The sequence below is a fragment of the Phoca vitulina genome, unplaced genomic scaffold (genome assembly GCF_004348235.1).
Source record: "Phoca vitulina isolate PV1807 unplaced genomic scaffold, GSC_HSeal_1.0 scaffold110, whole genome shotgun sequence".
NCBI lineage: Eukaryota > Metazoa > Chordata > Mammalia > Carnivora > Phocidae > Phoca > Phoca vitulina.
Genome location: NW_022589813.1, coordinates 364185 through 435810, shown reverse-complemented (window position 1 = coordinate 435810; position 71626 = coordinate 364185). Strand labels below are relative to the sequence as shown.

At 47.8% G+C, this 71626-nt stretch overlaps 2 protein-coding genes across 9 annotated transcripts in view; both read left to right on the top strand.

Annotated features, from left to right (window-relative positions):
- Positions 1-17065, top strand: part of LOC116628049 (synaptotagmin-17) — a 74682-nt gene extending 57617 nt beyond the window's left edge. For all 8 annotated transcript variants that reach the window (XM_032398106.1, XM_032398105.1, XM_032398101.1 and 5 more), the window contains one exon: positions 16808-17065. In XM_032398106.1, the coding sequence (XP_032253997.1) occupies positions 16808-17004 (197 nt within the window). In that variant the 3' untranslated portion in view covers positions 17005-17065. The remainder of the gene's footprint in view (positions 1-16807) is intronic.
- Positions 17066-23303: 6238 nt separating this feature from the next.
- LOC116628058 (C-type lectin domain family 19 member A-like) lies at positions 23304-45192 on the top strand. Its single transcript, XM_032398120.1, is given in 7 exon segments — positions 23304-23313; positions 24843-25013; positions 32389-32466; positions 32469-32553; positions 39027-39120; positions 41853-41976; positions 43547-45192. Coding segments are annotated over 7 exon segments (651 nt in total). The 3' UTR covers positions 43636-45192.
- Positions 45193-71626: the final 26434 nt, after the last annotated feature.

The window sequence follows — 71626 nt, the reverse complement described above, 5'->3', positions numbered from 1 at the left end:
TACATCTCAGGAAACCTTGTGAAAATAACTTGGGCTTAAAAGTCCGAGAACCAGGTCCAAAAGAGCTTGGTTGCTGAATCATCTCGAGCAGGAACCTTTCATCTCATTGAGCCTGCATTTTCTGTCTGTTGGACGCGTTTAAGGTCTACCTTGAGGTGGCTCATTCTGTCTCTAACAATGACAAACAGACGCATCCGCAGCACTTCCTGTGTGCCAGGCGCTGCGCCAAGGGTTTCGGATGAATTAACTCACTGAATCCTCATAGCAGCACTATGATGTAGGAATTACCATCGTTTTATGAATGGGGAAACTGAGGCTGTGCTAGGAGAAGTAGCATGCCCCAGGTCCCGGGGTCAGGATTCAGAGTCAGGTGGTCTGGGTCCAGAGTCTGGGCTCTCGGTCATTGAGTTACACAGCCTCGAATATTTATCAAGCCCCTACTTTGTTGAAGTGCTGTGCCTAGTTGCTGGAGAAATAGCAGAGAGGCAGAAATAATTAATCCTTCCCTGATGCTGGCATGCTAGTTGGGGTGAGACAAATCAACACCTAAAGAATAACAGAGTACAGTGACAGGGGCTGGAGCATCACTTTAAACTGGGTAATACAAGCTGAGAAAGGGCCGGCTGTGCAAAGATCGGGGAGAGGAACGTTCTAGGCAGAGGAATTGGCAAGTGCAAAGGCCCTGGGGCCAGAATGAGCAAGAAGGTGAAAGTGGCAGGAGTGTAGTTAATGAGGGGAGTGAATTACATGTGAGGTCAGAGCAATAAGTAGGGGTCATGGTAAGCTCAGATGACAAGTATCTATTGAACACCTACTGTGTGCCTAAGCCTGTTAGGCACTGGGGAAACTAGGGAGCACGACAGATGTGGCTTCTGCTTTCACAAAGGAGTGAGACGATGTGTGTGCGGGGATACTTAGCACATAGCAGATGCTCAGTGGGTGTAATTTTCTCTTTCCCTGTGTGTAAGTTGATGTGAAAACTGCTCCCCTGGGTTTCTTCCCAGCCCCCAACCCCCACACTAAAGCAGGATGTAGTTGGCTTATAATGGCAATCATTTCTAGAGACGGTCTTAGGCGAGGGCATTATTCGCCCACAAGCAGGTGGGTGAAGAATAAGCAGGGTGGGCAGAGGGGTCAGCCTTCGCTCTCTGTGTGGTGCCCCACACTGGCCAGGGGAGGCAGGGTCTTTGGGGCTTAACTCAAGGCCACTTTCTTTGTGATCCTGAGTTACAGAGCAGGCCCAGGAAGAGTCTGGGCCATAGTTCTCATTATGTGTTTGCTTTTAGGTTTTTTAAGATTTTTTTTTTTAGGGGAACCTGGGTGGCTCAGTCGGTTAAGCGTCTGCCTTCGGCTCAGGTCATGATCCCGGGGTCCTGGGATCGAGCCCCACATCAGGCTCCCTGCTCAGTGGGGAGTCTGCTTCTCCCTCCCCTCTGCCTGCCACTCTGCCTACTTGTGCTCTCTATCTCTCTGTCAAATAAAGAAAGAAAATCTTTAAAAAAAAAAAAAAGGTGGTTTGGTTTTTTTTAGAGATTTTTATTCATTTATTAGAGAGAGAGCACAAGAGAGAGTGAGAGAGAGCACAAGTGGGGTGAGGGGCAGAGGGAGAAGGCTCCCCACTGAGCAAGGAGCCCGATGCAGGACTCGATTCCAGGACCCTGGGATTATGACCTGAGCCGAAGGCAGACGCTTAACTGACTGAGCCACCCAGGCGCCCCTGCTTTTAGGTTTTATTCTGCTTAATTTTATTGAGGCTGGAAAAGCAAAAGAAAGACAGCCTATGGATGATTTGTGGGTGGGATCCTCTTCCTTTCTTGTTCAAGGTCACCTTGGCCTCTCAGTGGTGTCTTTGGTAAGGAAGGTCCAGGACACTTAGGAGATGCATGGACAGCTGTGTGATAAAATAAGGGTCCCCAGCCTTACTACAAGAAGTTTCCCTAAAGCCTCAGTATGTCCCTAAGGCATTTGAGGACTGGGGCAAATCATTCTTTCCCAGGTTATTGAGTGTGACTCAGAAAAGAAGGCACAGAAGGGGTAATGGGAAGGGCAGGAATTCAGTAGCTCTTCTTCCCACTCGTAATAAGAGGCAACCTTCGTCAGGCTTAGTAAGTTCCAGGCACAGTCCCAAGGACTGTCTCAGTGGATCCTCACAACAACTAAACGAGGGAGGTACCAGTGTTATGCCCATTTTACAGAGGATGAAACTGAAGCCCAGGTGCCTTGCTAAAAGTTCCTGTGTTAGCTGAGGTCAAGGAAGGCTGCTGGAGTAAATCAGCCATGCTGGTTTCTGGTTTACTGGAGTCGAAGCCGATCTCTTGCTCGCACGCCGGTGTTTGTGGGGCCTTTCACTAGTGGCCTTCCATGCAGGGATTCAGCGACCCAGGCCCCTTCCGTTTTGTGGCTCTGCCATCTTCTCGGGCCTTGGAGGGTTTCACCTCCAGCTGGTGGTTACGGGAGAGAGAGAGGGGGGGGCACAGAGAGAGAGGATTTTGTGGGAAGTTTTTATAGGCCGGGTCTGGAAGTTATGAATATCACTCCACTCCTACTCCGACCCTCTCGGCTACAACTCCCTGCAGGGGAGACTGGGACTGTAGTCCAGCTGCTTGTCCAGGAAGGAAAGGCTTTGGTGAGCTCACAGCCATCTCGGCCATAGGTACCCAAGGGGGCACGTAAAAGCCAGCCTGAGCCCTGAACAAGCTTGCTTCTCTGCTGCCTCCCCAAGCACCTGCTGCCCCTGAGTTCGCCGTGAGCGTCAGCCTGGGGGGATCCCATCTCACCGAATCCCAGGCTCGGGGACTTCCACCTAATAAGAGCGGTCCTCGCAGTGAATTCACCACATAACCTTTTAGCTGCCAAGTGCTGGGCAGCTACTGACGTAGAGAAGGAGTTAGACCCGTGGTTCTCGGCTGGGCTGATGTTGTCCCCCAGCAGACATTGGGCGGTGTCTGGAAGCGTTTGTGGTTGTCACAACTCCAGGGGTGCTGTTGGCATCTAGTAGGTGGAGGTCAGGGATGCTGCTCACATCCCACAGTGCATGGACCAGCCCCCCTGGTGGCGACCACCCTGAGCTCGAGCAGTGGGCTCTGCTGGTCTGGGAGTTTGCGGGGCGGGGCGGGGCGGGGGGGGGGGAGCCTCTGTGAAGGGCTCAGAGCCAGTTTGCTCCAGTCATGTGCCTGTGGGAGGCATGTTTATTCTCCCGATGGCATTTTAACCTCTCAGCACTTCTTGTGGTTTTTCTTTGGCTGCCTGAGCATGAAGAATTCAGGGGCAGAAACCCGAGTGCATTTGTGCTCATCTGTGTAGATTTTTCAAATGGCTTCCCTGCTTCCATAAAGATTTGGGCAGACAGAAGCATCCTGCTCGGCACACGAGCCCGTCTCCCAGGTGGTGTGACCTGGACAGATGGACTGCCGCCTGGCTCCGCAGGAGAGGGCGTGGGGAGCCCTCTCAGGAAGAGGAGCAGAGTATTTTTAAATCTGGTCTCTGCTCCTCCCCACCTTGTGGCTTATGGGTGCCTGTCAGCTGCATGGGGTGACACCAAGGGTTTACAAGGGAAAAGGGGTTCTGGTGGCTTCTCAGTGTCGTTATGATAAGGAATATATGTTTATACACATATATACATATGCATATACACGTATATATAGTGCAACTGTACAGGAGAGAGTAGAATAAAAAGTAAAAATCCCTAATTCTCCCTACTTAAAGGTAATTAGTCCTCACAAGCCTTCTTTCTAGGACCATATACACTTCTGTGTACGTGAATGTGTGCACGTATGTACGTGTATACGGGAGCAGATGTACACGAGTGTGTGCGGTGTCTCCATCCGCTATTGTTCGTATCCAGAATAGATAGGCTTTTCTGCGACTTGGTCTTTTCACATAATAGCTCTTGGACATTTTTCCATACTAGCATGTTTATATATATATATATATATGTGCATGCAAACCAGGCACTGTGGATACAATAGTGAACAAATTAGACAAAAATCCTGGTTTCATCAGATGACTACTTGAATGTGGGAAGACAGGTAGTAAACAAAGCAAGTAACCATATGAGGGCCATGTAGAGATGAAGTTCAGTGCTAAGGAAGAAACAGAAGGAAGGAAAGAGAATAGTGAGGGATGGGGGGAGGATTGCGATTTTTTCCAAGGTGGCCAGGGAAGGCCTATGGAGAAGGTGACATTTGAGCCAAGACGGGAAAGAGGTCAGAGATGGACCACGTGGATATGGATGGGGGAAGAGCGTTGCAGCCAAAAAGAATACCAAGTGCAAAAGCTCTTACGTGGAAGGGAGTGAGAGCAGGGAGATCAGTGTGGCTGGACATGGAGTGCAGATTTCCCCTAATTATTTTTAATGACCGCATGATATTTCATTAAGTCCAGGAGTTGAAGAATTTATTTAATTAGTCCCCTGTTGGTAACACTGGGATTCATTCCAGGGGTTTTTTTGCAGTTAGGAACATTACTGGGGTGGGCACCCTCAACATGTCTCCGCAGATGTGTCCAAATGTACCGTGAGCTAAAAATCCAGCAGTGGGCTTGCTCCGCCAAAGCATATATGTTTGTCCATTTGGATAGCCGTTGTCAAAATGTGCAGTCCGGGGATGCCTGGGTGGCTCAGTTGGTTAAGCGTCCGACTCCTGATTTCGGCTCAGGTCATGATCTCAGGGTCCTGGGATCAAGCCCCACATCAGGCTTCCTGCGCAGCGGGGAGTCTGCTTGTCTCCTTCTCCTTCCGCCCCTCCCCCACTCTCTCTCTAAAATAAATACATAAATAATTTTTTAAAATTTGCAATCCCAAAAAAAGAAAGTGGCAAAATTTTTACTCTTTTGTGTCTTCTTGCAGTATGCAATTGAAACAGATGACTTTGACAAATGCTTTTATGCCTTTGTGGCCCACGGAGGCCTCAACTCCTGCCCCCCCCCCCAACAAAAGGACTCTGGCAAGGCTGAAATAGGCAAGCTTTGAAAATTATGAAGTGCTGAACAACTATGAGGTGATATTTTTTACCTTTAAAAAGCATTTTGATTTTTAATTCTGTATTATATAATACTCCAAATATATGGGGGAAAAAATCACAGGCAGTCATGGACCCCCCACCCAGATCTGTCTCAGATTAGTTTTTCATCTCAGTTGGCATAGGCAAAGCAGTTCCACATGGGTCACTGGCTTCAAAAACCCAGGGTGTGCAGTTATTTCATTTTGAAAGGAAATGAGTGAAAATGTGATAAATGGACTTGATCAAGATGTAAAACTTTCGCTCTTTGAAAGACATAGTTAAGAAAATAAAAGAGTAAGGCACACCCCAGAGGAATTTTTTGCAAATGGACTTGATCAAGATGTAAAACTTTTGCTCTTTGAAAGACATAGTTAAGGGGCGCCTGGGTGGCTCAGTCGTTAGGTGTCTGCCTTCGGCTCAGGTCATGATCCCAGGGTCCTGGGGTCGAGCCCCGCATCGGGCTCCCTGCTCGGTGGGAGGCCTGCTTCTCCCTCTGCTCTGCCTCCCTCTCTCTCTCTCTGTCTCTCGTGAATAAATAAATAAAATCTTTAAAAAAAAAAAAAGACATAGTTAAGAAAATAAAAGAGTAAGGCACACCCCAGAGGAATTTTTTGCAAAACCTATCCAACAAAGAGCCTGTATCCAGAATATATAAAGAACTCCAGTAACTCAGTAACAAGACCGCTATGAAAGTAGAACAATTGAGTTTGTGTGTTTGTTTTTTTATGATCTCAACATTTTATGGAGGACCTTTAAAAAAAATTGGAAGACTTACTCAGTCAACACCCGTATTCCCACCACCTAGATTTTGCACTGTATATTTTGCTGTTTGCTTTACCACACATCTATCTATCCCTCTATTTATCTCAGTTCATTTTTTTCATGCATTTCGAGATCAGTTGCAAACATTAGTCCCATTCGTTTGTTTTTTAAAGTTGACTTTTTGTTGAAGTTTAGCATACAGAAAATCATTACATAGGCATGATCGATGAAACCATTGGCTCTTGGTGATTAATAAGTCAGTCTCCTGCCCCTCTCCTCTCTCTGGAGGCTGGAGGTTGGGATGGACTGAAAGGTCCACCCTCTAATCATGCCTTGGTCTTCCTGGCAGCCAACCCCCTTCCTGAAACTATCTGGAGACCTCTGTCACCAGCCATCTCATTAGTATACCAGAAGACACTCGTCACTTGAAGATTCCAAGGGTCTTAGAAGCTCTTGGGTCATGAACCCGGGACAAAGACCAAATATTATAACACAAGATGCTCTTATCACCGCTATCACTTAGGAAATTACAAGGGTTTTAGGAGCTCTGTGTCAGGAAGTGGGGGCAGAGACTAAATATATTTTTATTATGTCATTTTCATGGCTATTCATTTGCATATAGTCTGTGGCTTCTTTCTGCTACAATGGCAGAGAAGTTGGGACAGAGACTATAGGGGGCCCTTGAAGCCTAAAGTCTTTACTGTCTGGCTCTTTATGGTGAAAGTCTGCCCATCCTTGCACTAAAGTAACACCTCTGGGCTCTCTTTTATTCATCTTATTTTTATATTTTTTTAAGATTTTATTTATTTGAGAGAGAGAAAGCGCATGAACAGGGGGGAAGGGCAGAGGGAGAGGGAGAAGCAGGCTCCCTGCTGAGCAAGGAGCCCGATGCGGGACTCGATCCCAGGACCCTGAGATCATGACCTGAGCTGAAGGCAGACGCTTAACGGACTGAGCCACCCAGGCGCCCCTATTCATTTTATTATTTGCTTTATTCTCTGTTATCTTGTATTTACTTGCCCAGGGAAGAATTGACTTATCTGACTGGGAACCTGGTGGGTTTTCATCTGAAGGTCCATGGTCTTCTGCTGGATGGGATTAAGGTGTTAAAGATCTCCCAGCCCTCCTCTTCTCTCTGGTGACCTACCTGCCCACAACAGGGAGGGAGCATTCTCTGTAGCTCCTTCAGTGAGCCTGCTGGTCAGGCTTGCCCCTGCCAAGACGAGGCCTGCACTGTGTTTGGTCAGAGAAGTTTAATTCCAGGAGAGCAAATAGGGTCTGGCCCCTTTCTATAATCCAGCTAAGCTACCAATCCAACTGATACTTTGTTCTGCATCTAGCACAGTGTACCTAACCTGACCCCATGAGAATCCCCTGGGGAGCATGTGAAAAACACTGGCACCCAGTCCCCCACCCCCCAAACCCATCGACAGCATCTCTTGGGCTGAGGTCTGGGCACTAGGATTTTTTTAAAAGCCTTCTGAGGGATTCACATGTTTGTGATATTTCTCCTTTGTTTTCCCAATTGTTTCTCAATTATTTCAGAAGACAGAGAGGGGGAAGATTTGGTTAGTTATCCCCCTGAAGCTTCTAACAGGTGTCTTGCAACTAGCTCTGAAGCCGGTTTGTAGTGAACATTTCCCCCAGAGCAATGCCAGCATCTCTAAGACATGTGTACAAGGATGATCCTCTTTCAGATATATACATTTTGGTTGTTCGTGTAAAAACAAGCACATTACGTTATCATCACACTTTTAAATGCTTCCTCCTAGACGGTGTGATTCAGACCTGAAAGTGATGCTTCAACCCATATGTCATCTTTATAAACGCAGGCTCCACATGGCTCCGTTTCCACACAGAGGAGTAAAGAAATGGTCCAGCCGTGGTCCAAAGGAATTTCAAAAGGAATTTTAATCTTTCTTTTTTTTTTTTTAAGATTCATTTTATTTATTTTCTTTAGAGGAGGGGGGTGGGAGGGGCAGAGGGAGAGGGAGAGAGTGTCAGGCAGACTCTGCACTGAATGCGGGGCCCAGATCAGGGCTCGATCTCATGACCCTGAAGTCACGACCGGAGCTGAAGCCAAGAGTCAGATGCTTAGTCGACTATACCACCCAGGCACCCCAAAAGGAATTTCAATCTTGACTCCTGTGTCTTGAGGAAGGAGGAAGAGACCTAATCCGTAAGCCATGAAGATAGTCCTCAAAGACCTCTGCCTCCACTCCCCAGTTTCTGGTGGTGGATTAATGAAGGGAAACCCCAGGTCACATGCTTTTCCCTTAAGGCAGTGTTTCTCAGCCTCAGTGCCTGTGGACATTTTGGGCCAGTAGATCCTTTATTTTGAGGTTGTCCTGAGTACAGTAGGATGTTTAGCAGCGTCTCCTCTCCAGTGGTGACAATCCAAATGTCTCCTAACATTGGCAAATTTGGGGACCAAAATGGGCCCAGCTGAGAACCACTGCATTGAAGGAATTGAACAACTCACTTTAAGCCAGTATTTCCTATAGACCTGGCCAAAAGGGGTCTCTACTCTAGGCCTTGTGCTTTCGGTGGGGTGAGAGGTCAGAAGGCAAGCCCAAGGAGTCAAGGTAACGTGCCCACCCCGTGCTCAGGCCTCTGTCCAGGCCCTCCTCAGGAAAGCAGGCCATGATGGTGGTGTGTGACCTCTAGACCCAAGAGATAATGATAGACTTACCTTGTAAATAGACATGTGGATCAAATCATTTAGTGTAACCGAGAATCCATAGAATGGGGGCTGACACGTAATAAGCACTATATAAGGGTTAGGTGCTAGTATTATATTTTTCATATCAATAGTCTGGAGACATAAGACGGCTTCCTTGTTTGCTGCCCACCTGCAGAAGAGGCCATTCAGATGTTGGAGGCAAATGTGACGCCCCTGGGCCCTACAGAGATGATGGGACAGGCTCCAACATGGCACCTTCGTGAGGGGACTCTCGATGCCCCTTGCCCTATAGGCCAGCTTGAGGGCCTCACTCCCCTTCAAACACACATGCATGCACTGTATTTCTGCTCCGAATCTTGTTTTTGTCCTGTAGCGGGGTCAGTGGAAGGGGGAATGGGTGAGACTTTTCTGAGACAAGAGAAGGAAAAGCGTTGCTGGGCTGAGTGTCCATCCCTGCTGTGCCACATGCCGGCCCTGTGACCTTGGGCGCTCCACCTCCGAGCCCCTGTGAGCCTCTCATTCTCCGTCTGCTGAAGGATATAAGTAGTGCCTTCCCTAACAGGACTGTGGTGTGGATTGAGTCAAAAAATGTATATAAACTACTTCTCTCAGTGCCTAGCATACAGGACTCAGGATTTGGTATTGCAGTGGGGTTTTTTTCCTTTTTTTAGAGAGTGAGAGAGAGCGTGTGCATGTGTGTGTACTTGTGCAAGGAGGAGTGGCGGGGGAGGGGCAGGGAGAGAGGGAAAGAGAGAATCTTAAGCAGACTCTGCGCCCAGCGCAGAGCCCAGTCTCACAACCCTGAGATCATGACCTGCGCCGAAATCAAGAGTCGGACCCTTAACCGACTGAGCCACCCAGGCGCCCTGGTATTGCTGATTTTTAATTACAATAATCCTGTTATCTAAACTGTCATTTTGACCATTGGAAGGAAAAACATCTGAGCAGCTGCTATGAATCACAAAATGAAACCTCACTCTTAAGTCGTGGATGAAACTTCTTAGAACCAAAGAAATGTTAGAGTTGAAGATGGCCTTAAAACCTACATAAACCCACCCACTGTATAAATGGGAAAACTGAGGCCCAGGCAAAGGATATGATTTACCTTGTTTTGAAGAAACACCTGAAACAGCTTCTAGCTTTCAGAGAGAAGAAGAAAAAAGAGGGAATGCTATAGCTTGAGGAAGTTTTGCAAAAGTTGACGAGAGAATGGGTACCACCTTTGTTGGGATGTGTCAGGGCTGGCCTCTGGAGAGCGGGGGACAGGAGGAAAAGGGACAAGGAGATTGCTTTGGGGCTTCTCTGAGGGTTGGGATAACTCCTGAACATCCAGACAAAGTGTGGGGATCCCTCCGCGCTGAGGAATTAGGGAGGACTGGGAAACAGCCCAGGATGGGTTTTGCTGGCTTCATGTTTTTTGTTTTTTTTTTTATAGAAATGTGGGAATACTGCAACTGAGTACCCAAGAGGTAGACTGTGGGGCCTGTGATGAGGTGGGGTTCTGACCATGACCTGGGGCACCCCTGCACTGTGCTATCAGCCTCAAAGGAGCATGTGGGGGTATCACCTTGGAACCAAACATGCAAAATGGGGAGCTGTCGAGATTTTTTTTTTTTTTCCTTTTAATTTGCAGTGTTTATGACACCCACATGCTAAGTCATCCAGCTTCCCTTCCAGACCGGCTGCCTTGGCAAACTAAATTAGCACCCCAAAGAGTTTAGCTCTTGCGGGGAAGAACAGATTCATTTTCACAGCAAATATCAACATGTGAAAGCCTCAGCTTTGTGCCTGACTCACTCAGGGCACCTAGGTTTTGACTGGAGCAGTGAGCAATCTGCCTGTACCTCCCTGGGCCTCTGCCCCCCGAGCCGTAAAATGGGCCAGTGATAGCAACTGTCTTAGAGCAGTGGTTCTCCAGGGAGAAGGGTTAGATGATGCTCCTAGGGGATGTACGGCGATGTCTGGAGATAACTTTGGGTTGTCACAGCTCGGGAGGGGACAGCTAGTGGCATCTTCCAGAGATGCTCCTCAACATCTTACGCTGCTCAGAATAGCCCGGCAACAGAGAATGATCTGGCTCCAAACGTCAGTAGTGCTCAAGGTGAGAAACCTGACTCTAGAGGGTTGATATGGAGATTTAGCAAGTTAATCCACATGATGTGCTTAGCCCTGGGCCGTACGTATAATAGGTGCTTAATAAAGCTGTGTTACTCTCCACGCTTCTTCAAAGCCTGGTCCCTGAGCCTCTCATCGTGCTTTGGTTTTGCAAAGGGGTTTTGCTCACCTAACTTGCCATGGTGATTGGTGCCACAGAAGCAGACAGATATGTTGGTAATCCTTTAGAGATAAGTTGAGCCTCAAATTCCAGAAAGCGCAATATGCCAGGGATACCCATGCCCTGTCTGAGGGTGGAACTGGACTTTGGTGGCTCGCCTGTCTGCACAGGGGGCCATCCTCTGAGACTGTCGCATCAGGGCGCTTGAGATTCGTTAAGGCTACGGAGAGAACACAGTGTGACCAGTAACAGAGCGCCTTGCTGGCCAAGGTGGTTGCCCTACTCTGTAACCATTGGGGGGAGGGGCACTAAAGGGGTTTTGTATGAGTAAATCTTCCACTGACTGCATGCCCTCCCCTTTGATGTTAAAAAAGGCTTTAAGTTTTTTACTGTGTTTGATAGAGAACTTGTTACACTCCCTTTGACCCATTAACCGGAACCCTGAGCTTTCTAACTGATTCAGTCATGACAATGAAAATAAATGATCATACGGTTGAATATACCTTTGGCTCTGTGAAGGAGTACGGGGTTGTTTGCCCCTTTACTAAATGGCCACATTCTACTGTACTTTTTGAAAGTTCTTGGGTGCTTGGGTGGCACACTCGGCTAAGTGTTTGACTTTTGATTTTGGCTCAGGTCGTATTCTCAAGGTCGTATTCTCAGGGTCGTGAGATCGAGCCCCACCCTGGGATGCACACTCAGCACAGACTCTGCTTGAGATCCTCTCTCTCCCTCTTCCTCTGACCCTCCCCCTGCCCTCTCTAAATAAATAAATAAACTCTTAAAAAAAGAGGAAGTTCTTACATCTGCTGGTAGTTGCAATCCACTAAATTAAGTTACTGCAGATGGGGACGCCTGGGTGGCTCAGTCGGTTAAGCGTCTGACTTCAGCTCAGGTCATGATCCCAGGGTCCTGGGGTCGAGCCCCACATCGGACTCCCCATGCCTGGCTCCCCACTCAGCAGGGAGTCTGCTTGTCCTTCTCCCTCTGCCCCTCCCCCCACTTGTGCTCACTCTCTCTCTCTAATAAATCTTGGGAAAAAAATTAAAAAATTACTGCAGGTGGGGAAATCAGATGACCAAGTTTATTCAGAGTATGTCTAAATCCATGAAGAGTAAATAGGTTCTTAGAGAAAATATGAGGAGCCCTCTCCATGGGTTTTGTGCACAAATTCTGAATCTTTTCTCACTGTTGCAACACCTTTGTGCTACTCTCTGAATTGTATCGGTCGTTGGGAAGCCGCTTCCGGACGACTAGGGTACACGGTCCAGTAATACACTAGGGACTCGCAGTAGAATGAGTCCCCCGTAACAACCAGGAGGGATATTTGGGGATGCCTCGCGACAAAATGTCTAATTGTGATTGTTTCTAAGGAGGAGGAAAGTGGGGATCTAGTTACACAGAATTGGCTTCCTTTGCAGGGTTTTTGCTGCAAATACTTCAAGTTGTATCACCAACTAGCTCAGTGACTTGGTTTCCTTATCTGTAAAATGGAGGGCTTTGGGTATCTGGCCCTCTGTCTCTGAGCCCCTTTCTGGATTCTATAGATATCCAGTCTTAATTCCCCATTTCTCCCAACAACATGCTCCCTAGAATTTACAGTGATAGCAAATCTTGATATTCTCTCAGGCAGCTTTTATCATAGAAGTCATTAGTTTTCTTCAGCTCTGGCTTTGTTATAACTTGCATTTTAAATGTTCGATTTTTAAAAGACTGTTAAGATTGCCATAACTTTACCAAGTGATTTGCAAATGTCAAAGCCTGCCAATTAACTCAGATGGCCACAGCAGTGACTGCTTTCCACCAGAAAGGTTGAATCACTTAGGAGCACCTACCTTGCAAGGGCCAAGTGATTCAGCACACCAAGGAACTTTGCAAACTGGGAAAGGGAGCGTAGGATATTAGACTGCCTTTTAGTCTTCTTTGCCTTCTGGCGATTTAGATGTGGATTCTCTAATGGCAACTTTGTTTTGTTTTTTTCTTTTGTTTTCTTTCTTTGTTTTTTTAAGATTTTATTTATTTCACAGAGAGCAGGAGAGCACAAGCAGGGGGAGCAGCAGAGGGAGAGGGAGAAGCAGACTCCCTGCTGAGCAGGGAGCCTGACATGGGGCTTGATCCCAGGACCCTGGGATCATGACCTGAGCCAAAGGCAGTGGCTTAACCGACTGAGCCACCCAGGCGCCCCTGTTTTCTTTCCAAAACAATATGTACTGTAAGAAGTGCAAACCATACTTACATAATACAGAACGCAGAAAGTTCCCTGTCTCCCCCCCCCCCCCCACCCCCGGAGAGAGCCACTCTCAACAGTTTGATGAAATTCCTCCAGATTGTTTTCTATTCTATATATTAACTTTTTTTTTTTAACAAAAAAGAGATTGTGTTTACATATACTATTTTGCAACTTGCTTTTGTCTCCTAGCAATATGTCTTGGAGATGTTTCTATTTTATATATATAGGTCTATCTCATTTTACAGCAATGTTGGTTTCCATGACATTATTACATCAGAAATGATTTAATTAGTCTCCGCCAGTCTTTGTCTGGATGCTCCCCAAAGCTGATCCTAAGACAATGACTTGGGTTCAGATAGGCTACTAAGGAGGTGACCCCAGGAAGTACTGATAAGAGAGTGGAAAAGGGAGACAAGCCAATCAGGGATATTTGATGCGTGGGTAACTGCAGCTTGGAAGATCCCCAAGACCATCAAGTTAAGTGATTCGCTGGAAGGACTCACAGACTTAGCAAAGCTATTATACTCATGGTTACAGTTTATTACAGAAAAAGGAAACAGACCAAAATCAGCAAAGGAAAGAGGCACACAGGGCAGAGTCCAGGCGAGAACAGATATGAGTTTCCAGTTGCCCTCTCCCAGTGGAGTTGTGAGGACAGCACTTCATTGTCCCAGGAGTGATGTGGGGAGACACACACTCGAAAGGGCGCCAACCAGAAAAGTGCACGCAAGCCTTGGTGTCTGGGATATTGATCAGGCAATCAATCCCGTAGGCGTCCAAGTGGCTGACCCTAGTCTCCAGCCCCTGCAGAGGTCAAACTGCTATTCACAGAGTGGCCCAAGGACTCGACCGTAAGTCGTCGTTAGCATAGACTGGCGTGGCCCCGGCAGAGGGCTCCGGGTGCTTGAGAGCTGGGGGTAGCCTCTAGGGTGGGCTGGGGAGGTGGACAGGGCGCCACAGCCTCAGCTACACTTCTTCATGGACATTTTTTTGTTATTTACATTTTTCATTCTCACAATGTTCTATTTCTAGAGCAGGAGTTGGCAAACTTTTCTATAAAGGACCAGATAGGAAATAGTTTCAGCTTTGTGGGCCACACAGTCTCTTCTGCAGCTATTCAGCTCTGCTTCTGTAGTGCGCTAGCAGTCACAGGCATTGTGTAAACAAATGGGTTTGACCGGGTTCCAATAAAACTTTATTTACAAAACACGGTGGCGGGCCCGATTTGGCTTAGAGGCTCTAATAACCCAGGTATTATCCAATATCCAATATCCAGAGAATATCCTTGTATGTATACCTTTGTCCATTTGTGCAGATAATCCTATGGGATAAATTCCTAGAAATAGAATTGCTGGATCACAAGTTACAACATTTTTGGGGCGCCTGGGCGGCTCAGTCATTAAGCGTCTGCCTTCGGCTCAGGTCATGATCCCAGGGTCCTGGGATCGAGCCCCGCATCGGGCTCCCCGCTCAGCGGGAAGCCTGCTTCTCCCTCTCCCACTCCCCCTGCTTGTGTTCTCTCTCTCGCTGTGTCTCTCTCTGTCAAATAAATAAAATAAAATAAAAACAAAAAAAAACAAGTTAACAACATTTTTATTTCGAGTACACACTGTGAACCTCTCCTAAAAGTTGAACCAGCTTCCCCTTTCACAAGCAATACATGAGAGTGTTTGAGATTTCCTTTCTTAAAACCTTTTCCCAAGGGAAACCTACATTCATCTACTAGGATGTTTCTGCATTTTCATTCTTGAGCTTTGGAGAGGTATAGGAGGATAGAACATTTTGCCCCCAAGGAAGAAAACCAAATAGAGCCTGAAATGGCCTCCTGATAGTATCTTGCTTTACCAAGGCCCACAGAGAAGGGGACTCTGGTAACTTGTTTTCATTTGGTGAGATCAAACCTTACACTGCCCACTAGGCGTGGTTCAAAACAAACCTGAGTGTTACCTTTTCAAAAAAAAAAACTTCAAGGGATGCCTGGGTAGCTCAGTCGGTTGAGTGTCTGCCTTCGGCCCAGGTCATGATCCCAGGGTCCTGGGATCAAGTGCCGCATTGGGCTCCCTGCTCCGTGAGGAGCCTGCTTCTCCCTCCGCGTCTTCCTCTGCCTGCCGTTCTCCCTGCTTGTGCTCTCTCTCTCTCTCTGACAAATAAATAAAATCTTTGAAAAAAAAAAAACTTCAAATGCCTCAGAGAGCTCCTTAGGTAATGTCCTTTATTAAGCGAAGATTCCTGCCCTAATTTTTCCCTTCTGTAAGGGATCTTCACGTAAACAAGATCCCCCTGTGTGTCCTGAACACTTTACCAAGTTACAAGAAATATACAGGGTCCAATTTTGGTCCACATTGCTGACAGGTACTGGACACTGGAGTGGTATTGGACTCGACTGGTGCGGGCTACCCTTGTTCACCCTGGGTCTTTTTGGTACTTAGACAATGGATGGGGTTTTGTTTTTGTTTTTCCACTTTTCTTTTTTTCTTCCCGTTCCGCGCCCCCCCCCCCAATTTTTATCATTTAGAATTCTTGATGTGAACCCCACAGGGGAGAACGGAGGCTCATTAGCATTCAAGTTCTGTTTTTGGCTGCATATTTTAGCTGGTTTATTTGATAATCGGCATCCCTCCTGGGATCCAGCCCGCTTTTGCTCGGCTCATGCTGGGTGAATCTGTGATATTTCCCATTCTGCAGTCCTTCATTTATAACCCAGACGCAGCCTGCTTTCCCATTCGTGAGATGACATGCCCGGACTACCCACACACAGATAAAGAATTAGGCAGAACTTGGCTGGGAAGATAAATCAAGCTAACCATCTCATTAGGCTTGAAAGACACAAATTAAGCTTGCATTGGAATTAACAGAGAAGCCTTCCAAAGAGACACGCAGTACAACAAGGGGTAGAAGAAATTGCCATGGCCGTTTCTCTCAGGAAGCTTGCCTCCATTGCCTGGAACAGAGGAAACATAAAGCCTCTTTTATAAAAGCTCCACAGACAGAGATTTGGGATCAAAATAGCAGTATAACCTTCACTGAGTGCTTATCTAGGTACTGTGTGCTGAGACATTACACACGTTATCTCCTCAAAACCTCACAATGACAGATGAGGTAAAGCACTATCAAGATTCCTCTTTAACCTAGGAGGAAACTGAGTCTCAGAGAGATTCCTTCCCTTGTCTCGGGGTCCCAGAGCTAGCCTAATGGTCACCGAGGATATCTGGCCCATGGCCCACGGCTTAACCTAGTGGCTCTTCTCCAGCATGAACTGACCTTTCAGGGGACATTGGGCCCCGTCTGGAGACATTTTGGATTGTGACAGCTGGTGAGGGTGGTGCTCTTGGCGTCGAGTGTATAGAAGCCTGAGGTGCTGCTCAACATCATGCACAGGACAGCCCCCATGACAAAGAACGTCAGCAGTGCCGCCATTGAGAAACCCCGGGTTAACTACTCAACCAGACTTCAGTGATGGCTGACTGTCCCCCTAGAACTACCCACCTGTAGTGCTCTGTACACAGCGTGGTAGGGCAATGGCTGTGAGTTTAAAGTTGCGTATTATAGGGGACGCCGCTATCTGGCAGAAGGACCAGCCAGTGCGGAGGCCAGGAGGCGGGAACATGCCTGGCATGGTGAGGAACAGCCGGCCACCTGGTATACCTGGAGTGAAGGGACTCACGGGCAGATGAGATGAGGGAAGTGGGGCGTTCTTACCATTAAAAGAAACAGATGATGTCCCAAAAGCAAGGAGCCCGTGCCTGCAGTTGAGGAACGTGTAGACTAACAACCTCTGTCTTGTTCCCGTCTCCCTGTTCCGTTTCTCTCCTTCCTCCGACCTCCTCCCCGCCGCCCTCGCCCCTCTGGCTCCCTAGTGTTTGGCCACAACATGAAGAGCAGCAACGACTTCATCGGAAGGATTGTCATCGGCCAGTACTCTTCGGGCCCCTCCGAATCCAACCACTGGCGGCGAATGCTCAACACTCACCGCACGGCCGTAGAGCAGTGGCACAGCCTGAGGTCCCGGGCCGAGTGTGACCGCGTGTCTCCTGCCTCGCTGGAGGTGACCTGAGAGCTGTGGGAAAAGCAGCTTTCATTTGTTTAAAAAAAAAAAAAAAAGGAAGAAAATTTAAGACAGAAAGAAAACGTGTCACATGCCTATTACATCTACACAGCACGCACACACACACACTCAAATACACACACACACACTAAATCCTCTCAGAACTGAGAGGAAGCTGACTATTGAACACAAAATGGTTGCCCTCAATGAGCAAAGCCTGAGAACTTTCTAGAAACCCCATCTATACGTCACGAGCTGAGTGGGCTCTGCTGTGAGACTTACTGGCAGTGCTTGCTCCTGTTGATACCCCTACCCCCAAATGCACTTTCAACCCTCAGGCCAGAGAAGGGGCCTCCCCAAGGGTGCCAGCCTCCACCGAGATGAAATTCTCCAAGAGCTTGGCCAGTGTGTGGGAGGCCCGACCCCCACACCCAAAAGGCACACCTGCTGATTGGGTGGCTTCTGAACGGGCTGCTGTTCCCTGGGGGGTTCTTCAGACCTGATACCTTCCCCCAAAAGTGTAAGTACTTTGTCTTCTCTTTAGTGGACGTGATAGATTAGACTATTTGGAGAAACCAAATGGCCTCAAAAAATATTCCAGTGTAAGAAACTTCCCTGGCTTAACTGAATTTGTCCTTGTATTAGCTTATTCCTAAGGACCCCCCGTGGGGAATGTTTTCGTGTGTGCCCTCACAGGTGAACACGTGTGTGTCCCTGTGTGTCCTCCTGGTGAGCAAGGTGGTCGGCAGGACCTCAGTCCTGAGCACTCCCTTCTCTCTGCCCCTCCCAGTGAAATTTCACCCAGTGTCCTCCTGTCTGTCATGGCCCCACCTTCAGTAACAGCATGTGCGTATGTCAAGTAAATAAATATGATAGAGCAAAAGTAACCTTTTTTGACGATTCATGGTGATTGTGGCACACGGAAGACTTGCAAAGGACAGTTACGTGGATTAAAATGGCCACCGTGCTCCCGTCCAAGGGGACTCCTTCCTTGTCATACTCTGAGCATCTCTCTGTGTTTGTGTGTGAACCAAAGTCATTTTTCTCATGCTAAGGAATTAGTGTAGTTAGGATAGATCTCTCCCTGTTGGATGCTACTGTATCTTTCCCACAGCCTCTTGTCTGGCATAATGGGGAGCTATTTATTGAAATTAAAGATTATTTATTTGTGCCATGCATTTGAGTTATCTTTTTCTTCATGAACACAGGGCATGAAGAGTGCAAGGTGTTGCGGTTACCGCTGCTGCGTAACAAACCATCCCAATGACTCAGAGCCCTGACGTGGCAGGGAGGTCAAGGGGGAAGGCAGGAGGGCAAGGTTAGGTTAAGTTTCTCAAGAGAAAAAAAGAGACTACAAAATGACTTCCTTATCGTGGTTGTACAGAAGAGGATAAACGCATGAGAGAACAGGGGCACCTGGGTGGCTCAGTCGGTTAAGCGTCTGCCTTCGGCTCGGGTCCTGGTCCCGGGGTCCTGGGATCGAGCCCCACGTCGGGCTCCCTGCTGAGCAGGGAGCCTGCTTCTCCCCTGCCCCCCACTCCTTCCCCCTGCTGTCTCTCTCTCTGTCTCTCTGTGTCAACTAAATAAATAGAATCTTTAAAAAAAAAAACAAAACAAAAAAACCATGAGAGAACAAAGAGCGTGAGGAGGACCGGAACATAGCAGGCATTGGGCACTAGAGAGGAGGGACTACCAGTGACTGAGCCCATGGGCTTTGGAGCCAAAGAAACCATGGTTCAAATCATGGACTCACCTCTCTCTAATTGTGTATCCTTGCACAAGCCATATAACTTCTCTGAGCTATGGTCTCCTCGTTATCTTAGTTAGGGGTACCTCAAAAGCAGACCTTGAGGCAAGGACTTGGGTGCTGCTTGTTTACTGGGGAGGGGACGCCAGGAAGCATTAAATGGAAGAACAAGTCAGAGAAAGGAGAAAAGCAGATGAAGGCTGCCTTGACTAGCACTGTGGGCAGCTGGGGCGCAGTCATGCTGGGGACCCCAGAGAATACACTTGACAGTGATCATGATGGGGAAGCTGGGGTATTTCAACTCCCGACGCTTATCCCTCAGGGCCTGAGGGTTGCCCCTGGAGACATGAAATGTTTGGCCCTTTAGGACTGTCCTGTGCGGGCTGAGCAAGCTTCAGTAGCACCAAGAAATCCCCAGGCAGAGAACGGGGTGGCAGGTGGGGGGGCCATGTTCTCAGCCGAGTGTGAGGTCTGCATGCGCCGCAGCCACAGGGAAAGTCAGAGGGCCTGAGAGCATGCTCTGAGGTGGAGCATCCCCGGCATCCGCCTCCCTCATCAGTAATAACAAGAGGGCTGACTCAGCACCATGGGAAATGCCAAATATCTCACGTAGTCCTCATGCGGAAACCCACACGGAAGATGTTCTTATTTCCCTTTTGCGAAGGAGGAAGCCAGGGCTTAATGAGATTAAGTGGCCGGTAAGTGGTAGAGTAGGATACCAGCTCAGGCCCTTCGGACTCGAGAGCCTGTTATGGGCTGGATTGTGGCCCCCTCAAAAAAGATGGCAGCCTGACCCCCAGTACCTCAGAGTGTGACCTCTTTGGAGATCGGGCCTTTACAGAGGTAGTCAAGTTGAAGTGAGGCCATTGACTGGGCCCTAATCCAGTATGACTGGTTTCCTTATAAAAAAAAGCGGGGGGTGGGGTGGGGCGCAGAGATTAGGACCCAGAGACAGACACACACAGAGGGAAGATGATGGGCAGAGACACAGAAGGTTGTAGGTCCGTCCCTCACAGCCCTCAGAAGGAGCCAACCCTGCGGACACCTTGATTTTGGACTTCTGGCCTCCAGAACTGTGAGACCATGAATTTCTGGTGCGGTTAACTACGCTCGCTGGACTCTCCTCTCTGAAAATAGGGTGACTGTTGTTAGCCCGCGCGGTTCATTTGAGGATTAGCCTGGATAATGGCCGCACCATCTCCACATGTGCTTGCAGACTGTTCCCGCGAGGCACACCTCAGGCGATGTTTGCTGGTTGGCCAGAGGGGACAGCTGTAGGATGGATGTCAGAGCTGCCACGTCTCCAAGGAGAGAGTTTGTCAGGAGACTAGGGAAATGTGTTGAAAGGTGAAGGAATGACTTGGTTTCTATTGAAACTTGGGCTCAAGGTGCCCTGCCGTGGGCTACCCATTAGCATCCTCCTCCTCCTCCTCAGCTGGAAGATGGGAAAGGAGATTCACCGGCCACCTACTCACCCTCTTTGGAGTGTGGGGACCCAAGTTCAAAGGGAGGAGGTGGGGTGGGAGCGGTGGGGTGAAGTTTGAAAGCCAAGTCTGTTTTCCCACAGCCAGTCCTTGAGTCCTCTCGTCTCTTGGGACTCCAGAGCCCCTCAGGATTTCAGTCCACCCCCGGGAGTTGACAGAAGCTCTGACTTCTGCCAGCCCAGCTCAGACATGCTGAGTCCCAGGGCGCCAGGAACAGCTGTTTGGAGCTCTGATATTTCACTTTCAAAACACTGGGAATCACAGCAGGGGAGGAAAGAAGGACTCCTTTCCTTTCTGAGTGGCCTGCCACTGTCACTGGGCTACCTGCCCTTTTCGATGTTCAAAAAGACCATTGAAAATAACTCAGGGATTGGGGCACCTCGCTGGCTCAGTCGGTAGGGCGTGCGACTCTTGATCTCAGGGTTGTGAGTTCAAGCCCCGTGTTGGATGTAGAGATTACTGAAAAAATAAAATCTTAGGGGCGCCCAGGTGGCTCCATCGGTTAGGTGTCCGACTCTTGATTTTGGCTCAGGTCATGCTCTCAGGGTGGTGGGATTAAGCCCCGCATCAGGCTCTGTGCTCAGTGGGGAGTGTGCTTGAAGATTCTCTCCCTCTGCCCCCCTCCCACCCCCGTGCGCACACATGCTCTCTCTCAAATAAATCTTTTTTAAAAATAAAGTCTTAAAAAAATAAATAACTCAGGGGCGCCTGGGTGGCTCAGTCGTTAAGCGTCTGCCTTCGGCTCAGGTCATGATCCCAGGGTCCTGGGATCGAGCCCCTCATCGGGCTCCCTGCTCAGTGGGGAGTCTGCTTCTCCCTCTGCCCTTCACCCCACTTGTGCTCTCTCTCACTTTCTTTGTCCCTCTCTCAAATAAATAAAGAAAAAATGTTTTAAAAATAAATAAATAAATAAGTAACTCAGGAATGATCATCACTATGTAAAAACTAAAATTAATGCCTAGAAAAAAAACTGACAGCATCGCCCTCAAGGTTGGCCAGGGTTATCCTTTGGGAGGTGGTTTTACTGCTCAACCATATACCTTCCTGTACAGTATTTTCGAAGGTTGCATCATGATCTAATGGTAGCTAATGTATATTAAGCACTTATCATGTCAAGCACTGTTCTAAGCACTTGTGTGAGGCAAGAACTGATTTGTTCCCATTTTGCAGATGAGGAAACTGAGGCTTATGGGATTATATAACAGTATGTGGTCCTACTGCAGCAGATGCCTGAAGGGGAAAGTCATGAAATGAACTCGCCTCCACTGTCCCTTTTATAATGGTGGTGAGGGTGCAGGGGACTTTGTTTTATTGGTAAATAAAGAGCATTTTTTTTAAAAGCTAAGAAACTAACGGAGATGATAGATGATAGATAGATAGATAGGTAGATGATAGAGGAGAGGTGAGAGAGGAGAGGAGGGGAGGGGAGGGGAAAGGAGGGGAGAGGAGGTGGTCTGAATCCCCAGACCACCATGAGCACAGTGTGTGTGGAGGTGTATCTGGGGGTGGGAGGGCGGGTAATGCCATCACACAATAAATACGACTTTAGGAAGACAGAAAATGTATATACTATGTTACGAAGAGACCTCTACAACCTCCAAATGACAGATTGATTTGTTAAGTAAGGAAATGACCTACTTTCTGGTCAGTAAACTTGAGGTCTAAAGCAGGGGTTGGCAAACTCGGACCCATGGACCAAATCCAGCCTGCTGCTTATTTTTGTAAATGAAGTTTTATTGGAAGCCAGCCAGGTGCATTCCTATAGTCTGTGGCAGAGTTGAGTAGTTGTGATTGAGTCCGTGTGGCCAGCAAAGCCTAAAATACTTGCTATCTGGCTCTACAGAAGTTTAAGTTACAATAAAGTAGGATGAACGAATGAGTCTAGAGAGCTAATGCACGGCATAATGAATACAGAAAATGATACTGGACAGAATACTGAAATTTTTTTTTTTTTTAAAGATTTTATTTATTTATTTGACAGAGAGATAGCGAGAGCAGGAACACAAGCAGGGGGAGTGGGAGAGGGAGAAGCAGGCTTCCTGCCAAGCAGGGAGCCCGATGTGGGACTCGATCCCAGGACCCTGGGATCATGACCTGAGCCGAAGGCAGACGCTTAACGACTGAGCCACCCAGGCGCCCCCCAGAATACTGAAATTTGCAAAGAGAGTAGATTTCAGGTGCTCTCATCACCAAAAAGAATGTAACCATGTGAGGAGATGCTACGTTAATCAGTGTGACTGTAGGAGCATTTCACTGTGCACAGGTATATTGAATCATCATGTTGCATACCTTAGATATATACAATTTTTATTTAAAAATAGAATTAAAAAAAAAAGTTTGCCTACCCCTGCCTAGAACAATGCTTCACAAACTGTAACATACACACAACCCCTTGATTCTGATTCGGGGGGTCTGGGGTGGGGCCTGAAATTCTGCCTTTTTGAATGAGCTCCCAGGAGACCCCAGTGCATGGGATTGGGCGTATAACGAACACTCTGCTTGTTTCCATCCAGAGAGGGGGCATGAACCCATTTACCAAAACTTTTCAGCCATCACCTATTGACACATTATCAACACAGATCATTTAGTTCATTTGCCAAATCAAAGGATCCTCCACTTTTCAAAAGAATTTCCAGTGGCATCTGTCGGACCACCCTCCTCCCCACCTGGAGGGTTCCCACTTGGAGGGTGCTTGATTTCTGTGACAGCAGGGGCTCCCGAAATGCATTGCACCAGATGATGGAGAGTGGGGAGAAAAGATGCAAATTTTATATTTATGTTTTATATCAACCTTCAAAAAAAATATATGTCAGTTTGGGGGAGGGCTATTTTATAACAGACCTGATCTATTAGTAGAGTAAGTCATCGGTGCACAACACGGACATAATAAGTGTATGTCCTTCCTAAATAAATACACACGCACGCTCTGGGGTGTGCAGCAGCCCAGCGTTTTGAGGAACCGGTAGACGTGGGGCATGAGGAGGAAACTGAGCCTGAGCCGTGTTTGCAGCCTGAGTCTGGCCTCGGCAGGCTCTCCACCCGGTGCCCACAGAGCACCGCAGTTAGACCTCGAAGGCATGGCAGCAGGTATACCAGAGAGAAGTGAGTGCCTGGGACAGGTTCAAGTCCTCCCTGGGGGTGCCAGCCACACGGAGTGTCAGAGAACCCAATGGGGCATTTCAGGAGAGGAAGCAGGGGAGGGAGGGGAGTATGCAGGGTCTCCTGCCAGGAGAAGGCTTGCACTGGATCCGTGATAATGGTAGCGAAATTTGCTATCCTTTATTGAACACCTACTATTTGCCAGCATCTATGCTGAGTCTTTTTTTTTTTAATTTTTTATTGTTATGTTAATCACCATACATTACATCATTAGTTTTAGATGTAGTGTTCCATGATTCATTGTTTGTGCATTAACACCCAGTGCTCCATGCAATACGTGCCCTCTTTAATACCCATCACCAGGCTAACCCATCCTCCCATCCCCCTCCCCTCTAGAACCCTCAGTTTGTTTTTCAGAGTCCATCGTCCCTCATGGTTCGTCTCCCCCTCTGATTTCCCCCCCCTTCATTCTTCCCCTCCTGCTATCTTCTTCTTTTTTTTTTTTAACATATATTGCATTATTTGTTTCAGAGGTACAGATCTGAGATTCAACAGTCTTGCACAATTCACAGCGCTTACCATAGCACATACCCTCCCCAGTGTCTATCACCCAGTCACCCCATCCCTCCCACCCCACCCCCCACTCCAGCAACCCTCAGTTTGTTTCCTGAGATTAAGAATTCCTCATATCAGTGAGGTCATTATGCTGAGTCTTACAAACAAATGATTTCATTGATTCTTTGCGAGGTAGGTACTCTTGGTGTCCCCTATTTTATTAAGGAGGAAACTGAGGCCTCAGAAAGGCAGAGTGACTTGCCTGACAACATATGAAGCAGGGGAGAGAAAGACTCCGATTTTCGGAGATACTAGTTCATAAGTGCAGTGACCTTCCCAATGAAACACCGGTGGATTTGAACACATTTATGTTAAATCAGAGCAAACCACACGCGAGACTTGTGCACGAATGATAATGTTTGCTTCTCTTCATTGAGCACTTATTCTGGGCCAAGAACCTTCTACTGGCACCTCCTTTAACCCCTAAGAAACCCTGAAAAGTAGAGGGAAAGGGAGGAGGGTAACCTGCCTAGGCCTTCCTTGCTGCTTCCTAGGCAAGCGGTGTTCTAGGGCCTTCAAGGCCAGGGTGGGGTGGGGACGAGCTGAGCCCAAGCACACAGGCCCCATCCACTTCTGCCTCTGACTTCTATTTTTACCTTCTGGTATGTATTTCCTCTGAGGGGGCCCGAGATGCTTTTATCTCCTGTGACAGGCCCAGATGCAAGCTTTGTTACTATCCCATCTCACAGAGGAGAAAATGGAGTCTCTGAGAAGCCGGCACACGCCCAAGGCCACACAGTGGCTCAGAAGCAGGGCGGTGGTTTCTCATAGTTCCCCGGAGGGGGCTGACCAGGGTCAGCTTTCAGGCTGTCACTCAGAGCTGTCTCCGGCAGTGCAGAGGGGAGGGAGGAGAGAAGGGAGGGGAGGAGGAGGAGACTGGAGGCTCTGCAGTGTGTCCTGAGCTCCCAGCAGCTCTCGCCTGCTCCCAAGAGAGCTCCAGTGGAAGGGCCTCTCTCCTCCTCTCAGGCCTGCAGGTGGCTTCCTCGGGCCTCGGGATGCAAAGGTGGGGGCGGCCTCCCTGACCCTCCCCTCTGCACAGGCCTTCCCACAGACGGACATCAGTATCAGCCCAGGTGAGCACCGGGGCCAGGGCCAGAGCAGGAGGAGAGGAGAACACCTCCCAGACACTTGAGGTTCTGTCCGCGAGGCCTGATTAGCCTGGGCTGCAGTGGTGGGAGCCGAGCTGAGCCCCCCGACAGCCCTTCCCGCTCCCCTCCCCCCACCCCAGCCAGCGGCATTGTCCCCCGCTCAGACTCAAAGAGTCCTGATTTTTAAATCCCAGCTTAGCATCTTAAAAACGGTGTGACCTCGCCCAAATTTCTTAACCTCTCTGAGCTCAGCTTCCTTCGGAAAATGGGGGTCAGAGTAACACCCTCTGGGGCGACTCTGCAAGGGAAATAAGATAAAGTGGGGCAGTGCTCGTGCTTGGTGCCAGGCACCACAGCAAGGTCTGAAAACGGGATTTCTGTTGGCATTTGGCATCAGGGGTGCGGGGGCCACCCCCACCTTGACTGTGATGTCTGTTCCCAGGGACCTTTCAGACCTGCTGCTTGCCACCACAGGTTAGGCATGCAAAGGGACACAGTTGTCCCTCTCATGACCTCCCTGGAGGCCACTGCTTGGTGGCCCGCTTCTCTGGGTTTTCTGTGTCCCGGGCAATTAGGACAGCAATTACCAGCCTCTGGCATGTGGCCTCCCAGTGTCCCACGTGAAAGACTCAGGGCTTCAAAGGAGCTCCGTTTCTTCCTCTTTGCAATGGGGAGACCAGGGTGCTCACTGGGAGGGAACCCCGTCTGGGCAGGAAGATTCCTGAATCCTGCCGTCTGCTCCCGGCTGAGGATCTTGCCTGTCGCCTCCACTGTGAGGGTTCTTTCCAAACACTGTTTAAAATATTTAAAATAGGGCGCCTGGGTGGCTCAGTTGGTTAAGCAACTGCCTTCGGCTCAGGTCATGATCCTGGAGTCCCGGGATCAAGTCCCGCATCGGGCTCCCTGCTCAATGGGGAGTCTGCTTCTCCCGCTCCTCCCTCTTGTGCTCTCTCTCTCTCTCACTCTCTCTCTCAAATAAATAAATAAAATCTTTAAAAATATATATTTAAAATAATAATAATACCTATAACCAGTTAAGATTTACATAGCCCTCTCTATGTGCCAGGCATTGTTTTAAGCACTTTTTGTGTATGGATTTATTTAACATCTGCAATAAGCCTATGACAGACATACTATTTTGATCCCCGTTAAACTCATAATGAAAGTGTAGGATTCCCATAAGACCCCATTATTGGGCTGTTATGGTGCTGGGGTGAATTGAAACAGTGGGGTGATAGGGTTGCCAGATAAAATACCTGATGCCCAGGTACATTTGAATTTCAGATAAACAATCACCTTTTAGTATAAGCATTTCTCAAAGATTGAGGGGGACATAGACTTAAAGTGATTTGTTGTTTAGCTGAAATTCAGATGTACTTGGGCATCCCTCTTAAACCAAGGTGAGTGGTGGTCTTTGTTTATCTAGGCAAGCATTAGGGGCTCCGATCTATCATAAACTCTGTCTTCGTTGGCTCGGGCTGCGACAGGAAAGTTATTACTCACAGCTCCGGGGCTGGGAAGTCGAGGTGCTGCCTGATTCCGTTCCCTGGTGAGGGCTCTCTTCCTGGTTTATAGATGGCCACCTTTCTTGTTGAGTCCTCACGTGGCAGAGAGAGAAAGAGCATGTGCGTCCGCTGGTCTCTCTTCCTCTTCTTGTAAGGACACTAATCCCATCATGGCCCCTCTCCCTCATGACCTCATCTAACTCTAATTACCTCCCTAAGACCCCACTTCCAAACACCATCACACTGGGGCTTAATGCTCCAACATATGAACAGGGGCGGGGGGGGACACAAAAATTCAGTCCATAACCGTGACTTTGCATCCTTGCTCTTAGGCCTCAGTCTTCTCATCCATGCAGTAGGCGAGCAGGAGAGAAGGTGGACAAAATATCCTTGAGGTCTGCCTTGTATATCCCATGGCCTTGCCTTTCCGTCCTGTGTGTGTGGGAAGGGCCTGAGTCTGAATTTGCAAGTGGGAGCAACTGGGGAGTCTTCTCTCCCACTTGCTTGTACCTGTGGCACCTCTTTGTGAGCATCAAGTTTCCTCCCCTGGAGAGGGGGGATAATAATGGCGCCTACTAAATGTTTTGGGGATCTTCAATGAGATCGTGCAGATGAAGTGCTTAGCACCTGTTAAGTGCTTAAAGAATGAGAGTTATTACTGTTAGTTCTTCTGCTACTGCCCTTGTTGGTGATACGATAGAAGTGGTCAGGAGACACAGCTTTCTGTTGTGACAAAAGCCTCCCTTGGAGAAAGGACCTTCCAGAGGTCTCTCCCCCAGCTCACCCTTATTCTGCCAAGAGGGGAACTGAGATCACTTCAAACCCAGCCGTCTTGGAGAGCTCAGAACTGGAGTTGGCAGGAAGGGTCAGGGAAATCCATTCAGCCCAACATGTTACAGTTGGGGAAACTGAGACCTACAGAGGCCAGTGACCCCGCCAAGGGGTAGATCTCCGGCTCTCCAGGTTCCCAGCCCGGCAGAAAGCCTAGTTCGAGCCTGAGCAGACAGATCTTCTAGAGGAAAGTGACTTCAACCCAGATGAGAATGTGTGAGCGTAAGCGTGTGTGTGTGTGTGTGTGTGAGTGTGAGTGTGTGAGCAAGAGTGTGAGCAAGAGTGTGCATGTTGATGTGTGACTAGGAAGGGTTCCTCTAGGGTCCTGGTGGGCCTTTGCAGGCCACAAAGGTGAGTGCACAGCCAAGAGCCCTCTTTGTTGAGAATGCGCCCTGTTTGTCTTTCTCCTCTGGATCCCAGCCTTCCCGTGCAAAGCAGAACAGAGCATCTGTCATTTCTTCACTCACCCCAAGTCTCCTGACCTTCCGTGAACATGCAAATATACGCACAGAGTGCAACTCAGCCACACCTCGAGATTTGCTCTGGAAAAAAAAACAAACAAAAAAAACGCTTTAGACGCTTCTGAGAGACTTGGGAGGGTTTAGCCAGACTAGAGCCTTTTCCCAAAACTTTTTCTGCAAACTTGGCTTTGATCACATTGTACAAGGGGATTAATGAATGTAAAGTGCTTTAGAAGAGAAGCACTAGTAAAAGTGGTAAAAGTAAAAGTAAAAGTGGCACCTAGTAAAAGCTGCGTAAATATTTGCTGTTATGGTTCTTCAACCATTACCATCAAGTTTCCTTTCCTGGCTCCTGAGGCCAAGAACTCTCCACAGCAAAGGCAATTCCAGCAAGGCGTTTGAAGCTGGGGGTGGGGTGGGGTGCTGCTTCTGCAGGGCTTCAGGGGTGGGCAGGGGAATCAGGCTGGCACCGCACTCCCAGCTCCAGGCGGGTTCCGGGGCCCAGGCTGTCTCTGCTGCAGTAATACCTAATGCTTACTAGAATGCCAAGTATGAGCCAGGCCATGGCTGCCTTGCGAAGTAGGCATTATCATCATGTCCATTTTATAGGTGAGAAAATGGAGGCACAAAGAGCTGAGTGTCCAACGGGGCTGTTGGACTCCAGAGTCCAAGCTGGAGCCTAGAGGTCTGAGCAACTGGATGTCCGCACTTCCTAGAATACCCCTCGGAGTCTGAATCATAGAGTCAGATCCCAGAGTGCCCCATGGACACTCTGACCCGATTCCCCACCCCACCTCTATGGGCACAGAGCACTCTGCATATTTCTGGACTGTATCTTAGTATATGATGACTCATGGTCGTGAGTGTGTTCCTCTCCCCAGACTGTGAGCAGCTTGAGGGCATAGACCTCAAAGCCAAATAGACACCCGGGAGACATGGACTTATTGGCTTGATTAACTTTTAGTCTTAGTCAACTAGCGCAGGCTGCTATAACCTATGGTAAAAAACAAACAAACAAACAAACAACAAGAACAAAAAACATAGATTGGGAGGCTTAAACAATCGGAATTGATTTCTCACCGTTCTGGAGCGTGGGAAGTCCGAAATCAGGATCCTGAGCAATTTGGTTCCTGGTGAGGACTCTTGCTGGGTCCAAGATGGCCACCTTGCTGTGTCCTCACAAGTAGAGAGAAAAATGGGGGCGCAGGAGCACTGGTCTCTCTTTCTTCTTACAAGGGCACTAATCCTATCATGGGTGCCCCCCGATAACCCCATCTAACCCTACTCCCCTCCCAAATGCCCCCCTTCCAAAGACATTGGGGATTAGGGCTTCCACATATGAATTTGAGGAGGGGGAGATGCAAACATTCAATCCATGACGTGGTTGAATTTGGTGTTTAATATATTTGTCTTATAAATGGGAAAACCAAGGGCAGAAAAAAGATGTTTTCCGGAGGCACTTAGTGTTTGGGGAATTCTGAGTTCATCCCGATACCACCACTTGCTAGCTGTGGGAATAAGTGACTTAGCCTCTCCGAGACTCAGTTTCCTCAGCTGTAAAATGGGGATGATACTGACACCCTCCGAGGCTGGTCTCAGCAGTTACATACTCACCACCGAATGAATGGCCGCTGTTTGGGCAATAGAAGAAAGGGCCCAGTGCTTTTTTCCTCTGTATCATGTGGCCACAAGTGTGGCCCAGAGAAGGGAAAGCAGAGCTCAGACACGAGAGGCCCAGGACCACCAGCTCTGGAAACCAGAGCCAGGACTCACTGGTGAGGAGGATGGTCTGATGGTGGGACATGTGAACCAGGGAGACAGCGGGAAGGAAAGGCGGTGAGGGTGACAGAGCCCTCCCAGTCGCCACCTTCCAGGACACTGGGAGACTCTTCCTCCTGTCTCCTGGGACATCTGGGGCCCAGTAGTGGGAGTGGGGTGGGGGTTGGGATGTGGACCCCAGAGCCTTCCTCACCTCCTCTCCTGGCTGGCTCTCAAGGCTGATCTGGGCAGGAGGCAGCAGGGTAGTGCATTTGTAGGCGGCTGGATTGGGGCCAGGGGAGCAGGCAGCCAGATTGAGTGGGAAGGTGACAATTTATGCTTTTAAAAAGAGAGAGAGAAAAAAAAATGAGCCCTGAACTCCACTGGTGTGTTCTTTTTTCTTCACAAGCTCAGAGCTCCCAAAGACTTTGACTCCCACCCCAGCTGGGAGATCTTGGTGACCTTTAGTGCTGGTAATTGAGGTAAAAAGACTTTACCGTTTGGCCTCCTGGTTTCCCGAGCAACAAGCTCCTTTGTGCATGCCTTCCTGTCTCTACCCCTCCCCCCTCCCTGTCACCTCTGGCCTCATCTCTTGCCTTCCCCGCCACCCTCAGATTCCCAGCTTGGCTGAACCATTTGCAAATGTTCTCCAAATGTTCCATTCTCTCATACCTCAGGGCCTTTGCACCTGCTGTGTCCACACAGCACTTGAAACATTTTCTCTCTTACCTTTCAGGTGTCAGATGAGATATCATCCCCTCCAGGAAGCCTCCCAGATCTCCAAATCCTTATATGACATGTTTCGGTGCTCCTATGGCAACTCCCTGAAATTCCCCCATCTGGGAAGGGGACTCTGGTGCCCTGTCTTAATCACCCCACAGGCTCCTTGAAGAGAGGGTTGGGGCGGCCACCAGTTCAACTAGGGAGACAAAAGGGGCAAACAAATAACCAGCTTCCAAAAATAATTTGGGGGCTGCTCCCTCAAGTTTTTGCCTGCATGACACACATCCACAAATGGCACATTAATGACATTTTATATCTGTGCTTATTTTTCTTAATGTCGGTCTCCATCAGACTGTAAGACCCAAGAGGTCAGAGGCCACCTCTGTGTAGTTGGCCACAGTATCTCCAGCATTTAGCCAACTAACTGCCTGAGCCCAAGTAGTGCTCCGATAGGACTTGTTGAATGAAAAGGAGTGAATGAAGGACCAGGCCATCAAGACTGAGACAAAAGGAAATGGGCTTAAATGCAGCAGGAATCCCTAAATTAGGTCTGGAGCCATATAGCCTGGCTTTAAAAACTACCTCTGCCGCTTAGGAGCTGTGTGATCTTGGGCAGGTTACTCAACCTCTCTGTCTTTAGGTTTCTTCCTCTGTAAAGTGGAAGTGATTGTGGTACCTACCTTGTAGGATGTGTGAACGCTAAATGAATTGTTATGTACAAAGAACTTGACACAATGCCTGGCTCAAATCCCTATCTGCCACGGACTAGCAGGATGACCTTGGGCAAGTCACTTGACCTGTCTAAGCGTCGGTTTCCCTGTATGTGTTTGGCACATCACAAATGCTCTGAGAATGTTGTCCACTACTTAATTATTCAAGAGCTCAGCCAGCTATTACAGTGGCTGGAAAGGCAAAGATCCCACGTCCTTGGGTGGCCGCAAAAGGGACCCCAAATGTCAGCCAGTTTGACAGCTCAGAAGGGAGGGAATGTGCCATTGCTGGTGGCTGGGACCCCGGGCTCCAGATCCCAGTCCAACAGGTCTCACCACCGCCCACTGCCACAGGTGCGCCACCTAACGTTGTTCAAGGAAGATTCTCAGCATGCCTTCCTCCCCCCAGCCAGTCATCTTGAGTCGTTTCCAAAAAGAGTATCTCCTAAGAAGCCTTCAGGGGGGCTGACGCTTGGGAGAACTTTATTGTCTCAATCATGGGTTTTCCATGTGTGCTTTTTTTTCAGAATTAAGAGCACATCCTGAACCCCAGCAGTTCGATGGGTTTACAGATATAAATAGTTCAATGGGCTATCGTTTGTCAATAAACACGTGGAAAAATCTCCGCCCTCACCAGAGAGCTCAGAATTGCAAATTGAAACAAGATACCATTTTTTGCTTATAAAATTTGCAAAGATTGCCATGAAAGTGATAACACTCAGCGCTGGCAAGGGCACTGTGAGATGGGCACTCTCAGGCATTACCGTGGGAGTATAAATTGCTTTCAGGAGGCAATTTAGCAAAATTGTATCAAAGCCTTAAAAATCTCTCCTCGGAAAATCACCAGAAATGCTGAAAAAGCTTGATGCACAAGGGCTGTTCATCTCAGCACTGGGTGTAATTGTTTTTAAAAAAGGGAACCAGTCTAATTATCCACAAATAGGGGAATGATTAAATCAACTCAAGGGGGGCCACTCAGTGGAGGATTCGAGAGCTATTTAAAACCATGTTTACAAAAATTTATAATGACGTGGGGGAAATACATTCTCATTTTTGGAACTCGGAATACTGACAGGTATGTATAGTACAATATAACAATTGAATTTTTACAAATCACTGCATTCAAGCATGGCATGAAGAAAAATACACCAGAGCAGTAACATTTTTCCAAGTGTTCTATAATAAGCGTATATTACTCTTGTCCTTTGGTAAATGTTAGGTATGCACGTGTTCTTTGGACCTCAAGCGTAGAATTTTACTAATCATAATGGGCCATGTTTTATGTTCACTCTTGAAAAGATGTCACAAGCTGTAGGAACACTGTCTGCGCACTGCCCACCCTCCTGCCAGTCTGTTTTCTTTCTGCCCACAGGCATGGCGGGGCTGCCGCGGGCTTCCCTGTGCCCACTGTTCTGGATGGAGTGCAAAGGCCACTGCTATAGATTTTTCCCTTCAATAAGACTTGGGCCGAGGCCGACTTCTACTGCTCTGAGTTCTCCACTGGCAGGAAATCCACCAAACTGACCTCCATCCACAGGTGAGTGGACATCCATCCCCCATGGCCCAACCAAGCACCCCCTTTGGAAAGGGGAGTGAAAAATGGCATTTCTCACTGGTGTTTCTCTTGGGTAATTCTAGCTAGCTTTGATCTAGCCCGAATTCTCTTTGAAATTGGTCCAGCCCAATTTCTCATTGAAACGGTAGAAGGCAAAGCATTTATCCTGGGTGGCAAATAGCAAGCTGCAGGATCCGTCTTTATAAGTGCTGATTTTGTGCAGAGGGCTTGACCCTGTGATAACAACTCACATAACATACATACGAAGACTATAATATGAGGAATAATAACTGACGTTTATTTGCTTGGCATTTATATACATCATCATATTGAAGCTCTCTCAAACCATATTAGGTAGGTATCTTCATTGCACAGACACGGAACCTGATCCTCCAGACAGGTAACTTGCTTAAAGTTAGCTAGCTAGAAAGTGGCGGAGCTGGGATTTGAACCTGAACAGTTGAATTCCATAGCCCACCCACCAAGGCCTCCTTCCACATTCCTCTGTGTCTCCCAAGCCCCAGCCACACGGACCGTCTCAAAGTTCTCCAGTCTGATCCAGCCCTTTTGCTCCTCCATACCTTTGCACATTCTGTTCCCTCTGCAGGGAATTCCTATCCCCATCTTCTCCTCCAGATAAATACCTCCTTAACCTTCAGGCTCATCTCTTCACTGAAGTCACCCTGACTCCATGGCACCCTGCTTGCACTCATCGACCACCTCTCCTAGAGCATTTTTTTCATCACCCTATTATGACTTGTTTTCACCTCAGACATCCTGGACCATGTGTGGGTTCCTTCAAGTTCCATTGGCGCCCAAACTACAACTTCACAATCCTGCTTCTGTTTTTCAAGAATCTCAAAGACTTGAAGCTGGAAAGACAGTTGGTTCTTTATGCTTTAGAGTCCCCGAATTTTGGTAAGAATGGAGAAGGGGTCCTCTATCTTAGTGTGTAAGCGAATCCTCCATGTTTTTATCCAACCAATATGGAGAGCTCCCACTGTATTCTCAGTGGTGCTGAGGAATATAGCGTGGCAGTCAGGTCTATCAGGAGAACAGGAACCACTACAAATATTCAAAACAGAGAATTTAATACACACGGGTGATGGAATCTAAGAACTTAAAGAGGCAGTAGTGAGGCAGTCCAGAGATTCACAACGGCAGGAAGCCAATCCCACCCCTAACGGGAGGGCAAACCAGTCTTAGAGGATCTGGAGCCACTGGGGTGAGGCAGCCCCTGCCAGTGACTCCCAAGGCGGAGAGGGAGACAAATACCCTGGCTTCTCTCTCCCTCCCACCCTCATCTGTGCCTCCCACCACGGGCAGGGCAGCTGACAAGAAAACCGGCGAAAAATGGTCTTCAGGGCAAATTCCCTGTGATAGAGAACAGAGCGCAGGATTGGCACTGACAAGATGGATCAAAGAAGTTCTCAGAAACTGAGCCTATAGAGGAAAATGAGATCCATGTGATAAAGAGTATATTTTTAAAATGATTCCAGGGGTTGGGGCGCCTGGGTGGCTCAGTCGGTTAAACGTCTGCCTTCAGCTCGGGTCGTGATCCCAGGGTCCTGGGATTGAGCCCCGCATCGGGCTCCCTGCTCAGCGGGAGCCTGCTTCTCTCTCTCCTCCCTGCTCATGCTCTCTTCTCGCTATCTCTGTCTGTCTCTCTCTCAAATAAATAAATAAAATCTTAAAAAAAATAAAAATAGGGGCGCCTGGGTGGCTCAGATGGTTAAGTGTCTGCCTTCGGCTCAGGTCATGATCCCAGGGTCCTGGGATCGAGTCCCACATTGGGCTCCTGACTCAGCGGGGAGTCTGCTTCTTCCTCTCCCTCTGCCTCTCCCACTGCTCATGCTCTCTCTCTCTCTCTGTATCTCTGTGTCTCAAATGAATAAATAAAATCTTTAAAAAAATAAAAAATAAAAAATAAATAAAAATAAAAATAAAATGATTCCAGGGGCGCCTGGGTGGCTCAGTCAGTTAAGTGTCCGACTCTTGATTTCAGCTCAGGTCATGATCTCAGGGTCGTGAGATCGAGTCCCACACTCAGTGTGGAGCCTGCTTAAGATTCTATCTCTCCCTCCACCCCCCACCCCAGCACTTGCTCTCTCTCTCTCTTAAAAAAAAAAAATTCCAAATGAAGATTTCCGTTTAGCCAGCCCACAGGAAGGGCAGCTCAGCCTGCTCATGGTGCTTGTAACCTCAACCTTGGTTAGCTGGGCATCAGAAAGGATTCCAGGCAAACTGGGGGACTTCCGGCAGTCCCTGACCCAATTCCTGTTCTTTTCTGCCTTGACTTACCTTCTTCCTGTCTTCTCAACTCCTACTGCTTCTCCTTGCCTTTCTTACACTAACAGTCTCTCCCTTTCCTCTCCTTTACAGGTAGTTTTCCATGTTGGCATATAATACTTTCCTGAAGACATGTAGGAAAGTTAAACCTGAACAATTCATTCATCTATTATACATGAAGTTCAGTTTGCATAAAGCTAGACACCATTATAAAATCCTTAATTACATCTTGTCTTTGAGGCACAGCCCGAGTCTATATTTCTGGTGGTTTTTTTCATGCTTTTTCAATTTTTTTCTTTCATAATTACACACACAATCAGTTTATGTCCGCGGAGCATCTGATTGAAGCTTAAGATCCTCATACCTTCTGCTTACCTGATAATTTCCATCTTTGTTTCAAGCGACAGTTGAATTGAATTAAGTTCATCTGATCCGTGCTCCTGATTACTGGCTTTAGCACCTTGGGCTTCTCTCTCTGTTCCTGTTATTTTTGACCAGATATGGGGGAAATGCAATAAATTACTGAAATAGTTTCCCAAGCAGGTGTTGTTGAGCAAAGATGGCAAAATCGCTAAAAGTGACTGGGCAGCCATCCACTAAAATGTATGTTCAGTAGTCAGTGTAGCCAAATTGTGCGCGAGAGAGGCATTGGGGGATGCCAGTGCTTACCCAGCTGGGCAGGACCAAGGTCAGCGACCCACTGGGCTGAAGAACACTTTGTCCCCAGAAACTGGATCATTCCCATGGCAGACCACACACTCTTGGAACATCGATATTGAATCGAGCCTGCTGACGGCATGAGAGAAGATGTCAAACAGAATTAAGACTTGATGTTGGTCTATGTGGTCCTTGTGGCCCATTTGGGGAGACCAGACCTTGAGAAATAGAGAACTAAACCAACCAGCCTACCCCTAAGAGGTCAGAAATGGGTGTTCCAGGCGGTCCAGGAGTGGATAGGGGGTGCTCATGGAAGGCTTCCTGGAAAAACTGGTCCTGGGTCAGGACCTTGAAGAATTTAGGAAGCTTAAGGAACGGGAACAGCAGATGTTCCAGATGGAGAAGCCCACGGGAGGAGATGTGATGTGCCTTAAGGGCACTAAAGTCAGGTAGTGCTGGACCAGTCCCAGCTCCATCACTTCCTCCGCGCACGATCTGACTAAGAAGACCAAGCATCTGAAGTTCTTCCCCAGTTAGCTTGGCCGAGTGCTCAACAGTGGGAGCTGTTAATGGTTTCATTTATTATCACCCTAGGCATCTCAGGGGCTCAGTTCTTCCTTAGTGTTCTCATGTCAGCTCATCTTTCCGAGGGCATGCAAGCCCTGCCTCGCTCACCCTCTTTCCCCTCCATTTCCTCCAATAGTATTGGTGTTAGTCTCTTCAGGCTGCTATTGCAACAATACTACAGATGGAGGGGGGCGGCTGATAAACCACAGAAATGTATTTCTCCCAGTTCTGGAGGCTGCAAGTCCAAGATCAGGGTGCCAGCCATGGTTGGGTTCTTGGTGAGAGCCCGCTCCCTGGTTCACAAATGGCCCATCTTTGTGCTGTGTCCTCACATGGCGGAAGGGGTGAGAGGGCTCTCCAGCATCTCTTTTATCAGGGCACTCCCACTTAAGGACCTCCCAAATGTCCCACCTCCTAATATGATCACATTGGGCGTTAGGATTTCAACATAGGAACTTTGGGGGGACACAGATATTCAAACCATAGCAGAAGGCATTGGTGTCTTCTGGGGGATTCTCACCTCCTATTTCAAAGAGCTTATAAAATAATTCACCTAACAAAAGAAATCAGTGAAGGATGCTGAAGGCTGTCTGCTGCTAAAAACAACAAAGAAATGGAGATGGATGGATAGATAGAGAGATAGACACACAGAAATTTTCATTCGATCATTAACATGTTCCCTGAGCACTGTGTTGTGTGTTTGGCACCAATGAACTCATTGAATCCTCACATCAAAATGGCACTGGGGCAGACCCTTCTAGTAGCTTACTCCACAGCCACGACTAATCCCTTTGCCTGTTGCCTGTGTAAGAAGTTAAGAAAGCTAGATTTCACTTTCCAGCCTCCTTTGCAGCTCCCACTGGCCGTAAAACCCAGTTCGGCCAATTGGATGTAAGGGGAAGTTTGTAAGGGGCATCTTGGAAATACTCTCCTCCCTGATCAATGGACACGGGCATGTGGAGAAGGCCCAGTTTCCATCACTGCCTTTCCTTCTTGGCTTATAGTCATGTGGGGACATGGTCCTTGGAGCTGCGGGAAGACCCTGGAGGAAGGTAATGGTGTACCCAGTGCCCGGACATCGGCGAGCCTGGAAAATGCCATTGGCCAAGCTCAGAAGGGTGGGCAAGGGAGGTGAGAGCCAATGGACGGACAACAGGCACACTCCACTCAAGTAGTTCCCAAACCCTGAGGGACAGATTCCACTGGGCAAGGGATTCCCATTTTTGGCTTCCACATGGCATTAAAAGGTAAACGTTAGTGGGTTGAAGAAGTTATGATAAAGTAATAATTATCGGGCGCCTGGGTGGCTCAGTTGGTTGAGCGACTGCCTTCGGCTCAGGTCATGATCCTGGAGTCCCTGGATCGAGTCCCGCATCGGGCTCCCTGCTCACCAGGGAGTTTGCGTCTCCCTCTGACCCTCCCCCCTCTCATGTGCTCTCTCTCATTCTCTCTGTCTCAAATAAATAAATAAAATCTTTAAAAAAAAAAAAATAATAATAATAATAATTATCAGCCTTGGGCCTAACACCTAGCGAATAACTCACTTCAAAACAGGACTATGTTGGTGTACCCTTTATATCTGCTCCCGTTGGCTTCGTCTGATTGGCCGCTGTCCAGAGGCTGCTGCCTTGTCCAAAATGCCCACTCTTAAATTTCCTTTGTCTTGAGCCATTGGTAGCCAATCAAAGCAGACATGTTTATTCTTCTTAATTTTGTGTGTGTTTTTTTTTTTAAAGATTTTATTTATTTATTTGACAGAGAGAGACACAGCGAGAGAGGGAACACAAGCAGGGGAGTGGGAGAGGGAGAAGCAGGCTTCCCTCCGAGCAGGGAGCCCGATGCGGGGCTCGATCCCAGGACGCTGGGATCATGACCTGAGCCGAAGGCAGACGCTTAACGACTGAGCCACCCAGGCGCCCCTTAATTTTGTGTTTGTGGAAGAAATTAGTAGTCCGTTCCAGAAGCACTCAGACTTCTGGCACTCTGAATCATTCTCGACACAGTTCTCCAGGCAGTCATATTCAGGGAGCTGCTTAATAGATATCGTCTGAACTAAATCTTTGCGTCTCTCCCAAATTCATATGTTGAAACCTAACCCCCAATGTGATGGTATTGGGAGGTGGGGCCTTTGGAAGGTGATTAGTTCATGAGGGTGAAGCCCTTATGAATGGGATTAGTGCCCTTCTGCAAGAGGGCCCCCCCAGAGCTCCCTAGCCCCTTCCCCCTTATGAGGATACAGTGAGAAGTCTGTGACCCCAAAGCTGGCCCTCCCCTGACCATGCTCGCCCCCTGGTCTTGGACCTCCAGCCTCCAGAACTGTGAGAAATAGATTTCTGTTGTTGGAAAGCCACCCGGTGTATGGTACTTGGTTACAGCAGCCTGAAAAGACTAAGACACTTTCTAAAGGAGAGTGGACTGTTCACTGGAGGGCCTTGGTTTGCGGAGTGGGCTCTGTAAGTTCAAGCCAAGAGCTGAATTTTCCAGGAAAGCAAAAGATTTTGGAGATGGTATGCAAGAAAAAAAATTAATAGGGTAAGTAAGGACTGGCAGCATAAGGAGGGCTTTTGAGAAAAAACAAAAATGTCTAGTGGAGATTTTCATTAAGTTGTTTGATGGGCACAATGCAGTATAAACCTCTTTCTTTTTCTTTGTGATATTGTCAATTGAGTCCACCTTGTTTGCTCATGCTTTTGAGGCAGATTTAAATCTTTAGGATGAATAGCAGTGCTGAGGTCTGCCTTGAACTGGCATGAATCCAGAGGTGCCTATGGCAGGGCAGTCACATATGGGTGATGTAATTAAAGAAGGAAAAAGCAGGGTTGCATCAGACCCTCAATTTACTGTGGTCCAGGAAGGTTAACAAGGATTGCTTTCAGTTTGCAACTCTGTCCTATGAAAAGAGGCAAGGAATGACCCACTTACTGTGTTCCTTACGTTTGCAGCTGGGAAGAGAATGTCTTTGTGTATGACCTTGTCAACAACTGTGTGCCTGGGATCCCAGCCGATGTCTGGACAGGGCTTCATGATCACAGACAGGTAAGGAAGCCGTGACTACCAGGTACTCCTGGAAGCTCCCAACCAAGACGCCGTTTCGATTTAGCCAACCTTGTGCATGGAACCTCTATGCCAGATCACTGCTGCGTGCCCAGCGCACGGAGAGAAATCAGACACCGAGATGCCCCAGTTAGAATACAGTGGTGTGAATGAGCCTATCATGGGAACATAGTATGGTCAGGGAAGGCCTTTGTTTGGGTCTGAGTTCTCGAAAAAGCAGACACAAAAATATGATTAGATGTGCAAGAGATTTCTGAGAGGGAAAAGCTGTGAAGAAAAAAAGAGGAGGGGGCATAAGGAGGCAGGGAAGGTCTCCGGACAGCGAGGTGGGTCTGAGACCTGGGAGGGGCACGGGGGAAGGAAGACCAGGGAGGAAGAGCCTCTGATTATAGCAGAGTTCTGAGAAGGACTTGGCTAGGCCCGTGGGGAGTCCGCAGGCAAAGGAGGGCCGGGAGAGGAAGCCCACATGGGGCAGGAATGGGCCAGCACTAGCACCCCTGAGTTCTTGCTGAGTCACTGACGGGGCACAGCCTGGAGGAAGCCCGGTCTCACTGTGAATGCTGGGATGAATCCCAAGGGGCAGGGGAGCTGAGGCGGTCAGTCAGCCATGTTCCCTGTAGCCGGTGCTCCTAAAGGAGCTCCAAGCAGTGTCCTTCCATGGCTGCCACAGCCTCCCTAGGTTAGAGACATTTAAGCTACTATCTAATGGATAAATAGTCAGCCAGAGGAAGAAGCATTCCAGGGAGAGGGAACAGCATGGGCAAAAGGCCTGAGGTGTGAGCACTTCTGACCCATTCGAGGGCATTAAAGACAAGTGGGTCTGGGATGCAGAGCGGGGCAGTGGTCAATGGATTCATGGTGAAGGGTTAGGCCAAAACGGAGAGCTGACGCCAGATCTTATACGTGGTGATATCACCGCAGACTCCACCTGGAAATTTTGTCCCCAGACTTTCCCTGGGTGAGCTGAATACTGTCTCTGTTCTGAGAGGCGTGTGCTACCAGCCCTGCCCCAGGGTACTGTGGGGAACCGGCCTCCGGTTCCCCCTCCCGTCCTGCGGCTGACTGGGTGGTAGGTGACTTTGGGCATTTTTTTTTTTTTTTAACCTCTCGGAGCTTCAGTTTCTTCATAGTACCTTGTTGTAGAAAGTCAGTGAGCTTAGTCTGGTGCTTGGCGCACGATCACGGCTCGTTTAGGCTGGCTGGGGCTGCTATCACAGTGACAGAGGTAACCGTGGTGGCCAGACTCGACAGAGATACATCTTTTAAACCCATAGAATTCAGCTGGCAAGAAACTATATAGAAGTTGTCATTAAAAAAAAAAAAAAACCCACAACATTTCTATTTGTAATAGTAACTTTAAAATGGGACCATGGTGAGGGGGGAGGGTGCGCCTGGGCGGGTCAGTCAGTTAAGCGTCTGACTCTTGGTTTTGGCTCAGGTCGTGATGTCAGGGTCCTGAGATCGAGCCCCAGGTCAGGCTCCGTGCTCATCGGGGAGTCTGCTTGAGGATTTTCTCTCTCCCTCCGCCCGTCCCCACTCTTGTGCGCATGGGCTTTCTCTCTCTCTCTCAAATAAATAAATATTAAAATAAAATGGGATTATAGGGGTGCCTGGCTGGCTCAGTCAGAAGAGCATGCAACTCTTGATCTTGAGGTCGTGAGTTCAAGCCCCTCATTGGGCATAGAGAGAACTTAAATAAATAAGCTTAAAAATATATATATATATACACATATATATATATAAATAAAATAAAATGGGATGATGAACACACTTAATTGGGGTTTAAGGAACTTGTATTACAAGATTTAAGAAGAATAATAACAAACAGTACAGTCAAAGGGCTTGTTTTTTAAACTTTTCTTTTCAGGGCCGGGCACTGTGAGCCCTTTGCGTGCTTTACTTCGTCAGCCCTCACAATAGCTTTCTGGGGGAGATATTAGCCCCGTTGTAAAGGTGCGGAAACAGACCCGAGAGGTTAAGCCCCTTGTCCAGACTACAGGGAAGAAGAGGGTAGAGCTGGACAGGCAAGCTCGAGAACTCTCTCGTAGAGGCGGCATGCTATTTCCATTATCTGACGCCCCCTCCGTAATCATCAGTGCTTCGGGGGAGACTTTTCTAAGAACTTGAATAAATGCAGAAACGGCTTGTGTTCCAGAACATTGCAAAGATGTAGTTCTCCCCACAGTTAATTTGCACATTTATTTTAACACCAATCACATTCCCAACAGGCGTTTTCTTGTAATTGGACAGAGCGGTCCCACCTCGGGCAAGAAGAATACACACTATGTTGGACAAAAGGAAAGAAATGAAGGGTGACCCCTGTCCACTGGTAAACTAAAAAAAAAAAAAAAGTGGAGTAGTAGGTACGGTCTTCGGTTCTGCAGGCACAGACGTGGGTTTGAATCCCAGCAGGAAGGCTCTATGAGCGGTATGAATTTGGCTGGACCAGTCTGAGTCTCGGTTTCCTCATCTCTGAAAGGGAGATGCGGATGCCCACTCGGAGGACAGTGAGGCTAACGCGCCTGGCGTGGCACCTAGTAAGGCTTCACCAAACAGTTGCGTGGTGCTAGTTACAGTGTCTCACATCCACGTGAGGACTTCTGTTCTGCTCCGCATGGAGGTGTTACAGTGTCTTCCCGGAGGCGGGGCTGGTGCTATTGCCAGATCTTTCTCTCGCGGGCTTGCCTCCTCGGACTCCGGATGGGGCTGCCTAGGAAGGGCAGTTTGAATGGACCGACGGCCCCTCCTATGACTACAGCTACTGGGACGGGAACCAGTCGGATGACGGTGTCCACGCGGACCCAGAAGAGGAGGATTGCATGCAGATATGGTACCGGCCCACCAGGGCTCTCGCAGGGGTGCTGGGAAAGTGCCACGGATGGCAGGGAGACTGGCGAATTAGGTGGCTGGGGCCGTCCTTCTCCACAGCGGATACAGTTTCTTTTCTTTTATTTTTTTTTAAGATTTTATTTATGTATTTGACAGAGAGAGACACAGCGAGAGAGGGAACACAAGCAGGGGGAGTGGGAGAGGGAGAGGCAGGCTTCCCGCCGAGCAGGGAGCCCGATGCGGGACTCGATCCCGGGACCCTGGGATCATGACCTGAGCTGAAGGCAGACGCTTAACGACTGAGCCACCCAGGCGCCCCAGTGGATACAGTTTAAACAGTACGTAGTGCTGCATTGTTGGATGAAAAGGTGTTAGTGGCGCAAGCACAGGGCGGGTGGGGGGAGGGACTTGTACAAAGATCGGTCAAAGGACAGTGCTTCTGTGTCCGCTCACCAAAGCACCCAAGTACCAGCCCTCACCCCAGGCTCCTGAGTATGAGAACGGAGGTGCGCCTGGGGCGGTACCCGGGTGTAAGCAGGGAAAAGAATACACACCTGGGTTCAAGCCCTGGCCCTGCTGCTTTCTAGCTCTGTGTCCTTGTGGGGAATTACTTACGCCTTCCTAGGCAGCCCCATCTGGAGTCCGAGGAGGCAAGCCCGCGAGAGAAAGATCTGGCAATAGCGCCAGCCCCACCTCCGGGAAGACACTGTAACACCTCCATGCGGAGCAGAACAGAAGTCCTCACGTGGAATGTCTCTCTGACATTCCGTTTCCCCTTCTGTAAAATGGATTTAGTAATCGTTCCTACCTACAGGGCAGATCTGAGGCTTATAGGACGTACAGTTGGTCCAGCACACGGGCAAGAGCATGAATGCCCTTGCTGGAAACCCAGCTCCACCCCTGATTAATCACGTGGCCCAAAGTGAATGCCTTAACCTCTTGGTGCCTCAGTGTTTTCATCTGCAAACTGGGCTCATGATATTTAACTCACAGGGTTGCTGTGAGGAAGAAAGAAGCTAATGTACATAAAGTGGCCACAATGGCTCGCATGAGGTATTAGCAATCACCGCCATCAGCATTAATGACATCACCACTCCTCACACCAATCTTGAGAAGTAAAAACTATTAATATTCTCATTTTGCAGATGAAGAAACGGAGGCTCAGAGAAGTTAAGTGATTTGCTCACGGTCACACAGCAAGTAGTGAAGTGGGTTTCAAACAAAGACCTACCAAAGTCCAGATTCAAGCCCTCAACTGCTACTCCCTCTGTGCTCCTTTTTCTTTTCCTGATTAGAGGGAGGGATGGAACGGGGACTTGCTACCCTGGGGGCCAGGCTGGAGCCTGGTAGCCAGAGCTGGGCCCAGGCTCAGGGTGAAGTTTGTCCCACCCCATGCACAGTGGCAAGTCAAGACCAGCCTTATGAGAGAGAAAGGCTGGACAGCTGCCTCCTCAAGCATCAGCAAGAAAGGGGTGCTGGTGCAGACACGAGGCCACTGGAGAGGGCTTTTACTCCAGTGGGGTGGTGAGGTGACTTTTACTGTGGTAGGTGGACCCTCACCCAGGTTCTCTGCTTCTTGCCACTGCAGCTCTGAGGTCATGGAATGATAACACCTGCAACCACGAGTTCCCCTTTGTCTGCAAGATGGCGTCTCTGACCATTCACTGATCCGGTCTTGCCCCCTCACAGTGAGCCCGACTCCAGCACCGTCTTGTAGCTGTACCTAGTGTAGATCGGACACTCAATAAATGTGAAACACGGGGGAGATAAAGCTCCCAGACAGATAGAGATTTTAAACAAGCAAGTCTTAATGCTACAGAGTGGTTACTTGGTCACAAGTGACAGGAAACACAACTTAAACTGGCTTAATAAATAAACAGGGGAGGTGGATTTATTGCTCCAGGTAACAAAAATCCAAGGTTTGTTCTAGACTCAAGAGTTGAATTTCATTGGTCAGGCTCAGTCACACTCTACTTTGGCGTATGTTGGTTGGCTAGACCCTGCTTAGATGCACATCTCTGGGGCAGAAAGGTGTGGGAGTCGATATCACCTAAACCACATGGGCCCGAAGAGGTGGGCGGTTCCCCAAAGAAAAACAAAAATATCAACAGATTTATACATGGCTGGTGGGAATATAAGATGGTGAAGCCATCCTGGAAAACAAGATGGTGCTTCCTCAAAAAGTTAAACACAGAATTACCATATGACCCAGCAATTCTAATTCTGGGTACATAACCAATAGTATTGAAGACAGGTATTCAGACGTGAGGGGTCATCGCAGCATTATTCAGAATGGCCCCCAAAGTGGAAACATCTTTGGGGGTACCACCCAGATGACCTCTTCCCACGGGTCAGGGTCCTCACCAGGGCGCTGACCATCGTATAATGCATGGCTTCCCTGGGACCTTCACTGCCTTGGAAGTTCCGTCACTCTGAGTCCTGGGCTTGGTCTGCCCTCCTGCCAACTTCTTTGTCTGCAACCAAAGAGGTTCTCTGGCTTTCACTCCTAGAGCAAGGGCCTGTGCCTCGTCCTTGGCTGATAAGTATCCTTCTGTAGAGCATCAAAGCCTGGTAGCAATAGCCAGCCAACCTAGTTATGCTTATGCATACTATTTCCTCTGTTCCCGATTGTATTGGTAATGAATGTATCATTACCCGATACATGGCTTCTGCTGGTGCATTCCCTGCCCCTGGGACACCCTCCCAGCTCACTCAGTGAAAGTTTGAACCACCTTGTGCCAGGGACTGAGGGTGCTCCACCCACCACAACTGATTGCCAGCCTAGAGGGAAGCCAGCCAGCTCCTTAGCCCTGCCTTGTTGCCTGCGTCTTCAGACCTCTCCCAGTATCAGTGGTTCTAGACTGGGTGTTGCGGTAGCAGTCGCTGAGACAGAGTTTGGTGCAGAGATCGCTTAGGGATCAATACCTGTGAAGGAAAAGTGGAGGAAGAAGTGGAGCTGGGTGTGACCTGGCAAATTATCAGCCAACCTGGCAGGGAGATCCAGGAGAAAGAAATATTGCCCTCAAAGTGGACCACATGGGGTGGAAAGGACCAGGCCTTCAGACCCGAACTTGACCCAGTCGGCGGCGACGCAGGCTTCCCCAGAAAGGATGTGACTTCTCCGCAGCTGATGCCGACCCTGAAGGAGCTGACAGCTGAAAGCTCTCTGCCCTCTTCCTCGAAGGCGGATCTAGGTGGTGCATCTCCATGTTACTCAACTGGAATCAAAAAGACATAGGCTGGGGCCACCTGGGAGGCTCAGTCGGTTAAGCAGCCAACTCTTGGTTTCGGCTCAGGTCATGATCTCAGGGTCATGGGATCGAGCCCCGAGTCAGGCTCTGCACTGAGTGTGGAGCCTGCTTAAGATTTCTCTCTCTCCCCTCCCTCTGCCCCTTCCCATCCCCCCACCAATAATAAATCTTAAAAAAAAAAAAAAAACGGTTCAAATCCCACCACTTCTGCTTACCATGTGACCTCATGAAAGTGGCTTAACCTCTATGAGTTTCAGTTTTCTCATTTGTAAAATGGAGATGCATTCCCCTCCAGCTCTGACTGTGATTTATCAGGCAGCTCTGGGGAACAAGGAGCTCTGCATAGGGGACTTTTCCTGAAAACGAAAACTCATTCCCCAAGCATCACAACTATCTCTATTTTTTCTACTTTGGATGGCAATCTTTTTAAACCACGTATACATTTCCCTGCTTCCCTAAACAGATGATATTCAACAAGATTAGTCTTTTCTTGATGATTCAGGGTCATGTGCGCTTCATCTACTTCAGGTATTTTTGTCGCCTGTCATCATATCTGGGTGTCACTGTGCCAGTCTCTGACAGCCCACAGAATCTCCCATCTTTTCTAGACTGTTGCTGCTGAGATGCTGTGGGCAGGGAAGCCAGGCAACCAAGCCTGAGAATAATCTGTGAAAGAGAGGGAGAGGGAGGGTGGGGGAGAGCGGGGGAGATAGATCGATGATGGATGGATGCATGGATGCATAGATGCATAGATGCATGGAGGCATGGATGGATAGATGATGCGTGGATGGATGGATGGATGGATGATGCGTGGATGGATGGATGGGTGATGCGGGGATGGATAGATTGATGATGCATGGATGGATGGATAGATGGATGGATGATGTGTGGATGGATGAATGATGCATGGATGTATGGATGGATGGATTGATGATGCATGGATGGATGGATGGATGATGTGTGGATGGATGAATGATGCATGGATGTATGGATGGATGGATGGATGATGCATGGATGGATGGATAGATGGATGGATGCATGCATGCATAGGTGGATGGATGGATGATTGGATAGATAATGCATGGAGAGATGAATAGATGGATGGATGATCCATGCATTCATGCATTCATGGATGGATATATGCATGCATGCATGCATGGGTAGATGGACAGATGGGTAGATGGATGGATACATGCATGCATGGATGGATGCATGCATGCATGCATGGGTAGATAGACAGATGGGTAGATGGATGGATGCATGGATGGTTGGAGGAAGGGGTGAAAACAATCAAGAGATATATTTAGAGAGACCTGGATGATAGATGGACAGACAGACAGGGAAGCTGGTACTCATGACAATAAATATACATCACCCATACGATCATCACAAATGAAGCATACGATCTCAGCATGTGGACATATCAACGTGTATTTAACAATCCTTCTATTGTTAGTCTTTTTGGTGCCATCTCATTTTTCATGATTATAGATAACACAGTGATAATCGTCTGTATATATATATTCAATTATTTTCTTGGGGATATATTCCTAGAAGTGGAATTATCAGTTCAAAGTGTAAGCACATTTTAAAAATAGGATTACTTTTCTATTACAAAAATATGCATGTGGACTGCAAAAACACATATAAAGTGTCCTGTATGTATCTCCCATAATCCCACCAGCCAGAGTTAACCACTATCGACCTTTCAGTAGTGTTTACTGGGCATGTGTACTGTGAGCACCATGAGAATGCACCTCAAGGGCCTCCTACTCCCAGGGACAAAATTGACTGAGGGTCCTGGCTTCTGTGGGTGAAATCCATCATTTTGTTTACTCGGAGGCCTTACTTCCCATAGGCTGCTCCCAGGCAATGACTAAGTGAGGCAGCCTTGTTCCTGGGGGGCAGCATTCCCTTGGTGGTGGACTTTGGCTCAGGGACACCCCAATGGCCTTGCTGACCTTGCTTTAGACTACAGGCCAGTCTAGGAGGCCTCCACCTTCTGTCCTTCACTGGAGGGCCGGACTTGCATCACAGACTGACACCTCTCCCAGCTTTCCCTGGTTCCCTCCATATTTTCTTTCACAAAGGCATTTCCTCCAATAAAATCCTTGCACACATAATCCATCCCTGTGCCTGCTTCTCAGAGGACCCAGATTAACACATAAACACCTACACTATAATGAGACACCCCCCCAAAAGCCCATACTAATTTATACTCATACCTACAGTATATGAGAGCCCCTCTTCACCTGCGCTTTTGCCAACACATTGGTCCCTGCCTTCAGACTGAGCCCCCAGTGAGCAGGTGGATACTCCTTCTGCTCCCTTGGCAGTCCTCAGAGGCAAGTGCATCACTGAGACTGTTTTGATTGCTAGTGACAGAAAACCCAACCCAAACTGCCTTAAACACAAAAAGACTTTGATTTACTCGTTGAGCTGAACAGTCCAGAGGTATCTAGCTTCAAGCTCAGCTTGATCCAGAGGCTTAAATGATATTGCCAAAGATATTTATCTCCCTGTTCTGCCTCCATGGTGTTCGCTTGATCCTGAGGCTCCAGTCTCTCCACTTGGGAAAACAAAAATGGCCAGTATAAGTCCACATCTTATATCCTTCAACAGAAGGAGGGGTTTCTCTTTCTCAGAAGCCCCGGCAAACATCTCCTCTCATATCATTGGCTGTACCTGGGTTATTTGGCCAATTCAACCCATCATCATGGCCAGGAGGATAAAACATTGATTGCTTAAGTCAATCAGGGTCCATGCAATCAAGAGCTGAAGACACATGGCTTTCCAAAAGGAATTGGAGGTGTGTTTTGTAAAAAAAAAAAAAAAAGAGAGAGAGAGAGAGAGAGAGAGCTAATGGAAGCCATATTGAAAACACAACAGGGCGCCTGGGTGGCTCAGTTGTTAAGCATCTGCCTTCGGCTCAGGTCATGGTCCCAGGGTCCTGGGATCGAGTCCCACATTGGGCTCCCTGCTCAGCAGGAAGCCTGCTTCTCCTTCTCCCACTCCCCCCTGCTTGTGTTCCCTCTCTCACTGTGTCTCTCTCTGTCAAATAATTAAATAAAATCTTAAAAAAAGAAAAAAAGAAAACAAAATATGTCTAGTACAAGAAGGCAGTGAGGAACCAGCTCTAAATTTCAAACTGGGAAGAAGGAAGTTGAAAACACAAAAAGCTAACTGCAGCCTCAGGGCAGTCTTCCAGAGAAGGGCAAGACCACATCTCACTCCCGTGAAGAGTCTTTGGAGGGAGTATTTTTTTTTTCCGTGTTCTCAGCTCCTAAGAAGTAGGATATTCTCTGTAGAGCTGCAAAAGAGAATCAGGAGCTGTATCAGCTGTCAAAATAAACACATGGGGCATAGTTAAGTGGTTTGCCCAATTCAAAGGATAATAATAATAATATTAAAAAAAGAGAAAAAAAGAGAAATCAGACCTCCATTATTTTGAAGCGAATTTCGGATCCAACAGCCCGGCATCCGTCTTTTTAAGGAGGCTCTCGCCAGCTGGGGAATTCTCCTGAGGAAGCCAATCCTCACAAATATGCCATGTTAGAAGAATGCAGGGCTTTCTTTTCCATCCAGGTTTGGCTGCACAGCACACCTCCTAACATCCACCGACTGTCAGGGACCTTAGCCATGGAAGCCAATGCAGTCCTCTCCACAGTCCCACACCGGGGGCCCTGCTGAGCCTCCAGGTGAGGATCATGGGCTTGGAGTCAAATTCACGGCTCACACCCCAGCTGCAGCGCTTGCAAGGTGTAACCTGGGCAAGCTGCTTCACCTTACCAGGCTCCCATTTGGAAATGCAAATGGGAATGCCAGTATTCCTCTGAGGCTGTGAGGACGGGGTGAGATGCTCCCCGAGAAGGACTTAGGCAGTGGCTGGCACATAGTAGACCTCAGTAAACATTCGCCGTCATTTTGGTGATTGGGATCCCTGCTTCGTCAGCTAGGACAAGGACAGGACACCGCCCATTTGGTATTCAACCTGGGTGACCTTGCACCTCTTGCAAATACTTGAGAATGTCTTTGTTGCCACAGATCCTTCCTTCTGTGACACTTTGTGATCCCTAGGGGATGTTCATTATGTAGCTACTTCTAAAATATGATGAATTCGGGGCGCCTGGGTGGCTCAGTCGTTAAGCGCCTGCCATTGGCTCAGGTCGTGATCCCAGGGTCCTGGGATCAGCCCCACATCGGGCTCCCTGCTCCACGAGAAGCCTGCTTCTCCCTCTCCCACTCTCCCTGCTTGTGTTCCTTCTCTCACTTCGTCTCTCTCTGTCAAATAAATAAATCTTTAACAAATAAAAATAAAAATAAAAATAAAATATGATGAATTCAGCCCATTCTCTCTCATAACCCCTAAGGCTAGGTTTGACTTGGCCAAGGACCCAGGACCAACTGCAGCGATTAAGACAAAACACTGATATGTTTAACATATTTATTGCCAAATGCCTTCAAGAAGGTACTACCAATTTCCACCCTAATCTATGCAAAGATGACAAAAATAATAAGATCTCATTGCCGGTACTGATTTTAAACAGTAATTCTTTGATTTCCACTGAGGAAAAAAAAAAATGATTTCCACTGAGGGTGGGCATTTGTTTATAGTGGTCGTGGCCATCTTGAATTGGGAGGAGAGGTGCCAGTTTTTCCAGTCCTCCTCAGCTGGGAAATGCCCCCCTCCCGCCACCCAGGGACTATTTAATTAACACCTACCCCCCATGGAGCCAAATAACAACCAGGCATCCAGTGAGCTTCCCCTCAGCAGGAGCCTTGGCTTCTCCCCACGCCCACTGGAGTCATTGCTGTTTGTCTTACAATAGAAAGTCTCCAGCAGTAACTTGGCCTGTCAGAGCCAAGTCTTCTAGGGAGCACTGGTTCCTGTTAATGATACCACAGGAATGAGTGCCCAGCTGCGCCACGAGCATGGATGCAGGGGGGAGATGGGGAGAAGCCGAGCAGGAGCCCTCAGATACTCCACACTCCCTGCTCTCCTCTATGTGGGCCCTCGTAACTCATTGCCAAGCCCCGCTGTGCATTTGCCATGATCAGTGTCATTAATTCATTACTTTTCATCCATGCAGGGCAGCCCATTGCCAGCCCCAGCAGTTGGCCCCTTCAAGGAGGGTATTGTTGCACAAAGGGCCTCTTCGTAATAGTAGAAGGGTGGGGGAAAATCGTAGGCATCAGAATTTCTCTTAGGGACAGACCTGACTTTAATTAGGAAAACGTCTTGATAAAGCACTTGGTGGAGAGGAGAGGAGCCCAGGGAACAAAAGAGATAGCCAAACTATTCCACATTCAATAGGAAATACATTGTGAACATGTGTCAAAGATGTATTTAATTCATTAATGAAGGAACAAGCTAGATGGCAAAACTGGTTCAGAGGATAGAAGAAACTAATACATCCACACTGCCACCGCATATACACCCACATACGGTTCGTAAGAAAAAAGAATGCCGGGTGTCTGGCTAGCTCAGTTGGTGGAGTGTGCAGACTCTTGATCCTGGGGTTGTGAGTTTGAGCCCCGCGTTGGGTGTAAAGATTACTTAAAAAAATAAAATCTTGGGGGCACCTGGGTGGCTCAGTCGGTTGAGCATCTGCCTCAGCTCAGCTCGGGTCATGATCTCGGGGTCCTGGGATCGAACCCCACATGGGGCTCCCTGCTCAGCAGGGAGTCTGCTTCTCCAAGAACTCTCCTTCTGACCCTTCCCTCTGCTTGTGCTCTCTCTCTCAAATAAGTAAAAATAAAGAAAGAAAAATAAAAATCTTAAAAAAAAGAATGTTGGAATAAATTTCCAAGTTAAATATGAAACTAGTTAATGACCTACAGGACAATAAAATCTTTAGGCCAAGAATTAGCAGACTATGACCTGGTGATCAAACCCACCACCTACTTTTGTATATTTTTTTTTACATTTTTGCACAGCTGGAAAAAGAAAGAACAATATTCCATAACATGAAAATGACATACAATTCAAATTTCAGTGTCTGTAAATAAAGTTTTATTTACATTCACAGCAGTCCATGGTGGCTTTCATACAACAATGGCTGAGTGGAATAGTTGCAATAGAGAATGTATGGCCCATAAAACCTGAAATATTTATCGTCTGGCCCTTTATGGAAGAAGTTTGCTGACCCCTGCTCTAAGATAATGACATGTCAATAATCTTTGAAGTTACCTTCTCTACTGGGCAAAAATCAGCTGCATCTCCACAGGACAAAAATCGTTTGCAACTTATCAATCTTCTACAAGTTAACACCTATCTTTATAGGATTGGGGCCCAGTCAATAACAAAGTCAGTTACATCCCCTTGAAAATCAGATAACCTTTAAGCAGATAGTGTTCTAATTTAATTTTGAAAAGTTATACAGCTGTCTTTTTCCTTTTTTTCAAACTTGTGGATAATTGTTCTTAACATTTGGAACCAAAAGATCATTAAGTAATAGAGACTCAGTAATCTATAATGATCTACAATTCATGGTCTAGAAAGTCACTTCCTTCTCAGGAGTTCTCAGAATTGAAGATTGGAGAGCCCTTTCATTAAACTCAGGGAATGAAGAGGCCTCTCACTCTGAGCAGAGAGAAGACAACCAGACCTAGGTGAAGATAGGAGGAACTGGGGAAAAGCTGGCCTGCTGGTCTACCTTAGAGTTGTTATATATCGGCGTAGGTGGAATGGGGTGGAGAGGGGCGAATCCCAAAGTGGCAGCCAAGATGGCTTGGGGGTATGTTGGGAATTGGGTGGCATTTTGATTATTATTGGTATAAGGGACTTCCCAAGACTTAGTAGCCATTCTCCAATAAACTGGGGAGAGATTGCGCTCCCCACCATTTATTCCCGGCTGCTAACCCCATCCATTCAAGTGGCCCACACTGCACATCAGCGCTGCTATCACCACAGGAGGGTGCCAAAAATAAGTCTGGGTGGGTTTCTTTTTCAAAAAGCTTTCCGAGATATAATTCACACGCTGTCTTAGTTCATGCTGCTATAACAGAGTAACGTAGACTGGGTAGTTTATAAACAAAAGAAGTTTCTTCCTCACACTACTGGAGGTGAAATCTAAGACCAAGGCACCAGCGGATTTAGTGTCTGGTGAGAACCTGCTTCCTGGTTCATAGTTGGCGCCAACTTCCCACTATGTCTTTACCTGGTGGAAAGGGCAAGAAGGACGAGGGAACTCTCAGGGGTCTCTTTTATATGTATTCTAATTCCATTCATGAGGGTTCCACCTCATGACCTAATCACCTCCCAAAGACCCCACCTCTGATTACCATGACACTGGAGATAAATTTCAACGTATGAGTTGGGGGTGGGGGGTGAGGGGAACAAAACATTCAGTCTAGAGCACACACCATAAAATTCATTCATTTAAAGTGTATCATTTAATGGGTTTTAGAACATTCACAGATGTGTGCACCCATCACAGTCATCGCTTTTAGAATATTTTAATTACCCGCAGAAGGAAACACACCCTCCTTAGCCATAACCCCCAAGCCCCTAGCCCCAGGCCAAGTGGGCTGTTTTTTTTTGTTTTTTTTTTTTTAACTGTGTGTGAGTCAGGGACTTAAACATATCAAGACATCACAGAGGTATTGCCCACCTATTTCACAATTTGCTCCCAGCAGGCAGGACCCAAAGTCCAAGTCCCAACATCAGCATTTCATTGCATTGGAGTATTCATGCAAGTCCATGATATTTCTCCCATTCCAGCATCCCCCCATGCTCTTAGATACATTTCTAGGATGAGGGTTAGGGGATGACACAACTATATGGTGCCATAACACTCCTCACTTTGTTTCCCTTTTTTTCCTGTACCTTATCAGTATCTTAAGGGCCATGGAGACATTTGGGATTTATGAAATGGACCTGTAGGCATTTGGCATTTGGGAAACATAGTCCCTTGTCCCTGAAGAGGTGGGTGAGGGCTGTTATCATCTGGTCTTTTTGGGACCCCCAGACCAGCATTTAGGAGGTACACATTCCAGGCATCCAGGAATCCCTGCTCTCTTAGGTCACATTTCCTAGAAGCAGAGCCTAAGACAAGGACATATGTGCAAGTGACTTATTGGGGAAGTGTTCACAGGAGGAATTCGTATGGGAAAATGCATAATTAATCATTTCATCTAGTAATTCATACATTTCCAATTTATTCTTTGTTGTTTATTTTCAAATTTGGGAAGTATATCCATATGCTTTGTTATAGTTTTCCATTCATTGAACATACTTTCCAACAGATTCTATATAATCTGAATCTTTCCCCTGGCCTAGGGTGATCAGCTGTTGGGAAAGCAAAAAAAAAAGACCCAACCACACCAGAAGAACAACAACAGCAAAAACCTAGTATAATCGCTATTGTATGGACAGCAACATGGCTGCCACTCCATTTCCCACTTCCAAATCTTGCACAAATATGTCTGCAGCTCATGCTAACGGGGAACCCTGCAAGGAACGGAGTTCTGAGAAAGGCATTTCCATTGTAGCTAAGGTGATATAATACAAATTCGACAGTTTGTCAGCTCCAAATGACCAGCCCAGTGAAAGCTGGGGTTGAGGAGGAAACCCAAATAACTTCTTTCTAACAGAGCTAGTTTAAACAGAAGCATATTCAAGCCATGAAACGGCTTGGTTAGGGACAGTTCTTTGTACGGTGGAGGTGATATCACCATCATGAAAATGATACACAAGTGACTTCTATTTTCCCCCATGTAGTTGTTGAAGCATTAAAAAAAAAAACCAAGAACAAAAACCCAGGACCTACTTCCTTTATTTCTTCTACTATAAATAATTGAGAGTATTATTCAGCCATTAAAAGAAACAAAGTACTGACGCTACAGTGCAGATGAACCTTGAAAATATTAGGCTTGCTCTACATCAGATGTCATGAGGAAGATGCAAAGTAAAACAACAGTGAGATAGCGCCACATACCTATTAGAATTGCCAAAATCCCGAAGCCTGACATTAATAAACGCCGACAAGGATGTGGAGCAACAGGAACTCTCATTAATTGCTGGTGGGAATGAATGCAAAACAGTACAGATACTTTGGAAGCCAGTTCGGTAGTTTCTTATAAAACTAAGCATACTTATGCCACTTGCAATGACATGGATAGAACTAGAGAGTAGAATGCTAAGTGAAATAAGTCTGCGAAAGACAAATACCAAATGATTTCACTCATATGTGGAATTTAAGAAACAAATGAACAAAGAGGGGAAAAAAGAGAGAGAGAGACAAACCAAGAAACAGACTCTTAACTACAGAGAACACAGGGATGAAGGAGCGCACTTGTCGGGATGAACACTGGGTGACGTATGGAAGTGTTGAATCACTATATATAACACTGTATGTTAACTATCTGGAATTTAAATAAAAACTTTATAAGGGGCGCCTGGATGGCTCCGTCGGTTAAGTGTCCTACTCTTGATTTCAGCTCAGGTCTCAATCTCAGGGTCATGAGTTCAAACCCCGCATTGGGCTCCACACTGGGTATGGAGCCTACTTAAAAAAAAGAGAGAATTCAATAAAAACTTTTTAAAAACCCACAAAACTAAACATATTCTTACCATATAACCTAGCAATCATGCTTTTTGGTATTTACGCAAAGGGTTTGAAAACTTATGTCCACACAGAAACCTGCACATGGATGTTTCTAACAACTTTATTCACAGTTGGAAGCAACTGAGAGGTTAAGTAACTTGCCCAAGGTCACACAGTCGTTAAATAGGAGAACTGGGATTTGGATCCATCTTTGTCTGACTCCAGAACCTGCGCACAGAATTGCTAAGTATGGCCTTGCATGACCAAGTTAGACTGTGACTCTCAGAAAGAAATACACTTGACAGAGGGACCCCAGACATACCCACATGCACACACATGCAGACACAAGACACAAGACAAAAACCAAGATCTCACAAAGTAAAACTTACCCTTATTACATGGGATGCACTTTGATGTTTTCTATTCTCTTCTATTTTAATTTTTATTTATTTATTTATATGTTACATAATCTCCATGCCCAACCTGGGGCTCGAACTCACAACCCCAAGATCAAGAGTCACATGCTCTACTGACTGAGCCACCCAGGCGCCCCCTAATTATTTTTCTAAATGGTTACACCCCACTAAATTTATTTGCACACCTACTAATGGATTGCAGCCTGCAATTGGACAGATCGCTGTACGAAGCTATGCTAAGTCTTTAGCACTTAAAAACTTACCGAGCATGACGACGAGCCAGGTGCTAAACTTGACTAGAGATCTCAAGAGAAATGAGACACGGCCCCTAGCTTCAGAGATTTTGCATTCTAGGGCAGAAGGGACAGAGAAAGAAATGACTCATGTTATTTGCACCTCTGTAATGTACCAAGCTCTTTGCCAGGCACGTACAAACCTGATGTCACTGACTTTCAGGACAAGTGTATGAATTAGGCCAGTGCTTCTCAAATTCGAAGGTGCATGTGAATCACCTGAGGGTCTTGTTACAGTGCACATCCTGTTCCAGTAGGTCTGGAGCAGGGCCCCGAGATGCTGTATATCTCACAAGCTCCCAGCCAATGCCTTTGCTATTAATCCAGGGATCCTACTTTGAGTGGTAAGGAGTCATTTATTTTTAAGCTGATGATTGAGTTCTTATTTTTAAGCTGATGCCTTGAGTTCTCAGGCATCATGCTCAGCACTCAGGATGTGAATGCAGAGGTCTGTGGTTGCAAACTTTGTGCTCACAGCCAAGGAAGTGGGAGCACTTGTGCTCAAGATGCAGGGAATGGAAATAATAGTAGATGGGACCGGGGTGGGGGAAGGGAGCCAGAGCAAGGCCAGGCTCCAGGGCCAGTTTCCAGGGCCAGAGAGCCAGGCTCAGGGACAAGTGGGTAATTTTATGGGCAATTTGGCTGTCGTGAAGGGCATGATGTGGCGAGCTGGTAGTCAGGGTAGGCTCACGTTTGTCCCTCGATTCCTTGCAGCCAAGAAGCCTCTGACTCACAGGGCAGGTCACATCCAACACATGCCCCATGAGGCAGCGCTTCCTGCAGTAGCCTTGGACTCTTCACTGGGTAGCTTCCAAATGAATCTTTGGGGACAGACTTGGCAAATAGCACAGCGGGTCTGGCCCACAAAGGGCTCCGCAGCGTGTGATCTGTCAATCCGGACACCTGCCCCTCAGGAAGACACTCAGCTTAACAATCAAAGCCACCATGGCTCTGAAATGCTCAAATATTTATTCCACTCACTCTCTGCAATTTGTTTTTGTATGATTTCTAGAGCTGGAGGGTTTCCAACCCCAGGGAACAGCTTAGTTAGACCATTGCTGACTGCAAAAAGATTCAGTGCCCTTCAACAGACACAAATGAAGGCCAGCCTTGTCCCATACCCTGCGGTAGGCATTGGGAGCACAGAAATTTGAAAATGTGAAAAAGAGGTCCCAAGTGGTCATCCAAGCTACGTGGCCCCTACTGCTGAAAGGTGTCTCATAGGAAACCACATGGCCAGTAACCATAGGAAATAACACTCAGACTCCATAATGAAGTAAAGTCTAGGACCCAGATGGGTCCATCCTTCAGAAAGGCAAAAAGCTAAAAAACAGAAAAGATTCGTTGTTGTAGATGTTACGGTGAAATGGACACCCCCTCATACACTGTTGGGTCGTTTAAGTTGTAACGCTTTTGTGGAGGCAATTTGGAGGTTTCTAGTGAGAGGTGGGATGTGTTCCATGGCCTTTGACCCCGTCATTTCCTTCCAAGAGCCCATCACTGAAGAAAGAGGCAAACGGAGGAAGCGGCATAAAAATCAAGAGGTCTGTGTTCTGAGCACATGTGCCTTGGGACTCCCATTGCAAGTCATGAAGGAATTGATAATCTGGACGTTCTATAGGACAAGAGGGGACAGATCTAAAGAAATGTTGTTTGCTAACTGTTTTCTCACCCTACTCTTGTGCCTGCCAGGCAGGTACGCCTCTGAAAACCCTGGATTATATCCAGCCTCCACCCTTGAGGGGCTTATAACCCAGTATGGGAGACAAGTGCTTACATAAAAATAATGGACTCACAGCTGAGTGGGATGCATTCTGTAATGGGGGGACAATACCAGGAGCCAGTGCTTATCAAGGTCCCGCTGTGTGCCAGGCATTCCATTTGCATGATCTCGACTGAGCCTTTCTAAGAACTCAGTGGGCTAAGTGATAGTATTCCCATTTTACTGATATGAAAACAGAGCTATGAAGAACTTAAGTAGCTTGGCCAAAGTCTCACGACTAGTAATTGGCCGAGCAAGTCAAGATTCTGGCTCCAAGTTGGCTGACTCCAAACCAGCACCCTCCCCGTGATAATATCGCAGTCCTCCCGGGCTTTCTCACAGAGGTGCCCAAATTCAGATAACTTCCTGAGCCACCATGAGAAGCCACTGCCCTGGGGGCAGGGCTGTCTCTATTTTATATGTTTAGCCAGGACCCTTAATTGGATTCCGGACTTAATTTGTACATCACTCAGAACACAAAGGCACCCTAAGAGAGCAAACCTTGTGTGTACAGCGGGCACACAAGGAATCCCTATTTATTTATTTCTTCAGAATGACGGAAAGAGAGATGACGTAGTGGTTAAGCATATAAGCTCTAGACCCAGACCGCCAGGGTTTGAATCTCAGCTCCCATTTACTAGCTGGGTGACCATGCTACTTAACTTCTCTGTGCTTCAGTTACCAACAAATACCAAGTTTTGGTGAACTAGATGAATTAATATTTGTGAAGCCCTTAGAACGATGTCTGGCATCGAGGGGATGCTATTTGTTAATGCCTCAGTAGCTGGTGGGAAATTTCATCTTTATTTTCCTATATTTATATAGGAAATAGATTAATTTGGATAAAATTCGACTACATTTATTTAGATAAAAATACATTGATGTTTTTTGTTTTTGTTTTTGTTTTTTAGATAAAAATACATTGATGTTTTGGGATGAGACCACACTGTGCCCTTCCCTCAAAGGTCATGCTCAAATAACGAAACATGCCCCACTAAGATACCTTTCAAAGCGAGGGGTCTTATCCACCAAAGAGCCTCTGTTTTGTTTAGTATCATCATGGATGCTTGGATGTGGATTTGGACAGAGAAGGTGAATTGCTCCTCACACTAAAGGGATAAAGAGTTGAATAGGAATCCAAGCGAGGCCAGACACTCAGGTTGGGTGCTAGATATGAGATGCAGTCAGAGCATGGGCTCAGTGGTGTCCCAGCTGAGGAACTTGGGAGAACAGAAACACCCACTACAGACAACCAGGGGGAGGACGTGGCCAGCTTAATGTGCCCCTCTGCCCTGTGACCCCACAACTCCTCAGTGAAGTCGATCATTTCTCCCACATTCTTGGTGTGATCAGATCTCTGCAGAAATTGGTGTAGGGCATGGGTTCCGACGCAGGGTCTGGGTGGTGGGAGCACAGAGAGGCTGGGGGAACTGACATCCGGGTCCTAGCCAGGTAAGGTGCTCACTGGTGGCTTGCCATGTGGGGAAGCTGCAGGTCCCCGTGGTGACTGCTATGAGAACATCACATGGTTGGTGCTCACCTGCTGGGGCTGATGAGGTAGCCTCTTGGCCACAGGGATGGGAGCCCCCACTCTGTTCCTGATGTCGCAGTGGTAGCCCTTCACTAGAGGAACTCCTGGGCTGGGTAACTAATTTGCTTAAACTAAGTGAGCAGACACCCAAAATGAGTGTTCCTTTTGCCTTGGGCTGAGTTGAGAATGGGTGCAGGCAGTGGGAAGGAAAACAGGATTGGAAGGAGGAAAAAAAGGAACATACACTCTGTATTCCTGTGTAAGCTAAGTTGGGTAACAAAGAGATCCCAAAATACGGTCATTTCTGGTTTGTTTGTTTTTGTTATTTATATTTTATTATGTTTATTGATTTATTATCGCTCGCTTTTGTAAGAGTTCAGAGGTGAGTAGTCTCGGCTGGTGGAGCAACTCTGATCCACACAGTCATTCAGGAAAGAAACTTCCTTCCATTTTGTTCTGTGTTGGTGTTGCCGCACCCATCCAACATTCACCCATGAGAAAAGGAAAGAGGAAAGGTACATGGCAAGAAATTTCCTTTGAAGCAAGTAATGCAGAGGTCCCCATGGCAACCGCCCACCAGAGGGCCCCTGGTGCCCTCCAACCACCGCTGACTCAGACCAAAGCTATCCAACTTGTCACAAACTCCCCCATGCATCCCAGCCCATGGTATCCAAGACAATCTCCTATTACTGTCCACTCATAAAACCAGTGACCTATATCACGAATACCCCAGACAGGGCTCCAGCCTAATTCAGAAGCCTCGAAATTCTCCAGCAGGCATTCCAAGACTTCCAAGGTCAAAAAGCCTAAGGTGACTTCACAGAAGAGCCAGGACTCCTCCAGGAACCTGGCCAAGCAGCCCCTGGAAAAGCCCCAAGCCCAGCACTTTTGAGCTTAGTGCCTCCTGCCACTTTGACCTCTGCCCCCTCTCACCAAAGTGGCTACAGGATCCAGAGCTCCAGTACCCTTACCCATCCCCAAGGCCACAGCATCGCCATCCCTGAGAACTGCCCAGCTGAGCTCAAGCTGATGGGTCAGTCATGTATACCCAGGAAGAGCCTGAACCTGGCCAAGGGTCCTCCCATGCAGCTAGCCTCCCCAGTAGCCAAAAGCCAAAAGGGCAAGACCCAGCATAGGAGTGAGAAGCCCGTTTCTGCATTGACCTGTTTCTCCTCAACCCAGACCCAGCAGCTCCTGGGAGTGATACTTCCTTTTCAGAATTTGACTCAGCAATGATTTCTCTCTCCTTCTTCTCTCTTTCTCTAACTCTTCCCTACTCCCCCCCCCCCCCCCCCCCCCCCCCCCCCCCCCCCGCGCCAACCCCATCACCCTCTCCTTTGGTCACTCACAGATTCTTCCCACCTTGGAAGGTAAGGCAGAAACTTCTAGTTGCCTATACGACATCAATTCACCCCTTATTCCTTCCAAAAGAATTCTGATAACGCCGGGAGTGACAATATGCCTGGCTAGAAAAACTGTATTTCCCAGATTCCCTTTCAGGGAGAATTCTGGCCAATGAGATATGGAAATAGAAGTTGTTGGATAAGGTTTCTGGGAAAGCTCTCTGCAAGGGGGCTGGCTCAGATGATAGTCATGCTTTTGCTCCTATCTCTTCCTTCCTGCCACTTGGATGGGAGAGCAGCGGCTGCAGCAACCACTTGTGACCATGAGATGACCTTGACATTGAAAGGCACATGCTAATGATGGTGGGGCAGAAAGCCAGAGGAACCTGGATCTCTGCTGACAATGCCGAGCTGTCTTTCCGACTCTGGACACCTGCCTCCAGATTTTTTTTCATGTGAGAGACAATGCTTTATCTTTATAAAGCACCATTAATTGCATTCTCAAGCAGGGACAGTTTTGTCTCCGAGGGGACATTGGGCGATGTCTGGAGATACATTATTCGGTTTGTCACAACGTGGAGGAGGAGTACTCCTGGCATCTAGTGGGTAGAGGCCAGGGACATTGCTAACCACCCTATAACATACAGGATAGCCCTCCTTCCGCACCCCCCCCACAACACACAGAATTATCTGGCTCAAAATGTCAATGGCGCCAAGGCTGGGAACCGAGCTCTGTAGGTACAGAAGCCCAGTTTTTAGCTGGGCACAGGGCTGCCCGGAATAATGACCGCGTGTGACCAAGATCTGGCCAATGCAATATGAGTGACTTCTGTATCATGCCCTTAAAGGAAGAAGTGTGCTGGGAGGACCCCACACCCCCTTTGATGTCACAGAATGAGCCCCCACACTAGCTGGGATTTTTGCCTGAGAGAGAAAGGCAAACTTTCATCTTGTTAGAGCTGAAATTATTTTGAGTTTTGGTTACAGCTGTCAAACCCTTGTGCCAACCAACACAAGGTAATGTCTCCCTCACTCTTGCACATTCAGAGAACTTCTGGTCTCTGGCTGAAGCCCTCTGGGGCGGCTGAGTATCTGCTTTGTTTTGCTAGCAGACCCTGAAGGATGGGAAAGCGCTTTTTTTTTTTTTTTTTTTTTTTTTAAAGATTTTATTTATTCATTTGAGACACAGAGATACAGAGAGAGAGAGAGAACATGAGCAGTGGGAGAGGCAGAGGGAGAGGAAGAAGCAGACTCCCCGCTGAGTCAGGAGCCCGATGCGGGACTCGATCCCAGGACCCTGGGATCATGACCTGAGCCGAAGGCAGACGCTTAACCATCTGAGCCACCCAGGCGCCCCTGGGAAAGCGCTTTTTAATGGCAATGGCGTCACCACCCCATGGCATTTGCTCTGTTAGCTTATGCCCACAAGTCATCTCTATTCGAGGACGTCAGTTCATCACATTCCCAGACTTTGACTCAGCTCCATTAAGTCTTTGCTTACAGGGCCTCTAGTGGTCTCTTTATGCACAGAAACAATCTCCAGAATACAGAACAGGTGCACATTTCTGGAATTTTAATCTGTCATCCCAGGGAGACTGAAATGAAGGAGTAGGTGCCCAGCCTCTGCTGATGGGTTTGCTGTCCCGGCTGAGCACATCTCGGTTCCCTTGTTCTCTCGTCAAGCTGACAGGAGGCTGCGGCTGATCACCCGGATGTCATTATGATCCCCATGGAGTCGTGTCACCCACCCTGTTTCTCACAGTCCGGGGGCCATGTGGCACGTGTCTGGGACACATTGAACACAATCAGAGGGGCAGTGGAAAAAAAGACTGGCCTGGATATTAAGATTATGTGGTTTCTTACTCCCAAACCTGCCTTCAACTAGCTGCGTGATTCTTTCTGTTTGCAAGTGGCAACACGTCAAAGGGCTTTAGGAGAAGAATAGGGAATTTATTGGCTCCTGTGACTAAGTCCAAAATCAAGGTATGGCTGGATCCAGGGACAATATTCACTGTGTTTCTGTGTCTTGGACACTTGTTTCTTTACCATCTGCACGGCATGCATGTGCTGGACACACCTCGTTCTAGACAACCCGATAATATGCCTCAGTTCCGAGTCACCTTGCCTTGGCCTGCTGCTTCCTTTGTCACCCTCACTCCTCAGGAGAACTTCTCCAGATGTGCTTTTCAGGTACAAACCGCCCATCCAGAGTCTACACCCCTCATCCCCTCCCTTATCGGACTCTCACCCCCCGGGCCACCATACACCTGCTCTAGTCACCCCAGGACCAGGTAACAAACAATCAGGGACAGCCCCAGTGCCCCAGAGTCCATTGAAATTATTCAAACCTGCCTCACCTGTTCCTTCCCACAGAAACCACAATAAAGACTCTTAACCGGGCACCTGGGTGGCTCAGTCGGTTAAGCGTCTGCCTTCTGCTCAGTTCTTAATCCCAGGGTCTTGGGATCGAGCCCCAGGTCTGGCTCCCTGATTCGTGGGGAGCCTTCTTCTCTCTCTTTCTCTGCCTGCCGCTCCCCTTGCTTGTGTTCACACGCTTTCTCTCTCTGTGTCAAATAAATAAATAAAATATTTTTTAAAAAATTAAGGCTCTTAGGGCGCCTGGGTGGCTCAGTTGGTTAAGCGACTGCCTTCAGCTCGTGTCATGATCCTGGAGTCCCGGGATCGAGTCCCACATCGGGCTCCCTGCTCAGCAGGAAGTCTGCTTCTCCCTCTGACGCTCCCCCCTCTCATGCTCTCTCTGTCTCTATCTCATTCTCTCTCTCAAATAAATAAATAAAATCTTTAAAAAAAAAAAAAAAATTAAGGCTCTTACCCACAGACCCTCCTCCCAGCCCTGCCTGGTGACTGCCCCTTGCATGCTGTCCCCCAGCATGTGACATGTACTCTCTCTCTCAAGATCTGTGAGCATAACAAGTTATCTTTTTAATGGCAATCATCTCATCTGTTGACGTTGCCACACCTAAATAATAATAAAGCCTCTAAAACAGGGATGCAGACAGTGTCCTCAGGAAGTCTCTCTCTCTCTCTCTCGGCACTGTTTTCCTTGGAGCTGGCTTCATTCGTAGACAAGCTTCCACTAAGAGGTGACAGAGGTCGGCTGGCAGTCCCACTGCCCTTCATGGAGCTCAGTGGCCCCCATGGAAGGAGGGCTTCTCTTCCCACCAGTAGTCTTATACTTGATTTCTGTGAGCCTTTGAGGGACACGCTAAGATTCGATCACCAACTACAGTTCTGGCCAATTCTGACACTGTCTACCTGGAGATAGCATAAGATCCCACAGTGGTAGGGTTCAGTCCTGCAAGACTGACCCCCACCCCCCACCTGGCTTCAGATGCCAGTTGCAAGTCCAGGTTGTCAACTGTACTTCTGACCAATCAGCCATAAATTGCAGGTTTCCATGACCCCCTCCGTGGCTTTGATGAATTTGCTACAGACACTCACTGAATTCAGGAAAACATGTATTTACTAGATCGCTGGTTTATGATAAAAGGATATAATTCAGGAACAGCCAGATGACAGAGATGCCTAGGGTAAGGTATGTAGGAAGGGGCGTGGAGCTTCCATGCTCTCTGAGTGGCCCCTCCAGCCCTCCTCTCCCCAAATCTCCACATGTTCACCAACCTGGAAGCTCTCTGAAACCCATCCTTTTAGGTTTGTATGGAAGCTTTGTTACATAGGCAGGATTGATGAAATCATTGGCCTTGGTCATTGAGCTCAGTCCCCAGACTGTCTCTCCCCTCCCCAGAGATGGGGGTGGGAGAGGTATGGGACTGAAAGTTCCAACCCTCTCTCTATTCACAAGGTTAGCTCCACTGACAGCCTGTCCCCATCCTTAGATGATTAGCATAACAATCGATCCCATCACTGGAAAGTCTAAGGGTTTTAGGAGCTATGAGCCAGGAGCCTGTGGATGAAGAACAAATATTTATTTCTTATTATAAATCACAATATCACAAATGCCCATCCTTGAACCAATCCCTGTGGTCAGACAGAGGGGGTACTCTGTATGATATAGCTCCCCTGGAGCTGGGGGGTGGGAGGGATCTATCCCACCCAAGCCATGGACTGAGAGTGGGAAGGCTGCTTCCCAGAACAAAAAGAAGGTATAGGACAAGAGAAACCCCTGAGTGGTCCCTACTTTAGTTTGGGTTCTCTAGAAGCAGATCCCAGAAACAAGAATTTGACGTAAGTAGCTTATTTGCGAGATGACCCCAGGAAGCACCAGCAGGGCATGGGGAAGTGAGACAGGGAAGGGAAGGAAGCCAATACAGGGTGCATTCGTGAGTGGGTTACTGCTTAGGGCAGTTGGGACCCAATCCAGCTGGGGACCTCCGGGAGACTGTATAAAACTCATCTAAGGGGCGAGGGAGTTGGGGCATTTATCCACCAGCCTCTATCTGTCACTGCTTGAAGCTGCTTAGCTGGAGTGATTTGTGAACAGATTCTTGGGGCCACCAAGTGGCCCAGACAGAAAATCACAGGTGCATGGCAGTAAGAAGCTGTGGGTCTATACAGAATGATGAGAGCCCAGGGCCCCACCAGCATCTGCTACAGTCAGAGGTAAGACATTTCCTCATGCAGCACCTCCTAAAGTATTCTCATTTGTGAAATGAGATAGTTAGACTAGAGGCTCTCTCATCTCCCTCTCCAAGGGGAATCCTAAAGCTTCCTCTCTGGGTTGAGGCACTGTAAGGTGGCAGCTGAGCGTTCAGGCTCTGAGGTGGGATTACCTGGTGGCTCAGCCAGAAAAACATAGGGCACCTGCTACAGTGTTTATTTTAAAAGAGTTTAACGAGGAGGTGGTACGACAGGCTGGACTAGCAGAAGCAGGGAGCTGGACCACCCCGGTTGGTACAGGAGGAGAGGACGTGTCCCCAGAGCCAGAGGAGAGCCAGGATGGGGGAGGAAGGGCCACTAGACAGAACCATGGCCGAGCAGAACTACAGCCCGGAGGGGGGTGGGGGCAGGAAGGTGAGAAACAGCCAGATCTCTTCCTGTCCTCCAAGCCTCCCCCTGGCTGACCCCAACTGGAAACCAGAGAACGAGGGAACAGGTCATGGAGGTCAGAGTGCCTTAGCACAGTGGGGCAGAGAAGGGCAGCCATTGAATCTAAGGGGACAAATGAAGAAAAATCTGCCCACTTGGATTCAACACCCAGTTCCTCTATTGACTAGCTATGCAACTTCGGGCCAGTTGTTTCGCCTGTCTGTGCCTCAGTTTCCTCACCTATAGATTGATATCAGTATTAGTATCTACCTCCTAGGGTTGTTGTGAAGATTAACACCTATTGGGGCGCCTGGGTGGCTCCGTCGGTTAAGGGTCCTACTCTTGGTTTCGGCTCAGGTCATGATCTCAGGGTCATGGGATCAAGCCCCTTGTCAAGCTCCGTGCTCAGTGAGGAGTCTGCTTGGCAATTCTCTCCCTCTGCCCCTCCCTCTACTCACGACCACACGCTCTCTCTCTCTCTCTCAAATAAATAAATCTTAAAAAAAAAAAAGATTAACACCCATAAAAGCACTTAAAACAGTGCCAGGCATTTTGTAAATGATCAACAAATATTAGCCATTATTAATATTATCATATAATTATATCATTTATCATAAATATTATCCTGTCAGCTATTAGCATGTGATAGCCCTGTGCTAAGTGCTAAATTGCTGTGAAGTTAAAATGTGGTAAGATATGAAGAGATTTGAAAATTCGAGTGTACTCCCAGATGCTAAAGAGTATTATTATTTAGCCTAAAAAGATTTAATGAAGAAAGAGACTGCAAGCAGAGAGAAAAGAAAAAAGAAAGGGAACAGGGGTGGGGTGGGGAGAGCTCTTGATTTTCCTTTCTCTGGGACATTCCTTCTACCTCCTGCGAAAAACCATCTCCTGTCTGTACTTCACCAAGAGCAGATGTTAAAGGAGCAAAATACGCTCTTCACTGTAGATAAATCAAGATAGATCTTTCCAGATGAATAGATAGTTATCTCTGGGAAGTGACTGAGAGGAGTCTGGCTCTCATGAAGTTCTACCAAAAGCTTTTCAGACCATGCGATCCCTTCCGTGTTATTACGGAGAGAGCGAGACTGGGTGAAGGGGGGCGTTGGGGATCATTCCCCCTTCCCTGAATGCTTGCTAAGGGCCAGGCACTGTGCTGAGCACATGCAAGTATTAACTCATTAATCCTTCCTGCAAGGTGTTAATAGATCCCCCATTTTACAGATGAGAACACCGAGGCTCAGAGGGCTCTAGGAATTTTCCCAGATCACACAGCTGGTGCGTGGCTGGAACTCCAAAGCTCAAGCTCTTTCTGGGATGCCTGGATCTAATTCCAGCTCAACCATGAACTTACTCTGTAAATTTATTCCTCTGTAATCTCAGGGAAGGCACTCCCCTCTCCATGCAAACGGTAGAGTGATGGAGCCGGTCTAGGTGGTTATCTCTCCTTCCAGCTCCAAGTTCAAGGGAGGGGCCACAGTGTAAGTTCCACTGAAGCTCTTACCCAAGTAGAACCAAACCATAGCATGAACACCGTGTGGCAGGATTTCTCACAGCCAGCCTGCTTTATATCGGCCCTGTTATTTAAAAAATAATAAAAATAAAAATAAAAAAGTTTGCAAAGTAAAAGTGTCAACTGGAACGGAAAACAATCCGAATGTCTATTAACTGTAGAATGGGTAAATAGCTTAATACCGTATGGCTCTGGGTCTCCCCTGGCTGAGTCAAGATGCCAGCTGGGGCGAGGTCTCCTCTGAGGCTGGGGTCCTCTTCCAGACTTCACTGGTTGTTGACTGAGCTCAGTTCCTCCCCGCTGTGGGACTGAGGTCTCGGCTCCTGGAGGGTTCCCACTGTTCCCTGCCACGGGGCCCTCTCCACACACGGCTGTTTGCTTCTTCAAGGCCGACTGGAGAGCAGCGAGGAGGCTTTGAATTTCTTCATTTCTTCCATCTCTGACCTCTAGACCCAGATTCTAAGGGTTCGTGTGATTAAATCAGGCTCACTCAGGATAATCTCTCTTTTGGTAAACTGAACCTATTAGAGACCTTAATTACATCTGCAACATCCTTTGACTTGGCCGAATAATGTAACCTTATCAGCAGAGTGGTGCCTCACCATATTCCCACATCCCACCCACACTCCGGGGGGGGCACTGTACGGGGAGTGGACACCAGCGCGCCATCTTGGACTCCTGCCTGCCACACTGAGCAGTTACTACGTACCAGGCTCCCTACTAACAGCTTTATATGGACTCCTTTAATCTTCCCACCAGCCCTACGGAGCAGGGGCTGTTACTGTCCCTGTTGTACTGATGAGCAAGGTGAGGCCCCAAGGAGGTGAGTGACTGTGGAGACATAGCTAGTGAGTGGCAGAGCCAGGGTTTGGACCCCCCATCTCTCTCTCTCTCTTTCTCTGTGTCTCTCTCGTCTTTCTTACACTTACACGCACACACACACAACACCTCCTCCGGTCCTTTCCTTCTCCACCCTTTTGGTGAATGTTTGCCTTCAGAGAGTCCTTTTGAAGGGTCCAAGGGGATGGGAATGTTTGAAGAAAGGAAGAGACAGGGAGCAACCTTGGGGATTGGTGTGATGACTGAGCACTTACTGTGTGCTCTGCTAAGCTCTGCTCTTCACATCCAAGATCTCACTCATCCTCCCAGCAACCCCAGTTGCTATTATTATACCTGCTTGACTGACAAGGAGATGGGGGCTCAGAGAGGTTGAGCTACTTGCCAAAGTCACACAGTAAGCAACCAGGATGGAGGCCTGCTGACATGAGTCCAACCAACTGCTAGCTTTCCCCTGTACCCCAGGGCCTCTCCTCAGAGCCCTCTGGCTTCTCTACCATCTCATAGTGAGCTGCCAAGGGAGCCCTGCTGCCCAAAACCTCAGGTCACCTAGAAGGGAAACCAAGAAGCAAACAGAAGGCCCTGGCTCTCCCTGCCTCCCAGCCTCCCAGCCTCACAGCAGCCTTGCCCTGCTTTGCATTCATGACAACATCAATCTTGTTCAAACCCCAGAGCCCATGAGCCCCACCACGCTGGCAGCCTCTGAGTCACTGCACACCGGCAGACGGTGCTAAACTAATTTCCCAGCATCTTTGGGAAGGATTTGGTTTCTGTCTCCCCAGCTAAGGGCCATGCAGACAGTGGCAGGAGGCAGGCAGGATCCAGGGGGTCCCTTCCTGGTCTGGGAGAGCCCAGATTGAGATGTGAAAAGATCCTGATTAGCGATGTGGCTGGGGCTGGGAGAGAGTCCAGAGGGTCCAAGCTGAACTGAGGGATGGGACAGTAGGTGCCGAGTCACAGGGATGGTGCTAAAACATCCCTGGAAATGCAACCGCATAGAGAAAATTGTCATTACCTTTTACAGGGACTTCTTGTGTATAAAAATGACTTTGTTACAACCGTACGAGGTAGGTACAATTTATTGTTGCCATTTTACAGATGAGGAAGCTGAGGCACAGAGCTCCAGTAACTTGCTCAAGGTCACAAACCTAGTAGGTGATAGAGCCAGATTTTTAACCCTGACCACCTGACTCAACAGGACACCACGTCATTTGCCCATCCGGGTGCCCATGCATCTGGGTCGATCCAACCCAGAAGATAAAACAGTAAGTCAGTTAACTTCTTTTGCTCTCCGGAATTGGTTTTGTTTTTTTAAAGTTTTTGTTTTTTTTTTAATTGACAGAGAGAGAGACAGCGTGAGAGGGAACACAAGCAGGGGGAGTGGGAGAGGGAGAAGCAGGCTTCCCGCTGAGCAGGGAGCCGATGCTGGGCTTGATCCCAGGACTCTGGGATCATGACCTGAGCTGAAGGCAGTCGCTTAACCAACTGAGCCACCCAGGCGCCCCTGGAATTGGTTTTGAATTGGTCCCCAAGTGGGTAGTAATGCTAGGCTTCAAACCAGGTCCACCCATCTTCTGGCTTCCCTTACAGGGCTCAAGGTGCTACTCCCCACTTGCTAATTCCGTCACCAGAGGCAGCATAGAGTAACAGAAAAAGCCAGAGCAGAGGAGCCAAGTTCAAATACTGGTTTTGCCACTGCCTATGATCTTGGGCACTTCTCTCTCTCTCTGTCTCCACACACACACACACACAAACACACACACACACACACACGTATGTATAAAGGCACACAGTGAGGGGCACCTGGGTGGCTCAGTCGGTTAAGCGTCTGCCTTCGGCTCAGGTCCTGATCCCAGGGTCCTGGGATCAAGCCCCGGATTGGGCTCCTTGCTCGACAGGGAGTCTGCTTCTCCCTCTCCCATTCCCCCTCTCCCCTTGCTTGTGCGCATGTGCGCTTTCTCTCTCTCTCTCTCTCTCTCTCAAATAAATAAAATCTTTTTTAAAAATACAATTGTAGTAGCAGAGGCTGCATGTCCATTTCAACCTTGACCTTGGCTTTGGCAGATGGAAATTAAGATTCTGCCAAATGAACTACTTTTAACCAAATCCTATTACAACAAAGCAATTAGTAATACAGTGGATATTTTGAGTACAATTCAGTGGCGTTTAGTATAAAATGGCAAATTCTGTGCTGTGTGATTTACCACAATAGAAAAGTATTCATTTGTTCATCCTAACGGTGTCACAAAGTCTGGGCTATTTTGGACAGATGATACGTGATCTGGGAGTTTCGTATTATTATTTTATTCAAAGGATATTGCTGTCCATACAGAGATATTTGAACAAGCAGAAGAGAGCAGTTTTCCCAGCCTGCAGTCTTGTGAACGTGCCCTACTGACTGACAGCGGAGCTGTGAGTAAATACAGCCAGCGAGCTCAGCTCTGCTCAGAACCAGGGCAAACCAAAAACGGTGACTGATTGTTCATAACCCACCCAAGCACCATCAGCGACCTCTGTCAGAGCCGTGGGAGTGGCCCTTTAGAAGCAGCCTGAATACATTCTCGAAATGATTTCTCCACGGTTCATGATGCATCATAAATTTATAAAGTTAGACATGCCTCCTCCAAAATGTCAGGCTGGAAAGAATACGACAGGCACCAGCATTTTAAAACCCAGTTATCCCAAACGACCAAAATAAAGGCTTTGGAAGAATGCCACTTATCCCATTTGCCTTCTCTCCAGGTCAAGAACTGCCGTATGGCTTTTGGAACTGAAAAACCTCAAAGCCTCTGGTATTAGAAAGGTGGCCGCTGCAGGTGAAAGCCAGGCGCCCTCTGTTCATCTTACTTGGCATCGTGATATTTTGGCCAGGCTTCTGAGTGACTGCTCAGGAAGGCACTGGCAGTCCATGGGTCTGGGCATCCATGTGGTAGCAGGTGGGGATCAAACGTGCCCACTGGCGCCACCTGCCACTCCCAAAGCCCTTGCGGGAGCACATAGGGCTTGCAGGTGCTTTGAACGTGATGTTGGGTTTCAGCATAAAAGCTGGAGTCAAGATCCGCATGGGAGAATCTTAACATTTGTTTAATTTTTTTTTTTTTTTTTAAAGCTCATAGAGAGCAAAGAACTGTGTCTGTGATTGCCTGAGATTTTGTTTAGTTTTCACTTTCAGAGCCAACCAAAGATTTTATTCCTTCCACTTGGAGAAGGCCAAATCCCAGCTGAGCCCTGTTGATCCTTATCTGGCTTCTGGATCACATCCTCTTTGGATAATTGGCATCAGTGAGCTCAACTTCCAGCCTTCCTCCTAGGAGACTGGGAGCCCATCACAGAAATATGTAGCCGTATTTGTACTTTCTTGATTCTGTAGGGAATGCAGGCAGGCTTCTCCATGAGATACAGATCTTGGCCTGATCGGGTCACCCCATCTCGAGTCCAGTTCTCAACATCACTGGGAACAGCAGGGTTCCCCAGGAGCAAAGAAGCTATATTTTCAAATGGAACCCAACAGATCTGCAGTTAGAAGTAACTTGAGATGTATTATTTTAACCTTACCACTGGTAACTCCAACCTATATACAACCAAGTCTTCTGGGATCAATCCTTCCTTTAATAATAGTGTCAGCTACAATGCTTTCAGCTGGAAGCATTAAAGCTTGCAGAAAACCCAGTTTAACTGGCTTAAGCAATGATAAATGTACAATCTCATATAATAGGATGAAATAATAAATAAGGCAAGAATGCTTATTCTCACCACTTCTTTTCAACATTGTACTGGCAGTTCTTGCCATTGCAATAAAGCAAGAAAAAGAAATAAAGGAATAAAGATCAGAAGGGAAGAAGTAAAACAGTCTCTATTTGTAGATGATACAATTATTTACATAGAAGAGCCTAAAGAATCCACACAACAACCACTAGAACAAATGAGTTTAACAAGGTTGCAGAATAGGATCAGTATACAAAACAATCATATAGGAAGGTGCCTGAGGGGGAGAGATGTCCCTAATTGTTCAACAATATCATCAGGTACCTAAGTTCTTTAGAGCTTTTCACATTGCCAAATATAATGTTGTTTCTTATGGGTGCACAGTGACTGACACAGGTCCAAAAATCACATCTCCACGAAGCAACATCCAAAGGTCAGAGCAAGAAAAGAGGA